This window comes from Chaetodon trifascialis, chromosome 19 (assembly GCF_039877785.1).
Source record: "Chaetodon trifascialis isolate fChaTrf1 chromosome 19, fChaTrf1.hap1, whole genome shotgun sequence".
NCBI classification, from domain to species: Eukaryota; Metazoa; Chordata; class Actinopteri; order Chaetodontiformes; family Chaetodontidae; genus Chaetodon; species Chaetodon trifascialis.
The window spans coordinates 10,938,603-11,010,691 of NC_092074.1; the positions used below are offsets into that span (position 1 = coordinate 10,938,603).

The window sequence follows — 72,089 nt, forward strand, 5'->3', positions numbered from 1 at the left end:
TATTCAGGTGGGTTGCTAACATCATGAGAAAGTCATTAAATTAAACAAATGATCAGTTATATCAATGCACAGCAGCTACAGTATAGTCCAGTGAAATATGCACAATACATCTGCAGTGTACAGCACTGTACAGTATGTCTACGTTGTAAACAAAGCACAACTAAATGTCAGTCTGACGCTCCACAACACAAGGAACATAGGTGGCCATATTTGCCTTGCATAGCCCAGTGATCGCTCTGTTATGAAACTATTACAGACACCCATGAAATCGCCTTTGTAAAGATTTAGACAAAGCCTCCCCACCGTCAACCGAAATAAAACGTCTCTCGTCCCCAAGGTAGAGCCAAAGCAGAAATTTAATTGCTCCATTTCTATTGAGAATTTCAGCTTAGGAGACAATTAGAATTAATTGGATGCAGTAGAACCGTTTTAGAACTCTGAAAATAAATTAAGCATTTTTCTTTTATTTGCTTAAATTAATTTGAGGAGAGGGGAAAAGTTGGGAAACAATTATCTGCTATCAGTCTTCAAAGTGCGCAGAGGAGGTATGTGAAGGAACTCCGGTCGGAGGAGAGGAGGTCAGTTTGCCTCTTTCGTTGTTGTTCACACAGCCAGCACGACATGAGCTGATGGGGCTTATTGAAACACTCCCCTTTGGCCGCTGTGATATGTAAAACATCACTTTTTTTGACAGAGTTTCATCTGTTAGTGAGGCTCCGGACTGAGACTTCACACTGTCTCATATCGACAAAGAGACTGGTGTTTAATCAATGCTGGTATTGACTGAACAAAAAAGATAAAAGCTTTTCATCTTGTTCAGCTGTTGTCACCACCATCGCAGGTTTAGAGGATTGCCCAAAATTAACAGCAGAATGAAGGCATAATCATTAATAACACACTGTGAATAAGCTCCATATTCATGTGGAATCAGCAGGCCGGCTCAACACGCAGCTCGATCAGCGTTACCTGTCTTTCATTTGAACGTATTTGAGGACTCTACGCTTTGGTTTGCTACTGTACAGAAGTGATACATCCCTCATTTCAGTTGGGGGTGGATTAGCTGGTTACACATTCAGGGAAGTGCATCATGGGAGTTGTATTCTCTACTGTATTCGATTATAATTATCTATGCATTACATTACAGTGAATCAATAGGGTGTGTTCCTGGGGGATCTTTTCAAGTGTAGAAACTGGCCTACGTCCGTAGTTAGTGGTCGCCTGGCTGCGTGTTTTCTTCTCATTTGGGCAGAAGCTAATGGCACTCGACACTTTAAAGACACGACTGCTTTAAAGTGTTCATAAGGGACAATATCTGTCTCCCTAAAGTCCTAAGAGCAGCTGGTTAAACTATTATTGTATTATTGCGATCTTATGATAACACGTTGATAACTGTATCTCATTATTCTGATCACTTTCTTTGAATAATTTGGCAACTGGTTCACAATTGATAGATATTAATCTATGAAAGTCTACTATCACTTCTGGAATATACAGATTTATTAACTTAGAGTTTGTAGAAATGTACATATAGTGCCAGTCTGAATGAGCAGCACCTTCATTAAAGAAAAATGGTCAAAGGTACAAAATATTGGAGGCTACTGTTATTATAGCTGAGTTTCAGTTCAGAGGGCGATTCAAGTTCTTCTCACAAGTACAAGTGTCATTATATTGTTGAGTTTTAAAAAGCTGCCATGGTAAATTTGAATGATCGAGGAGACACACGGGCTCAAAACGCTCCACTAAAAACGCTCCACCCTGAAACTCAGACAGATCACCAGGATGAAACAGATCATCTGTCAGGCCTCAGCTGTGTCCCTGCATGTGAAAACATCTCTCGTCTGTTTATGTGCACTCAGTTGCTACTTTATTAGGTACAGCACAGATCTGGACTTGCTGATATAGTTTGGAAAAGTTGTTTCAAATGTGGCAATAAAAGGGGGAGAAATTACACCCAGTATTGTCATCGCCATTGAGGCAGACATGAAGCCTTTGTGGCGTTTTATTGTCTCACTTGTTGAGTTCTTTGGGAATCAGAATGTTAAATGTTTTAAGTCTTGAACCTGTAGTCCACATCGGGAACAAAATACTGTTTTGTGTTTGTGTGTGTTTAATGTTTAAAGTTTAGATGCGTGAGGCTAGTGTTCAGACTTTGGTATGACATGAGCGAAAACAAAAGGAACTAATGCTCCCAATATAGTGACACTTGTTTGAGAACACAACCTAAACAAAATGGGGTTAAACACAAGAAAAAGCAACACCTATACAATGTAATGCAATCTAATGCAGCACCATGACAAGCGAAGTTGAATCAGCACATACTGAACATTAGAAATGTCACAAAGGTAGTATTTATTGCATGACTATCAGGTTGCATTATAGAGCAGATTTGATTGCATTGAATTGCATAGATGTTGCTGTTATTGTGTCCTTTACCTGTATTCAAATCAAAAAAAACTTTTTTTAAACAAGCCATACAGTTAAGGTTAAGAATTCTCAGCACTGAATATAGCTTATCATGTGTATTTTCACAGTATGCTTAGTTGCCAATATTTGTGTCTGACACTGAAGACAGAGAGGAGGGGAGTTAGTCACTATAAGCAAAACCCACGGACTGAGACTCAGACGCTACCAGACGGAGCTCGCTAGCACAATACCCATTATTGCCGCGTTATTCATAGATGCTTAGTGCAAACTCTTTGTGAACTGTGATCACTGGCCAGCCATTGTCCTTCTGTAAGCACCGAGTTGACTAAAACCGCTGAGTCGATGAAGCTACTAGGAGGTAAATATATTACGAGGAAATCGAGAATCTTACATACCCGTGGCGGGGTTAGCACTTCCTTTGATGACGAATATAAGAATATGTCTAACAACCCCCCCCCCCCCCACCCAGTGCAATTTCACACAATATACAGTACACATATTATATGTAGACCAGTTAGAGACTATTGCTTTAACAACTGAGATTAGAAAATATGAAAGGAAGAACAAAAACACATAATGTGGCCGCGCAGCCGTACAGTTCTTCAGGACATTTATATTAACACACTTCCAATTTGAGATGAAAATAAGATAAGAAACAAATTCACAGAAGCTTCAGGTGATATACAGCAACGGGTCTCTGGTTATGACAAGACCTCAGTCGCCTGATTTCTGTACACAACATCTTTATATACATCATCATGATCCCATGTCAATCAGGTTGATATTCACCCTTTTTAAAACCATCTCAAGTCCCTTTTTCTTTTATGTTTATTACCATTTAAAAGTGTTAAAATGACTCGGTTGTCCAAGCTTCATCCTTTCACTGTCAATCGGCATACCACCGTTGTTTTTTTTAATGGGCTGTCCCTCGCCTCCCATTGGGTGATGCAGCTGTCTGTCAAACATCTGGCCCAAGTGTCAAGCCTTGGCCTCCAGCATCTCGAGGAATAGTTTGTGCATGGGGACTTTGCCCTGCATTTTGATGCTGTAGAAGTGCTGAACAGCCTTGGTGGCGGTCTGACGGAGCAGAGGCAGGGTCATTAGCAGCTTCCCTGCCCGCCGAGGGTCCTCTGGATGCTGAGAGCCCTCAAAGTCCTGCAGAGCCTCGTGGAGAGAATCCTGGAGCCTTTGGACGGCCTCGATATTCTCTATATGCATGGAGTCTGGAGCGAGAAGGGTGGTGGGGACGGATGGAAGAGAAGAGAAAAAGATTATTCATATTTAAAAGAATGAAATGAAATGCAAACATTTTCTATTGATCTGCAGCGTGACAAATCTGCAGCTGCAACAACAACTCGCTGCTCTGCAGCTTTGAATTCTGCAGCCAGCCTTTGCAAACATGCAATTTTGGAGAGAGGTTTTCTCTTGTTAGTGGTTAATGACGTTCTTTAAATAAATGCCTACACGTGGCCAGGACTCCAGGGAGGCAGAGATGTACTGTAGGTCTATATAAATATATGGTGGGACAGGAAAAAGATTCATTTCTTTTGGTATCATGCGACCACATACATCCCCCCTGCTAATGAATTCAGATGGCTGCATTACTAGGATATCGTTCAGCTGAATGATGGCGGCAGATGGCCTTCATTTCCATAAGAAAGAGCAGTTGGCCCCCTTATGTATAGGCTCTAAAATAAAACCAGTTGAGACTTATTAAAAACTGCTCGCTATGTGTAAGTCTACAAGTCAGAAAAAAAAAACACAGGCTTGTCCTTCGAAGGACACGCTGACAAAGAGTGTTTTAATGGACAAGCAGCTTTAGGCCAATTTCACTGCACAGACTTACAGTGTCAGGTCTCATCTGTGGAAGCATCACATCCGCAATTCATTAACCGATAGGCAAAATTGTGCACAACGAAATGTAGATTCAATTCAGCATTCTAATTGAATCGAAGCCATTCATCTAATGGACGACGATGGGCTCGCCTCATCCTAAACACGCTGTATTACTAAAGCTAAAGCAAACATGGCTGCTGATTGAAGCACGTGAGTGAATTAGATCGGCTCCGCTATGTGTCGCGAAAGTTGTGGAGTGAAGTAAGACCGTGTACAAACATGTAAATGAGGCAGAAAAAAGGAAAGTACAAGGCTAATTATGTTCCTAACTGACTGATTAAGTCTCTTTTACCAGTCGCCTTCTGTGTAAATTGCGTTTCTATCTTGGGAAATTAACTAGGCTATGTGGACCGCACATGTGTTCCAGCACTCTTCATTTGAAACCTTCATGTTAATACTGATCTGATCCTCGTTTGGCTGCGTGAGCATGCGTGTGAGTGTGTGTGTGTGTGTGTGTGTGTGTGTGTGTGTGTGTGTGTGTGTGTGTGTATGTGTGTGTGAGGCAGAGAGAGGAGGGGGAGAGGGAAAGAAAGAATGTTTTCAAATGTGTGTCAGTGTGTGTAAATGCACAGTGAGCGTTTTCATACGTGTGCACGCGTGTGTGTGTGTGTGTTGGAGGAGGTTAGGGGTGGAATGCAAAACTAACTTTGAAGAAACAATTTCCATGTAATCCGTCAGCAGCCTGGCGTCAATCCCGTCGATACTCCGCTAATTACAAAATCAATGGCCATGAATTTCCACAGCTGTCACACCCACAGGACCCCTGGAGCCCGAAGCTCTCCGAGACTGTGTTCAAACGAGCCGAAGCTGCCCTCTCGCCCTCCCTGATCCTCCCTCTCAACCCGTCTTCCTCTCTCACACTTCTCCCTTACCTTATGCATCCCTGTCTTTCCATCACCCCTCCAATTCATCCTCCCGTCTCTCCCTCCACTCTCCCATGGAGAGTTTGTCATCAGAAGACTAAACCTCTGGGCTCAGCATTTTTCATTTTTCAGTCAGGCAGGAGAAAAGACTCCTAACAGGCATTGATTAGTGGGGGACAGGCCTGGCCTCATGAAAAGCAAACTGTCGATACGGGCGCAGCATCTTCACATTGGAACAAACGAGGCCCGTCGCTCCCCAACGCTCATTCCACTCCACTTAACACATTTTATTGACAGCCCCTGTTTTCCTAATGAAATGCTAAATATATCTCCCTCGGCTGTGGCGCGCTGGCAGCTACTGTTATGGAGATGGAGAGAATGAGAGCGCAATGTGACAGTCTCTCTCTCTCACACACACACACACACACACACACACACACACACACACACACACACACACACACGTGTGCACACAAATTAAAATATAGAAGTGCACACACGCTCACACCTAAGGAGTGTTCAAATTAAACAACCATGCCTCTGACCTTTTTGTCCCCTCTTATCAGGTATCCTTTATTGTGGAAGTGATCGGCTCAGCAGATATAGACAATCACTTCACATTTTTTTGTTTGCTTTAATTAAATGCCAACTATCTCGATTTCTTTGAGATGTAACATAGAGATGTTTGTGGCACCTTTGCATTTGTGGAGTGATTTGACCAAATCACTGAAATTTACCATAAAAATACAAGTTCTTGTTGATACATTTAACATAATTTTGTTACGTAAAGTGCTTAAAACAATTGTAATCGACATATAGACATATTTTTTATTATATTCATTTAATTTTCACTGTAAGAAGGTTTATGAAATGAAAAAAGTCTTTTAACCCTCTCAGATCATATTCCCTTTCACATTGTGCACCTATTTAAAAATACTGTATATGCTATGAATAAATAAAAACCTAAATTAAAATGCTACGTTAAAAATCAAATGTAAAAAGATGCACTTGTTTGTATTTTTACATCAGTTTTAACCAATAATATCATAACATTCATCCGTCTCTTAGTGCCGCCAAGCTAAGATTCGTTAGTTAGCTAGCTAGCTAGCTTAGCAACTGCATGTCCCGTCAGTGTGTCTTCAGGTGTTCACGACCTCAAACCTTGCTCCTCGTTGGTGTCTGTGACAGCTCCAGGTTATGGATATATTGTGTTAGTTATATAATGTTTACACAGAGTGAAATTCAAGACACTATCAAATTAAAGCATTCTTGATAGCCCCAAAATTCAGCCTAAAATAGTTGGAATAAACTCTGGTTTCTCCACTAGAGTTTAAAATTAAGTTCTGTTGTTGAACACTGTTTGGCTGCATCGCTTGACTTCATACTAACAGTGGGACTGAGAAGGTACCTGAGTTGGCGAGGGCGATGGCTTTGAGCGTGACGAACTCCTCCTTCTCCATGCGCAGCTTCTTGTAGCGTCGGACCAGCGGCAGGATGGCGACGTGCAGGTCCAGCAGGCCCGAGATCCTCGCCTGCTCCTCGTCCACCACGTAGTCCTCTGCGTACACAATCTCGTCCTCGCAGGGCAGCGAGCGAAACACAATGCTCAGCACCAGGATCTCCATCCAGGCACTCTGCAGCAGACTCATCTGGTCTGCCAGCGAGAGAGTGGAAAAACCTGCAGAATTACAAAGGGCGTGTTATTTTGGGGGATTTTCTTTCAACATACTGCTGGTCACTCACACTTTGTATCCACATGACAAATCATGAGACCAGCCCATTAACCTCACTGCACTGTAATTGGCCATCTCAAGTCTTCCATGTTTTATGGGCTGTGTACTGTCATATAACGCTGCATAATCCGCGGAGAAGTCCGACATGGAACAGAGGCCGATTACTGTATGTGGTGGCTTAAGGGAAGAATATAAATCAGTCAAGTGTAGAGGCCTTTGAAACGTGAGCCAGGGCTGCTTCAACCACCAACCGTCGACACTCAGTCCCTCTGCAGCCCCGTACATAAGCACATGAGACACCGATTAGTGAGGACAAATCCACTCATAAAACCTAACCATCTCTTGTTCTCGTCATGGTGAAGAAGAAAGAGTGCAACAAGAATTCTTCTTCATAACAAAATAAATCTGGATTTAAAAACCGGCCAAATGAATGAACGTAGCCTCAGTCACTCGATCGTTATTTCTGATTTGTGTCGCCGTCTGTCATGATATGAAGTTATCCATCAAACTTAAATGAGCCGCAAAACTCTTCTCGAATAAAACAAGACTCAGTCCTCAAACCAAACATATTTCAGCTGATAAGCACCTTCCTGATTCTTTTGTCTCTTGCGTTGAACCTTCGGAAACTCCGGTTAACAATTCATCCAAGATCTGGAGGTCGTCCCATCAATTCTGTAACATTCACACACACACCACATCAAACAGATGGACGTCTGAAAGGACCTCAAGCACCGCACCACAATACCTTTCACCACTCTATAGTGAATAGGAAGGTGATTGGGGGTATTGACCAGGGCCTTGAACCCACCACTCTGCTTACTTAAATCTGAGCTTGTATGGACGGGGAACGGGGCAGGTAGACTTAAAAGAGGTCCTCCCGATGGTTCTTATCAAGCAAATAGAGAAACGACGGCAGAGAGAGAGAGAGAGAGAATGAGGGAGGGAGAAAAGAGAGCTGGGGGTGTCATTGATTAGTAGATTGTAATCAGTGCACCAAATGCGAAAGGGGGATCGATCCAAGCCTCAGATCTGACAAACAGACAGCTGATGGAGGACATCCGGTACACGTTTGGTGGGGGGATGGAGGGACTGGGGAGTCACTGAATGTAGATACTGTAGGCTGCATTAGGAACTCAGAAATTTAGCCTCCATCTCCTAAAAAAAACTCTTTTTGAACGTCTTCATTTTTGTATTTAGAATAACGGGAGATGATCAGTGACTACATAACATGCAACATGTCTGGGAAAAGCCAGAAGAGTTAGACAAAACTTGCAAAGGAGCATAATTAAGACATGAAATAATGCTTATTGCGAGTCTTCAGACCTCTCATACTGTCAATAAACTGGTTTCATACCACCTTTTTTGCTTGGGGCACCATTTCTTTTGTCAGGTGCTCCTTTTCTCTACACAGTTTGCAGAACAGTCACCCTCTTCATGTGCCTCCTCCTTTTGTTCACCACCCTTTCCTTTTCCCTCGCCGCTGTTTTTTTTCTTTCCACTCAATTTACTGAAGCGACAGAGTGACTTCCTGGCTCCCCGGGGGTCGCCCCGGAGCTTCAGGTGCGTCGCCCTGAGGTGGCTGAGTTAAGTGTCGCTGTGGAGGGTGATTCCCCCTGATGAAATATCAATATGTCACCCTACTGATTTACTGCCGTTTGACCAAACATGACACAATATCGAGCAAACTGGGGAACGTCTACGTCTTTGTCTGCAGTTTTCTCCCCTGGTGATGACAGAAAGCATGAACAGAGACGAGGGACACCACAGGTTTCTACTGTGCCATAAGAAAATGAATTATTAGCTACTCTGGCCTGCAAAGGCACAAAGCAGTAAAGGCAAAATTAAGGAAAAGAGTTTAAAGTTTATAGGCTGGCAGGCAAACTGTGTAACAGACAGAGAGGTTGTAATGCCTTCGTTTTATACCCTTTATAGATGATTATAAAGAAATCACTGTCTTAGGCTATGTAGGATACCAAAAACATCCTCTCTTTGTGGGTTGAGGGACAGTGAATTTAACATTAAACTCTACTTACTACAGTAGGACTGTAAATCCATGTAAACACCCCGTGATGTTACCAGTCATCCGACATGCCAACATTATACCACGTGTCTGTTTCTATAAGGTACTTAATCCTCAACATAACATGGGCTGTTCGTGATTGTTTGCAGAAAAGGAAAGCCATCTGGCAATGCAACAGTACAGTACAGGTACAGATCAGATAAGTAATTGAAACCCTGTTCAGCACAATGAAGAGACTGAGTGGCTGGCAGTGAAGCTTGAAGCTGTCATTGAGAGCTAGGTCTAAAACAGACAGCAGTTCACTCTCTATTCATTTAGTATCATTACAGGCCTCCTAAGAGCCCTAATGGGCCTAATAAAAAGACAGAGGTAATAATGAGACTAGAGGGCCCTATATGAGCAGGAGGAGTAGGAGGTGGGGGGAGAGCCAGGGGAACAAGAGAACAAGGAAGCCAGGGAGTGTGTGTGAAAGATATGATGGTAGAGAGAGTCTGTGTGAGTGTGTGAGAAAAAGAGAGGAAAGAGGAAGAAAGCGCTGAACTGAGTGAACATTAAATACCAGAGGCTGCTGAATGCTGCTGCCTGGAATATAAATCTACACATGTTGTGAGCACTTACATGTCTGAGATGGTGCGCGTCTATTAACAGCTGCACAAATGAGCGGCCACCTCCGACCCCCTGACAACCGTGCTGCACTTCTGTTTCCATTTTCACGGCAGTGTGTGTGTAACATCCAATCAGCTGCTGCCGTTTGAAGAGTTGCAGCCACGCACTCAAACATGTCTCCAGCAGTTTTGTTCAGGGAAGCAAAATTTTCCAATTTCTTTGATTTTATATTTAGAGAAAAAGCAAACTTGTGCAACAATTCGCCATAAATATTTAAGCCTATTCAACCTCACATGTTTCCTCTCAGGTCTCCACATCTGGATGTTGAAGGACTTTTACATTAATGGAGCGATCTGCAGTAATGACTCTTATTACCTCATCGTTAAGGCCATTTGCTCAGTGGGCTATGAGTGTAATGGTGGGAGTGGACTGTTAAACTGTAGGGACCCCTTTTGTCTTAATCGTTACTTGGTGACATCCTGACCCGGTGGCCCCGGGTAAAGTGTCCCCAGAGTGTCACATGCCCCTTTAATAACTCTGTCAGGCCTGGATTTAGATCTTCATAGTATAAAGATCAATAGTTATACATAGAAAATGGAACAGAAATTGAGGTCCAAAAATATGGCGATATGTAAATTTCTTGCATTAATTTCTGCACCCCTGCAGCTATGATTAAATTGAGGAATTTGATTTCAGGTACTGTGTCCAAAAAACATCAGGTCAATGATGCTCTTTGTCTCTGTTAAAGCATCTTCCCAGTTCAGCAGCCTCGCTTCGTACCCCAGCATCCCTGCAAAGCCCAATCTCCGAATGACACTCCTCCCCTGTGTCTTTGGGAAGTAAATCCTCTGAGGTTCCCAGAGCAGGTCTGGGATCAACACACCTCCAACCATCCCAAACTGAATCAATTAAGGAGTCAAACAGAAATCTGATGACAAATCAGTGATAAGAGCGAACCCTGGACAGAGCTAGTGAAGTGAGTGAATAAATCCACAGGTAGGAAAAACCCTCCAGTTGCTGTGTTTAGTTGTCTAGATGTGAGAAGAGAAACAAATTCACTGCATGACGCTGCATTATAGTTGATTGTATTATTTTGATTCATTTCAGTAGTTTTGTTTAAGCAAAAACACAGAGCACACATCCTCAGACGTGAGGATTTGCTGCTTTTCTTTGTTTCATATCACAGCGAATGTGAAATTTGGGGGTTTTGTGCAGCTCGTGGGACAAAACGAGGCATTTTAAAGATGCCAGATTGTGCTCTGACAAACTGGATTGATTAATTGAGAAAATAACTGGCAGTTAATTGATTTTTGCAGCGCTACGTCACATTCAAAAAAATGAGCTGAATTGGAAACCATGCGTTTCTGTTGTGAGTCCAACCTGTGCGCCCTAACATACTGTCTGTTTCAACTGATAGAGATAAAAACAAAAAGAAAATCTTAGAACATTTGCATAACAAGTCTTATTTAAGGATTCGTCAACAGGGAGCGGCAAAATCCATCAGTATTTCCCTAAATAAATCAATTTTACAATAGGCCCTGTGTAGTCTCCTTAAGTAAGTAAGAGGATTGCTTTCTTTAAGTCTGGGATTGAAATGGAATACATTGACATAGGGGCGGATCCCCCCCCCCCTCCCCCAGACTCTCCCACCCTACCCAGTCAAATCAAAGGTTTCAGCTGCTCTTTATTGATTAGATTTTAGAATATGGGACTAGCTTTTCCCTTAGGTGCAGATGAGTAGCAGATGTTAATTACCCTGTGTGTGTGCATGAATGTGTGTGTGTGTGTGTGTGTGTGTGGGGGGGGGGGGTGTTTATGTGTTTATGTGTGTGTAACAGTCAGTGAGCTACTTCACTAATCTCACGCTGTATTCGTTTCAGCAAATTAAAATACAAATGTGGATATACTTCCCGGATTTACCAACAGCATCAAGACCTGTGAATCTGCCTTTCATGAGTCTCAGGTCAGGTAATCCTTCTATTTCTTCAGTCATGCAGTTATTTATCAATTGAAGTAAAAAATCATTAAATACGTTGAAATTGTTGAAAAGTCAAACACATTTCAAAAATGGTACCCCAGACAACACAGTCATTAATTAGCAGCCATGCCTCTCTACCTGGGATATGTTTAGCCCAGCCGATGATGACCACCAGCTCGCGGTCGGCCAAGTCGCACAGCGTGGTCAGGGCCTTGATGTCTCCGTCGGGCATGGTGGGGTCGGGCATGGCATAGATCTTCTCTGGCTCCACCACCAACAGATGGGAAACAGTCTTTGTCACTGCAAGGAGGGAAGGGCGGATGCGGAGATGGAGAGAGAGATGTGTTGTGAGACAATTTTAAGTGACAGCATAAAGACATTTCATTTCAAAGGGAATGACCAGAACCAGGCTGGATTATACGGGGACACAGAAAAATCCAACCGGTAAATCAATCAATAATATAGCTGACAAGTGTCATCACAAATGGTGCAAAGTCTAAAAAAGCTGGCAGGCTGGCCCAACGATGAATCTGATTATAGCGTAACTGAACATAGATTTTAGAAAATTCTTCTACATATCTACAAAATGCAGTTGTGCAAATATTCCTCAGTGAGATAATAAAAATGGAAAGGCTTCAAACTGCAGGATTCCAAGTCCCAACATTTCTATAAAACTGTAAAATTGCTGCTTTGATATAAAAGCAAAATGGAAACCTTTCAGTAATTCAGTAAATCAGCTGAGTGAGATAGAAAAAAACAAACAAAACCAAACTGTGGGACTCACATGGCTTTTTGGCTGGAGGGGGGATGGTGAGGCCGAGGTAGGCGCTGTTCTCTGAGTCCAGCCTCCGTTTGTACTTCTGTCTCCCCCCTCTCACCCGGTCCAGACGTACACCTGCAGAAAGTATCATCGCAATGTTTCAATGGCAGCAAAGCAAAGGCACTTTGAAAAAGAGAATCAAATGGAACTAATCTGGGCAAAGAGCCCCGACGTCACTGCATGCTCTGTTTCCTGGCTAAAACAACTAAACCTGGCATCATCAGAGTTTTATGCTATTATATCTAAAACTGTAGCTACAAGTTCTGCTAATGATAATGGCCTCTTTCAATGTATTTTGCTGAGTCATAAACCCCTCTCAAGGATTTCAGTGTTTTTATCTTTACTTCATCATGACACATCCAATACAACCAAAGCAGAGGATTTTTTTCTTCTGTTTAGCCCCCCAATTTTATTTTTTCTGGTAAAAAAACCAGCATACCAAGCAAATTAAAGTCATTGGAAATAATGTAGTAACTTATTCCAGTATTAGTAATTGTCCATGGTTATATCATAACTGGGACTTCTCAGTTTCTTTCCTTTGTTTTTGACAGTCTGACTAAAAGAGGGACTCAATACAGCCGTGCTATAGATGGAAGAGTGTAAGTATCTAGTTAGTATACAAACAGACATATCTGGGATTATCTTGAAAGCCGTCTCAGAGGACACGGGCTGCATCAGATGCACCTCATGTGCTGGATTTCCACTCCTGTATTAAAAGTTGTTTGAGCATTGAGGGAGAGCAAACAGATTTTACATGGTCAAGTGGAATTGAGTCGTGTGAGATTTCCCAGTGACTCATATAAATTCCTTTGATTCCCCTGGAAACAAAAGAATCCGATTAGGATGGTCTTTCAATTTCCTGACACCGACTATCCACTAACCTAATTACCCACCGTGCCCAGAGGGAGCTCATTCTTCCCAGCAAACACAGTGAGATCATTTTATGCCTGGCAGATTGAAGCTAAATCGAGAGCCCCTCTCCGAACACAGCTTTCCATTTGTACGCCTTAAAGTAATCAATAAGGCTTGCAAATAGACTTCTTGTTCTTTGAACACATGTGGATGCAGTTTTAATTAGTCAGTTAGTCAGGTAGGAACTGGGTTTGCGACAGATAGAGCTATGGTAGTTGTTCTTACCATTACTCTTGGTTAAGGGAGATTTGAAATTATAAATTGTGCTTAAGGAAACTGTGCACATGTACTCCAGATATTAAATCAATTCAATATCTCCTCTATCTAATGACACACATAGGCCTAATAAAGGGATATGCAGTTAGTAAGGGCTTTCAAAACAACAAGCTTGTGCATTGCAAAAACATATTAAGCAGGTGTATACACTAAATTCATAGACTTGTCAGACTAAGTGGCAGTGAAATGTTGCTGCCTTTGTCCCTGACATCTGCCACCATCCGAACATGCACACTCACGCGCACACACACACACACACACAGTTTTCCCTGCTGCAGGCTGCAGGGTCATGTGGCTGCAACAAGCGACAAGTGACCAAACAGCCGGAGTCAGAATTCCAAGATCCGCGGGGGCTGTTTGAACTGGAACATCCAACTGGCCCATAATTAATAGACGCTGACAAGAATTAAGAGCTCAGCGCTAACCAGTTTCAGTTTACAGCTTAGCGGCACTGCAAACGGCAGCGACCCAAAGCAGGAGGGCAGAGAGAGCGACAGAGAGGGCGAAAAAGGGTTGGATACTGTTGGAGAATGAGAGGGAGTACGACAGAACAAGCTGCTGTTTTTTGGCTGGATGTTTCAGCTTTCTGCACGATCTGTTTTTCTTCCCCTTACTCCTCCTTCTCTCTGTCTCTTTTTCTCACCCTTTCAGCATCGGGTGTACATCTCCTCCCTGACAGCCCTGCCTGTCCCAGCCAGCGCCTGATCCGACCAGCGCGGGATTATCTCTTCCCCATGTGATACGGCACAGTACTGAGAATCTGACCACAACAAGACAGCTGGATGAGGCCCCTTGTAGGGCCGGGGGGACGGGGGGCGGTTCGTGTCATCGTCAGCACCGCATTCCACACCTCGGGCCCAAAACCACAGCGGCCTCAGCGCTTCGAGACAATCGGGTTCAGCTTCAGCTCTGGAGCGAGAGACGCTGTGACATGGGGGGCCAGGCGGGCGCACAGATCATCTTAAAAGCATCCAGATCCATTTTTTACAGTTGCTAGCCCTTCATAAAGTGTGGCAGCCAAAATATGGACGACAGGGGTGAGGTTATGGGGTAAAAGAGCGCGGGGAATGGGAGGTGGTAGAAATGTGTGTGATGAATGTTATGAGCCCGGTAAGATCATACAGTACAGGACAGTGTGTTCATAACTTAGCAGCCTGACACACAAAGATACTGGCTGACAGTTCATCCTTGCTCTGTGTGTGCGTGTGTGTGTGTGCGTGCGCACGTGTGTGGAAAGACGATGAGGCATGTTTGCATAGGAGCAATCTTTACGGCCACCTGACCCCGGCTTCCCTTTCACATTCAATATCTTTATTGACTTGTGCAACCTTAAAGCACATTCCTGATTGAAGCGGCGGTGGTTTCCTTTATGCGGCGGCGGCGGCGGCTGTGCGTACGCGCCATGTGAATTTATTTCATTCTCTCATGCATTTATTATTTATTCTGCATTTGGATCCCTACTCACTTCAACTAAGTAGTTGCCAATTCTCCTTTTATGTCCACATAAAAATCATCACAATTGAAAAATCTAACAGGCAGGTTCACAGCTGGGAATTTATATAATAATGAAGTCCAACCAACACAAACACCAATGTTGTAATTACTTGCATTTGTCATATTTTATTTATTCTGTTAACTGTAATTACATTTTCAGTTTATGATCTAAACATAATCTAAATATGTCTTCTCCATGCTGCCGGGAACAAAATGCTGCTTGGGAAATAATGAATCCTTTATTTATTTTTCTTTTGGTTGGCCTAAAAGGGGAACAAATAACAAATACTGATTTTAAAGATGCTGGAATCATCCTAGAAAATATCCACATTGTGTTAGTTTTTGTTTAGATTATAACATGAAGTCCTCACTATTGTTAAAACCCTCCAACTCCCAGAGAAAGTGCAGACAACATAATGCTATAAATGAAATTAGAAAGTCAAACAGTCATGAAGTGGACTAAAGGGTATTTATTAAAAAATGCATCAAAAACAAAAAACGTCCAGAATAAAATTAAGCTAAGAATGAAATAGAGCTTGTAGATTAATGGAATTTCATTTTTAATTACAATTTTGGCTTCCATCGATGATGAAAACAAGAAAATCAAGATAAAATGTTTTTGTGTCGCACTCAAAAAAAGCCCAGAGTCACTCTCAGAGAGCCTGAGGCGTTTTATTTAGCTCGCTGCGATCAAGTGAGCCGTCATTTGCGAAAACTCTGAAGCCAGCTGCTGATTTTGATGTGTGTCTATCTGTGCTGTTAAGGTACCAATGCTTGGAGCGGCCAAAAAGGTTGAGAGAGTCGCTTTTCAGAAATCCTTTCTCAGATTGTGTACACCAGATTAAAAAATACATTACAATACACATCGTATATTAAATTAGTCAGAAGATTTATTATATCATATATAATTGTAATAATTACTATTAAGATTATTGTAAGATTTTGCAGGGATTTTCAGTAGAACCATATTTAAAGTTCAAGGGAAAAGTTCGAGAAATGCATGATGTTTCCAGTCAGTCATCATTTTAACTGTGATCTCAATATTGACCAAAATAATCGTGATTAGGATTTTTGCCACAACCAAGCTGCTTTAGAATAAAATAATAAAACAAAAAAGTATCCCAAAGTACATACTATGAGGTTTATTCAGTCTATGCAGAAGAAGCTCTGTAGGCAACAGATTTCATCATATAAATGTGTGTGTGGTTCATTCAGTGTGTCAAGCTTGTGTGCCACTATATGAACATGTGCATGTGTGCGCATGTATCTCATGCAACTATTTTCAGGCCCTCACCTGTCAGAGGCGCTTCTTTCTAGAGAATGTGTCAGAATTGACTGGCTGGCTAACGCTGCCAGAGGGAGATTAGGAGCTCCCTATTTTAGCTGGGAAAAATCAGAGGGATGCAGCGTGCGCCCCCTCCTACACAGTCGCTCACCCTTTACAAGGCGCAGGGACCTTGCCCTTCCAGAGCTACTTCTGAAGGCTGCGTCTGCAAGCCTGCGAAGAGCTGAAGGCACCGGGCAGCTTTTGTTTGATTGTACAGTGTCTGGGTGGGCTGCAGGGAGAGAAGGAGGCTAGAAGAAAATGGGTACGGGACAACGGGAGGAAGGGGGGGGCATCAGGATGGCGTCCCACCTGCTCTAACCCCGGTGGGCTGACGAGACAAAACTGGAGTTGTTCTCCCATAACACTGGCATCGCTCTCTTTATCATGTTTTACACTTTTCATAAATCTGAGCTGGCGTGTCCACAAGGGGTATTACTGTGAATTACTGAGCCACACTGACCACAAATGTGCCTGTAATCGAAAACATCTGCACGGCTCGAGATGGCCGGGTCGATTCAGGATCCCCAGTGCATTGGCACAGCAGCCGTTCCGATTGCGGCCATCATACAGACTTTTGAGCAGTGGGTGAGCAAGACGGCGACAAAGAGAGAGGTGCCAGCAGGGAACATGTACCTCAAGGTCCGATTCCATGTCACTTTTCAGGGCCGATACACACTTGGCATGTGCGTACATGAATGTGTGCGTTGTGAATCCAGTGTGCATATCGGAGGGTTGTAAAGAGGTCAGCCCTTCGCTAAATCCCCTTCTTCAGAGGAACACGTGTTAGCCTCCGTGTCTGATGTATCACCTGCCAGACAGTGAGGACAGGCCAGTGCAGAGCCTCTGGGTGGGCGCTGACTCTCAGCTGCAGTCTGCCAGCTATATCTGACACCCTAAAAGCAAACAAGGCCCCATACATGTGCTGTTACACAGACAGGCTTGCGCTACAAGTGGAAATCAAGACACACTGAGTCAGGCGGCAGCCAGTCTTACAGTTTAGGCACAGATGTAGAGCAATACAGGCAAAACTGGATCTGGCTTCGTATGCTGTTCAAATGCATCGCCTAAGACTTAAACGGCACCCACACAGTATGGACTTTTGCTGTATCTTTATTTTGATGATGTAATCTTAGTGTATGGATTGGTTTCTGATCTGAGCCTATTGAGTGGAAAGGGACCTGACAGTCTGTGATATTGGATATGGCTTTACTAATCTTTTGTGTATGTGGCCGGAGGAAAATAAGGCTGTAACGTTACCCCGGTAGCCACGTTTGCTCAGGAAAGACTGCTGATCCCTATCTGTGGTCGGGCGAGGGCGAGACAGCGGTGTAGGTTGCCAAAATAGTCTGGCAGCTTGTATTCATCCACCACATTACAGCAGTGTCAGAAAATCCCCACAAGCAAAGAATACGCCACAAGAAACACGGAGCTAACGCTAAAACCAGCAAGCCTCGACTTCAGAAGACCACGGGCCGAAGTGCCTTTTGGTGAAATGGCTAAAAATGAGGCCGTGCGGGACGTGCTTTTCAAACATGCTAATTTGCTAACATGATGACGTGATTACTCGATCAAAGATCTACGCAGATTTTCGCGCAGCACTTAAAAGACAAATCTCAAAATAAATCTTCCGTCTTAAACAGAAAATGACAAGTGCAACTTAAGTCACAAAGCTGAAACATGCCGCTTCAGTCCAGAAAGATTCTTGCATCATTTAACACCGTACAGTAATGCTATGGGGATATTAGCGCTGCTATTAGCTGGAGGCACTGACTCCTGGCAGTAGTGACTGACACCATACCTTCCGCGAGTTGTAATTACGTGAGAGTTTTTCCATTGGACCTGTGACCTTTTATAAGCCTCAGCTGGACATTTAAGGGGTCACTGACCGAGGCTGGTTTCCTCAAACAGCCGCCTTCCACCCAGCTCATCCAGGCGCTCTGCTGTGGCACAGCAGTAAAGCCGGATCTGGAAAGAAGCCTGTCATCTGCAATATCTTTCTCTTTGATTTTCATCTGAGACACAAGATATAAAATTTATTTCTGGTCACAAAAACTGCTTGCTCACATCCAAACTCGGAGGGGGAACGGGATTCACACTCACAAACTGCACATTATTTTTTTAATTTACACATTTTCTTCCCCTGTGTCTTACTAAAATGTGTCGAGCTGCTACTTCAGAACAGTTGAGTTATTTGGACCTCCACTGGAGCCCAAACACACCTGAAGCCACCAAGCCGGGCTTGAGAAGTGAAGTCAGCTGATTAGCGGCAGGTGTTACAGGGAGGAGGGGTTTCCCCTGCCCACCAATGGTGCTAGTCTGTAACTGTAGCAGCTGGCACTTTATAATTCAGGATGGCATGCTTAGAGCGGAGCTTAGAGGGTCCTCGTGGAAATATTAAGACAATTTTAGAACGACTGATCACAGATCTCTCGACATCGTCTGCATTGCAAGGCATTTCTTGTGATACTGCCGCACTGTAGCAACTAGAAACATCATTTTGGGAAGTTTGTAATGGGAGCAATGGTAAAAAGAATTCATAAGAACATAACTGTAAAATGTTCATTTTTGTAGCCATGGAATAGAAGACATCTGCATTCATATTACACTATGTGATTATTCTTTTTCCATGACCAGCCCTTGGCCACTTGTTATGCGGTGATCTCATTATGTGAAGTAGGGCAAGCCGCCGTCCCCCACTGATTCCATGATCAAAGCCCCCCCAAGTCTGTAAGAGGCCACGCCATGGCACTATGCCACGATTAAATGTCCTTTTTCCTTTTAATTGAATGCCATTACTTTCAGAGAATCACCTACTGTGCCACATGTCGCGGTGGCTGTGATGCTGCATCTCAGTAGCGGCAGGCGGTGCAGGCTACGGCGTCAAATTCCCCCTCACACACACACACGCACACGCACACCGACTGTCCACTTCAACAGCTTAGCTCGGCCCGCCACAGACAATACCCTGCCATTTTTCCCCTAAGCATGCGCTAATAGTTTCAGCTTTATTTCTGAAGCAAAGTTATTTTTTTCTGGCTCAGAGTCAAAGCCTCGGTGTGAGATATTTGGGCCGGGATGAAGACATCAAGAGTGGGCACATGTATAAATAGTGTTGTAATGGCAATACAATGGCTGACCCCTCTTTCTGAGATGAACAAACACAGCTACGTCAGTACATAGTGACGCTGTATCAGTGGAAGTGAACCAAAAGCCTGACATACAATCTTGTGTTACCATCGCAGTTAACCGCTGCTGGCTTCTATCATGAGACGTGTTGGGTTCTGGCAGAACACATCAAAACTCTATGACCGTGTTTTTATTTTAGGAAATTTATGACTGTTGTGTCTCTAAGTGGAGCCTATAAACAAATTCTTTAGATACTCTTTTTTATGTTTGGATATATATCATATAATCAGTGAGGATTGCAGTGGGCTGAGCTCCAGAACTTAACCTGCTGTAATTCATCTCCAAACTGGGATACAACGTTGTATTTAGTGGAGTCTCATGCTTGTCCTAACTTTGTTAAAGCCATCAGGGCTCAAATAATGTCCTACTGAATAAGTACTTAAACATAGGCACTACTACTATGAGACTGCTATTTGTGCACTAAACCCTCCATCATCATCAACCTCCTGATGAATCTTGATGGGATATTCTGAGCCTCAGTAATGTCAAAAATATCTATCTATATATTTTTAATGCCTATATTTGCTTGTTTTGCACAATTAAAAATATGCCAAATTAGCTTGTGGCTGTCCCTGCATGCAATGTATCCTAGATGTACAAACAACTATCACTGGAATAATTTTACACTGAAAAAGGCTTAAAAACATGATGACTCTTAGACAAGTTCTGGAGTTCAAAGGTCTCTTTTTCTATGTTTTCTAAGCAAATTTATAGACATGTATCTACATTGGACACCTTGAAAACTGATATCCTCAGAGAGAGAAAGTCTCTCCAACTCTAAAAATATGTGTATAATGTCTCAGATTTGACTCAGCTATGACTTCAAGAAGAAGGACAGATTTTTGACAGTAACTGTGGCGCTAAAGTACCTTAAATACCTCTGTGAGCGACCAGATGTGTCACAGCCACTGCTGCAGCTCCAACTGCTGACGAATGGGTCAAATGAATGGTCAAACTCTAATAACTCCCCTTCCTGCTGGTCTCAGAACACCAAGCATTCACCTGTCCCTTTCACCTCACGCAGTATCTTTACCTCACTTACTGCATCTCCCTCTGCGCCTCATAATTCAAAAACCACTGATCTAAAACTCGAGGAAAAAAAATGTCAGCCGGTGAAATACACAGCATGAAATTCAACAAACAAATGACACGAGACACTTTGCTTGTTCACACTCGGCACCACCACCACCAGAGATTCAGAGTTACACTGCCACGATAACAAAGTGTGCATCATTCATGCAAAAAAATACTTTTTACGCTTAAAATATGAGTGCAGACTTCTACATATTAATGTTGTCATGTACATGTAACAGTAATTTTATAGTGCACCGGTCTGACAGTGAAAGGAAAGGCACTCGTGTTACTTTATGTGCCATCTTAAATCAAATTAATTTCACCTGCAGAACAACTGTTTCAGTCAGTTTGTTTTGTTTTAAATGTTTTACACATTACTGCTAATCTGTCTGCTTATTAAAAATAAGCTCGAGAACATTTATGGAAAATGTATCAATATGCTACCTTTAATATATTTGGTGTCACGGACAGAAATTTCAGAAAAACTGGTGATATTTCTCAATTCTGGCTGCATTTAAGTCCAACCAAAACGGGAGCCCGGTGTCTAGTTTCCAGTGAAGTCCCAGTTCAGCAGTAGGTATTATAATACTCTCGACAAAAGCGTAACTCACAGCTAGACTCTCTGCAGATCTTCTAGCGAAACACACAAATGCAAAATAACAAACAAAAAAAACCCCTCTTTCCTCGGCAAAAAAAGAGAAAGAAAAATCTATCGGCTATATTTTCCCTCTGTACTCCCAAAGGTCTCACTGCAGGAGAAACAACACATGCAGGAAGTGAGGTGGGATGTTCGGAAAGCATTTAGTGGATCAATATGGCAGGAAAGAGAGGGGAAGGGAGACAGACAGACAGACAGACAGCGAGGGTGAGGGAGAGAGACACCCAGAGCCCGGGGGAGAGAGAAGTCTTGGGGGAACAGCCTGTGCTTTTCAAGAGTACTGTTACACTTCTCAGTCACTCTTGGTCGGAACATCCAACTCAGCAGCTTTTTCCACGCTGAGTCTGAGTTAAACGCTGGTGTGAGGAGAGGTAAGTAAGGCTTGTGGATGATGTCACGGGTGTCTCCCCCCACAGCTGGTTTTAATATCTGATTACTGACCAGTCTTATCGCCCCGAGAAAGACTGTTAGACTGTTAGATTTGCTGGCACGAGATGGCTGAAGTTCAAAGCATTGATATTCACTCCTGAACTCACGATAGAGTTAAACCCTTTTTTCTTCCTTCTAATATACAGTATGACCCTATAAATAAAAGCCCTTTATTTGCTATCTTTTAGGTTAAAACTTTGTATTAATTAACTCTTCATGAGCTTAAAAAAAGCACACTTCCTCTAAACTTAGTCACAGAATCTAACAGTTTTTAAAATGTTTAATAATTTGGCCTTTTGGTCTAAAGTTGAGTTATTTCAATGATAATAAAAGCAGAAATCAGAAAAATGGGGATAATATTTTCAAAATTTTCAACATATTTTCATGCTGATGATATTTAATTCATTATTTTCTTGAATTGTTAAGACCAATAGGCCCTGTTTAAAATCTCAAAAGGGCTACAACTAATAATTTACCAAGAAATACCAATAAAATTATCTATAGAGGTTTACAAAAATGGTGAAAAGTGCTTCCCAGCTTTTTAGGGTGCTCGAGGTGAAGATAATTTTGGCATTTTACTTTGATATTTGACCTAAACAATATATATTTTGCCCTCAATAGTTGCCATGTCACATTTCTGTTGATCAATGATCAATCAGTTATTCGACTCACTCTTTCAACTATGTCTCTTAAAAGATATCTGAAGTTGGAACACGTAATGAGGAAAACAGAAAGAAAGAAAGAAAGAAAGAAAGAAAGAAAGAAAGAAAGAAAGAAAGAAAGAAAGAAAGAAAGAAAGAAGAGCAGATAATAAAACAAATACTCACCTTCTTTCAACATGCCAACTTTAAGACATTTCATGAAGCGGCAGGCCTGGCACGACTTGCGTCTCCTCTTGGTGATCTCACATTCATTGGTGGCCGGACAGCTGTACTCAATATTTCCTACGGAAGATTGAAAAAAATGTGTTTCTATTAATTCTGTGAGCTCAAGAGGTGCACGTCAGCAATTAGGAGGAATTAGTTTTGGAATCATTGCACAGAGAAGGAGACCGAATCAGAAATGGTAAACAACAGAAAGGCAGAAAGACGCAACATGTGTGCGTGCGTATGCACACACACACACACACACACACACACACACACACACACACACACACACACACACACACACACACACACACACACACACACACACACACACTTACACACCTGTCCCAAGGTGACCCTGCATGACACTCCTGAAGGAGAGGACGGTTTAGTGGCATTTTGATGGGACATGTAAAGAGCGCCTCCCTGCCCAGGAGTCCCACCCTCATTTTGATTCACAGATAAATTAGCTTCATTAATGCAGAGCGTCCTCTCTGCAAATGCTCACCACGACCCCTTCCAGCCCATCCTTCTTCACCTAGAGGATGATGGGAAAGCTGCCCTCCCTCAACAACACAAGGGCTAAGAGATGGATGCACAGCCCAGCGCTCTGCATAATGTTCTCCAGCAAAGACCAAGAACTGCTGTTAGACTCGCAGATCTAAGGCTCCTGTATCATGTAGCATAAGCTCAATGTATTATTCAAGTCTGTCTGGATGGTTGTAGGCTCACTATGGAAATATTTCCTATGCAATTTAATCACTCAGGTCCAAAAAAAAAGCAAGAAATGCAGAAATATTGAATCTGCTGCCGTGCAAACACTACCTGGTTTTCTGACCAGGCTCTGGTTAACAGTTTTTTTTTCCGGATCATTACGCGGTCACTTCAGAAGTTGACGTGACCCCAAGAATCCAATGAGAAATCCTCTCTCCCAAGTATCCAAATCCCTTGATTGGATGTTTAAACAATGTGCTGTAAGTCCAGAGATGTATTAATGGTACCTAAAAACAGCAAACCAGGTGTTGTCTGTTGCAGATCTGCCAGAGCTGCCCCCCACTCACACCCCACCACCACACACACACACACACACACACACACACACACACACACACACACACACACACACACACACACACACACACACACACACACACACACACACACACACACAAACAATCCCCTGTTGGTCAAGGAGAAGGTGCCAACATTTGTCAGGATCCTTGGCATCGACGGTGCCAGCAGGGTCACATGCACAGTGAGGGGCCCGGGGCACCATGCCAGGATGTTGGCAGAGGCTGCTGCTGGTTTCGGGGTGGGTAAAGTCTTTTAAACTGAGAGGCGTTAGCGGGAAAATACAGCGTAGTGCAGTGCTCATGTGTAGAGACACATGCTGTGTACCAGTTCTGTGCTACAAACTAACTGTATGCAGCATGAACTATATACTGATGGTCATATTATCCCGTTTGTTAACAGCATTCAATCACTTTGTCCCAATTTCATAGTGAATCTAAACAGGTGCTCAATATGTGCTGTGGAAACATGACAAAATGTGAATGAACTATGCAAAAGTGTTCATTCTAAAATTATTGCTGCATGCCCCACAGTGCAAGGCAGATGTAGGAAAAAAAACATGTATTAATTTTCTTTCTTTTTTTATAGTTTTAGAGGCATTAACATTTCACAGCCACAGTTTGACTGATGGGACATGCACTGCATCATATGGTGTCTTGTATATTACTTCATCATTAAGAAATGAATGTTCTTTGTCCCAGTAATACTGCAAAAAGGACTATAACAATTATTGGATTGTATATAATGTATAGAGTTGGTTGGTGTGATCTGCTGTTTGCAGCTGAGCACATTGTGGGGACATCAGAATTAAGGCTGTCTGTTTACTATATAATGCACTTTAATGTCCACCATGTTAGTGTCTGAGTGTGAAGTTTATCCACTGTCCTCGGCATGGACACTGCTTTTTTTTCCCCCACAATGCAATGCATTGTATTTTACTGTTGTGCAACACTCCTGCACACCTGTCAGCGATGTCGCATAAAAATCTCAATTTGCTGCTCACTGTAGAGAAAAATACAGGTGTCTGAAGGGATGGTTTTAGCATGCATGCTGACTTTTTTTCTTGCTTACCTTTTCTCTCTTCGGTCATAACCATATTGCGTAATAATTTAAAAAACGATAGAACACAGGGGATTTTCATCGGTTTAGAAGAGGTCACATTCATCCAGTGGTTTTGAGATTATTAAAGGTAACATTGTATACCTTGATGGATCAGAAGTAACCCGTGTGTGTGTGTGTGTGTGTGTGTGTGTGTGTTCATGATTATGTGTGTGTTCATGATTATGTGTGTATGTGGGGGGAGGGGGGGGTGCATTAGGGGTCCACAATAGTCTTAAATTGCCTACCTCTAAAAGCTCACTGTCGGCATACCCTCTTAGTTAATCAGGTCTTGTGTCCACCTTTATTTCTTAAAGGACATTTCAACCACTCTAATATCCTTCCTTAACCTCTCTTATTTTCCCTCTAAATTTTGATATATTGTTATGCCATGCTATTATCCACGCGCTCATCTCCACTCAAGCTGGACCTCTCCTTGTCCTCCTCCTTTACCGAGGCCGGGACCCCCCTCCCTGATTACCATTCCATTAAAGTGGCTTCTCCTTTCAGAGAATGACCACGTCCGCTGTCCCTTGTCCCTCTGCCTTTTATTTGGAGGACTCCTCAGCGTCCGTCTCTCCCCTTCCTCTGTTATTGCCCCTGATAACACGTGCCTGAGCTTCTAATTGGCCCCCATCTCCTCCCCTTGGGTGGAGGCTGGAGGGGCCCGGGGGCAAAGAACAGATCCACGCCTTCCACCCTCCTTTCGCCTTTCTCCCAATGAAATGCCTGGTTCTTAATTACAGTCACCCAACACTGATTGTTATTGACTGAAACTCCCGCAGCTCAGGACGAATGACGGACAGATTAGGTTCATTATGGGCCTGTCCTCCATGAAGGAGATAGAGAGGAAGACGACACAGAAGAAGAAGAGGAAGGCGCAGGACAACATAAAGCCGCACATGAACACTATTTACAGTCCTCCACTGTGTCGCTGGTCAGACTGGGACACATGCAACCTTTAAATGACTAATACTTTAACATGAACTCGTATTCAGGATGCAGCTGAAATTCCCAAATTAGGTTAGAAACATTCTTTGCATTTTATTTGTCCCCTCTGAATGGGACCGTTTTTTAAATTTTCAGCATCAGCTAAAATGAAATGAATTCATTCAACACACTGACTTCAGCCAGTAATCAGCATCTTAAATCAGCCAGAAAGACAGTCAAGCCATGTCCACACTAATATGTAAACATTTACATTTTTATTTATTTTTTGCCTGTTTTGCATCTAAACTTCATTTTCCACAGCCAAAAAAAGACCTTTTCAAAAATGCTCCTCCAAGTGGACAAAGGAAGGAGACTTTTAGAAAATGTTGCTGCCGATCATAAATGTCCACTTTGGAGCAGTGTTAATAAGAAGACAAATTCCCTCCTTTACTTTGCTGATTTTAAATGTCAGTACAGCTGGTCACACATATTGGAGGCGTTATCAGTGACATTTATCACAAATTACCGAGTTAATCAAGAGCATCTGTGCAGCAAGTCCAGGAAAAACTGTTCAACCTGGTTAATAGGAAGCATGATCACTGTCACTGAAGTCACTACTTTATATTTCTAAAACCACAACGGCTAATAGCAGAAACAGGAAGATCTAACAGACAGTGATGCACAAAAAGGAATCAGAGAGAGCAGCAGAGATGATTTTTGTTTTCACTTTTACCTGCCTCAATGTGGCCCAGGCCTCACTAACCTGCAGTCTCACTCCATGTCTACAGACACAAATCCTGCAGATAAAAATCTAAATTCTGCATCTCAGCTTGCAGCATATTATCTCTGTCCAAGTGATTATTCTGGAAGAGCTCCCACACATGGCAGAGTCCATGCCAGACGTACGATTCACATGCAAACGCACCAAAAAAAATCACAACCCAGAGCAGATTTACAGTCTGGGCCTAATGCCTGCTGTAGCTCTCGTAATCACTACCTCGTATTAGGCCTTTAAGAGCTGGACACCAGCACCGAGGCACGTGTGGAACACATGACAATGGATTCCTCATCCGGTCAATATGCTTTCTGGCAATCACAGTGGGGAGGCTAATAAAAAATATTTAGAATAGGCATGAAAAGCAGCACCTTTGCATTGTGACAAAAGTTGCAGAACACATGGATTAAAAGGTGCAACACTGTCTTTGCAGAATAAAGTGTAACTGGGAGCATACAGACATTGGGGATTAGCTCAGGTGAGCCAGAGGAAGTTGTAAGAAGAAGCGGGAAATACCTTGTATCGTCCTTTTGAAAAAGGCTTTGCAGGCCTCACAGGAGGCCACCCCATAGTGGTACCCTGAGGCAATGTCACCACACACCAGGCACAGCCTCTTGGGCATGGCATTGAGCATGTACTCGCACTTGATTGAAGAGTCGTCCGCCACGCCGCCGGAGCATTCCTCGTAGCGGCGTAGGCAGGCGGCGCCGCCTCCGAGCATGCCTGGGTTGAACATTGGGGGGGAGTCGAGGGCGTGTGAGTGTCTGCTGCTGCCGTTAATGTAGCCGCCGCTGGCGTCCGAGTTGCCGCTGGGACTGTGGTGGCTGCCGGTGTCTACTAGCGAGGAGGAAGGACTGGAGGGCTCGGTTTTGACGTAAGAACCACAGCTCGAGGACAGGTGTCGGTCCTCAGAGGGCATTCTGGTTAGCAACCTGGATAAAGACACACAGGGCGAGAGCTGTGGTAAGTTCTGATGTTGAATTCAGCTGCAACTGATGAGCCACCGTAAGATTTTAAAGTGATAAACATTGTGACAAAGGAACAGAAATGAATCAAACAGCAGTATTTGTCAGTCGCTGTCTTTACCCCTCTCGATTCAGGAACTGAGAGGAAACATCGCTCTTGTCTGATAACAGAAGATCTTGAAAAATATCAAATTCTGACTCTGAGCCCAAGCGGTCAGGGTCATTCCCATATACATAAAAGTAAATATACATCAGAAAACTGCAGTATTACGGAAATTATAACCACCAAAAACTTTCACAAGACGTACTGAGCGTTGATCATTCTGCGAGAGATTCTTCAGCTGTGATGGAGCGCGCCAGCTCATCTGAGTTTGATAGATTATGTTTCAGACTCGACCATTTACGTGCTGGAATGCTAGGTGATATACTACAGCCGCTTATTTCTCTCCGGCAAAATGGTAACTAACGACCATGTCAACAGATGCCCCATACATCTTGAAAACAATGCCCACAATTGGTCGGCTGCCAGAAGTAAATGAATGAATGAAACTTCAGAAGGCTGTTAATGGACAGAGAGAGGTGTTACACTCAGCATATGGAGGATCATGGGTAATACATGACCCAATCAATAGTCCCGGCTAGTTTGCCAAAGGACGGTGCCGGGTTACGGCGGACTTCAGTGAGAGGTTGGAGAGGCTGAGGAAGAGGAGCTGCCCTGGGATTAAGTTCCGTTTTACCAAATTTCAATAGAAAATTGAGGAAAAGGCAGAGTTAAAGGAAAATGCTACTTATGCACAAACATCTATTTCATGTCTTCAAGTTGCTCTCTTGCTCCTCCTGAGGTCTCTTCCCTTTTCTCCCCACAGCGGTGCCATACGCTGTAAGGCTGTAAAGGCTTTTGAGGCAAATAAGCGATAAATAAAAGCGGCTCGACTGGAACTGACTTGACTTGTAGACAAAAAGCAACTGTTTGTGACCAAAAACAGACGGTTCCTGGAGGACTTTTGGCATTGCTGCATGTGTGGAATCTTTTCAAGTCAGATTTTACTGTAGAGTTTAAAGAGGATACCGAGTTATTTATTTTCCATGTAAAGTTTTATGCAAGAAATTACGCTGAAAAACGCTGTCGTATGTGGGCTGGGCATTTATATGTGCATGACGCAATAAATAACAACGACTCCTGCAGCTACTGTTGGACAATAATTTCTCTTCAAGGCAGTGTAGCCTGTATGTTGTTGTGCTTGCAGTGACTTCAATAATATCCTGTCAAACAAAGCATGAAATGTGGTCTGGGTCTGTGTTAGAACTGCTGCCTCTGTCTGTCAGAGGCGCTGCTGATCTTACAACATCAGCCCTACATGCTTGTGAGCTTTAAATATTTGGTGAGAACAGTGGAAAACCACGTTAAGAATGTCTGAGACTAACAGGAAGTTAATGCCGACCAGATTCCTCAGAACTTCTTGCCTTTTTTGCTGCCAGGGGCTGCCCCTGTTGTCAAATTTGGAGCTGTGGTTAGGAATGTATTTTCCCTCCGCTGCCTCTTTGCACAAGTGCTTATATAAAGCCATGAAGTCATTAGGCCTCGACAACATGAAACCTCCCTTTTAACTGCTAACGGGTAGTGGGCGGAGGGGGGAGGAGGAGATGGCCTCTACCCCTGGGCCCAGATCAGATCTATTGATCCTCTGCTTCCTTCCTGTTCGAGATGAGGCATGAAAAAATAAACCCTCCTCTTACGGGTCCCAGACATTCCTTATGCATTTTTAATCAGTCAGGACTGTTAACATAGCGCGAGATGGAGTGATACAACATTATGTTAGTCTTCATTCTGAGGCTATTGTGGTTTATAAAAGATTCACAGGGCACATGTTAAATCTTGTTGGCAATCAGCATGCACCTAGAGTCAATTGGAAAGTATATTTTCTCCCATTTGAGGGAATTGGAGAGAGCGGCGTGCTAACAGTTAATACATCATTGCAGCCAGATAGGGGGATTCCCTATGGAATAGTACATTGTGGCATATGTAAAAAGTAGTTCATTCCACACTTAGCACACAGTAACGCAGGGGAGATGTTTTTTTGTTAGGTTTAATGGAAATTTCTAATGGGTCCCTTCAAATCTGTCGAAATGAAATAATGGCACAAGCCGCCAATTCGCGCGGACAGAAATAGCTTCATAGTTTCATAATTTGGTTTCCCCCTCTTATTATGAAGACACAGAGTTTTCTAAGCGCAGCCTGACTCTCCTCAACCTGCCCCGCTTCCCTTGGCAACACACACACACACACACATACACACACACACACACACACACCCAAACGCGCACAAATGCATTGCACCTGATATCTAATGGGGTGGTGTTTGCTCCGCCGCGCAGAAAAATGGTACAAACCGAGCAGACAAGCAAGACTCATCAGACAGACGTGAAGGTCACCTGCCTTCTCTGCTCTGCTGTTGTCAGAGGCCCAGACGGTCCCACAGTGGACGCCTGGGAGCAGCAGACACACAGTGTCCACCACAGTGAAGGAAAGACAGCGTCCGGACACCACTGTCCATAACGTTGAATATGACTAACCTGGCCTGCTGGACTCACTCAGATCAGTCACCGCTGTTTTTTCTATTTTTTATTTTGGAGCCGAAGTGCGATGGGTGTGAAAACGTCCCACCAGAGCAGCTTAAAATCTCAAATGTTTGTGTGTGTGTGTGTGTGTGTGTGTGTGTGTGTGTGTGTGTGTGTTTTGGCATGCCTCCTAATGCTGGCAGTGTTGCAGATCCCCTGCTTCCCTACATAAATCCTGAATCCATCCACCTCTTCTCTAAACCATGAAATATGTTTTCCAGCCTCTGAAATTCTGCACAGTAAATTTTTACCCCGCAGTAAAAAAAAAAAGAAAAAAGAAAAAAGAAAAGAAAAAGACCTAAATGCATATTCAAAGCAGTTTACCACAATGACCTCATGCTATCATCCATGAGTGGAGGGCTAAAAATCTGGTTCTCCATGTTTTACTATGTATTTTCCCACTGAGGGGAAATATTATTGTTAAGCTTGGGGTTAAGCTTGTAGCAAGCAACACAGCGTAAATCATGGTGCTGAACACACAGTCGAACATGGAAGCGCAGAAGGACAGAGGCAAGGAGCCATGCATGAAATTAGTTCATTAATCTTTCTATGATAGGCTGTCCTTGTTTGGGGCAAACTCTATCAGCTTTAAACTGAGTGCCCCTTCCTGCCTGACACATAGATTACACTGTTAGTCCGCAGCCGAGGTGTCTGGGAAATGAATGGTCACGCGAGCGGGAAAATGGGGTAGCGTGTGTCGTCCAAGTGTTAAGTAGTAACAACAACATGCGCGTGACATGGCGCTTGGCACAAATGAAGGTCATCAAAAAATGTGTGCGTCCTAACATTTAAATGCACGATTCATCCGCTGCTGTGAATAATGGAGTCTGTTTCTGGAGAAAAGGCATTAGTCAAAATACATTTCACAGCACGTTTTAAGGCGTTTTGTTGACTTTACCATAAAAACCAGTCATGTTTATTAAAATTTGCAAGCTGCGCATGTGTTCGTCTGCTCAGAGCTGCAGCTTCAGCTACGTGCAAACACATAGACAAATCACAGACTCTGAGCCATAAACTTGGATATTTCTCAAAAAATTCTAGTTCCTACCTATTAAGTCTTCTTTCTCTATTGTTCTGTCCATATAGAGCCTTAAATTCTCTTAGTTCTGCCTATCAGAGTCTCCTGGATGCATTTGTCTTCAAACTAGTTTTTCTTCAAATCAACATTTTCGCAAACAAACAAAAAAATCTTAAAACTCTTCTTTAGTGGCTTTTTCTGACTGCCAATATTACTCCATTTAAATGTATTATTCCTGGTCTAATTTAGATTTTGTTGTTTTCTTTTGTGCATGTGTTTATTTATTTTTTTATTAGTCTTTACATGTGCACACTGTATTTCATCTGACTCCACACCAAATTTTTGTCCTGAGAAAATAAAGTACAGCGAGTAAAGGATTATTTTCATGATCAGCTAATCTGACAACTATTGCTTAATTATTGTTTAATTGATTAATCGGTACCTCAACTACAATAAATAAATAAATTAATTAATTAATAAATGAACTGTGAAACATGTCCTTAAGAAGTTCCCGGAGACAAGCGTGTCGTCTTCATGTCTCATTTTTTCTGACCGACAACACAAAGCTCAAATATATGAAATTTTCTATCACAGCCGAATAAGGAAACAACCAATTATTCAAAACTGAGATGCCGCTACCTGTGAATTTTTGCCATTAATTCTTTAAAAATTTGCAGACAAAGCACAGTTGCCAATTAATTTTCTGATTAATTGTTCAGCTCTAATGGAGTTAAAGCTCAACTTTGTGTTTTGTGCTTGAATTGTGAAGGGCTTCGTCCATTTCCCGCAGTTATTACTCTTAGCGCAGAATTCACTTACTTAGCTACCTGATTTGTAGCTAAGGACGGCTGTGGAGCCAAGCGGACTTTGAAAGTTGAGCACAGATGTTTGTCGTGAAGGTGGAGAATGAATCTCAGCGCTCTTTTGTTTTAAAACTGCTCTACAAACACATTTCGCTTTTTAAAAACTCTTTACTTTAAAGTTACCACTCTTGACCAACTAAGTCCCAGTGCTACATTTACTGCATGGCAGTATAAATATACTTTGTTTCTGCTTGTCTGTCTCAAACTCTCTCACACACGCACGCACGCACGCACGCACGCACGCACGCACGCACGCACGCACGCACGCACGCACGCACACACATCCTCGTACACAGAACTTCCAGCATATGGCCTCTTCAATGTCACGGCCACGAGGAGAGATTGCATAGATTTCCCACATGGATGATGTCTCCTTACCTGGAGTATCAACCCCCATCTACATACACGTCCGCCACCTCCAGGAAATTGCTCTCCCTGCAAAGTCAAACACACCCCTAACTGCCTTTTAAAAAGAGACAGAAGAAGGAGGTTATGGGGGAGAAGGAATAAACGAGCAGAGACTTAAGCCGTCATTGGGAATCAGAGGGGGACTCATGAGGGACAGTTACGATATTGATTTCATAAATAAACAGAGATGGCCATCGATCCTAATGTTATTTTGCATTTCAATTACTGCCCAGAAACATAACCTTCAAACGTCTGCTTCTCCACAGTAATAACATCCACTGATAATCACAAGCGAGTCTTGTCCGGCGCAAATTGGCTTTTCTCTCTCTCTCTCTCTCCCTTCCTCTTTTTTTTTTTTTCCCTCCAAATGTGTAAATGACACAACTTTGCATTTGCCTAATGGTATTAGGGCATGGGCTGAATTTCAAGTGAGACTCAGGCTGATACAGTAAGCGCTCCGGTCAATTGACACAATGCAAATTAACGTGGTGAAGAGGAATTAAGTTCACAATGTGAGACCTCGTGAAGCTACGATGAGGCCCATTAAATTAAACATGCTGGCTGACCCACACTCCATGATTAGACGCACTGCCTCTTCTCTCTGTGTATGTGTGTGCGCGTGTTAATTTCATTTGATCAATAAAACTAACTCATTCTAAGAAGTCTGCTTGCATTCAGGCTGAGCACTCAAAAGCCACATTCATGTCTTGATTGAACAGCGGCTGCAGAGGAGCATCCATCTACATCCTGATGAATTCAGAGTCCTTGACGGGCTGCCTAAAGGATGCATCTGTATCAAGAGGGGGTCATGACATGTAATGAAGTTATTTCTCCATCCATGCCGCCACGCAGCACCGGCCTACCGTCGAGCCGGGCTCTACCCTCTCATGCGGCAGCCATCGTCATTAATAAACACGTCAGCCTGAACACGATGTCACCATGAAATACAGCCGTGTTTTGAACTGTTTTTATCTCTGATCATTTTTTCTGAACTTCTTCCTGAACGCTCAAAGCTGCTGGTAAAAGGAAAGTTGGAGGGAATCAGCTTTTTTTTTTTTCTTTCCACACCATGTGAGCACAACACAGGCCCTGTCCCACCAGCTGCTCCCTCCATCCGTCAGTGGACTTGTAGGTTCGGTTGGCTTCCCGTCAGCCAACTATCAAACTGAAAAGATGGGATACATCACAGCCTGCTGCCACTTTTGAGTCATTTTCATCCAAAAACCAACCGTTACTTAAAGCGCAGTGGTAGCTGTTTCCATGCAGTGAAGAGGGGTCTGCTGGGAGAAGCCAACTTTTGTCCTCTCACTAGAGTGATGAAGCAGATTGCCTTCCAAATAACAAAGCATTTCCACCAAAGTCACTATTTCTGACGGACACAAACACGCCTTTTAAGAACATCTGAATCTGTCTGCAACATATCACATATTGTCTGATAAATCTCTGTCAAAATACTTTGTGGTATCAGTGAAATTAACACCATCAGGACATTTTAATGTACTCTATTTTTTTTGTATCATGGCAGTCTAAAAAACTTTACACTGCGTGTCAGTCAGCAGCTCCAGGAAACATGCTTTTGGGTTTAAATAATCTGCCGTAATTTAAGTAAGATTCATTTTTCTGATACCGCTTATTTTAAAATATTTTCTCTTGATTGAATGTGTAATGTGCCGCTCATTTGTCTGCAATAAAATAAAAGGTTTGTTGTACATTAAAAAATCAACTGAGCGTCTTTGTAACTCTTCTTCATGACTTGTAATTATGCAGTCATGTCAACACTTCTGACAAGACAAATGGTCGGACTATGGAGTCTTTTTCTATTTATTTAGATATTAACAGAAATGTTTCTCAAATACATTACAAACACAATGTGACCATGTGCACAACTACAGTAATAAATGCGGATACAACGCACGATAAGATGTTCCTCCTAACAGACACAGTCAGGTGTTTCCATGATATGGCACCGCTAAAATTAGACCCCAGGTCAGTGTGTGATTCTTTGGTCTCATCCGTATATGCGCGCACGTGTGTGTGTGTGTCTCTATGACTGTGTCTGCGTGCATACATTTGGCCGCTTGTGCTTATGCCTTCCTGTTGGTTTGCTTGTAAGAAGGACACCTATGAGGGCAGCAGGTCGAGAAAAATGGATCTCATTAATGAGAGTAAACCGAACATAAACAACCTTTAAACTTCAAGTGTCAGCTGTCAGCACTGCCAAGGCTGATCATACTGAACCCACAGAGACATAAGGTTGACCATTAATTACTTGTTACACTTGTTTCTCGTTTATGTTTTCATAATATGAGATAAGAAGAGCCCAGAATTTCAGAAAATGTCAGCTGATGAGAGTTCCTGAGGAGGCATGTTTTAATAGGAGATCACACAGTTGAATGGACTCTGGTTCACTTTCAGTTTTTCAACCCTGCAGATTATTTGGACTTTGGTTAAATACCAATTAAAATTTAATTAGAATTTTACAAAAAAAACCTCACCTAAAACGGTCCTCACGTGGATATTTTATAAATTCCGAACACTGAAACATCTTGTACCTATCATGGTATTTAGAGGAAACACTATGGCGTAAAACATCTCTGACCTTCATATGCTCATTTATATTAATCAATTATTTCCTGCAGTAACGCCTGATAAGCTAACATCAGTTTGTTGGTAGAAGAACAGATTTGCCTCTTCAGCAGAGACGTGGCGTGAGGGTTGGACACTGCAGTCGTGGGACCTCTCACCTCAGGTCAATAGGTTGCTCGCTGGGCCGAAAGACCTAACGGGCTTATTAATAGCATTCCCTGAAGATAAACCTAAGTAAGCGCAGCTTTATGTGACACTTAAACCGCAGGTTTACTGTATGCAGGTACCTGAGCAACTGTAATTACTTCCAGGTGGTAAACTGTATGGCAGTATGGCTTTAACAAAGAAAGAGTCATCAGACATTGTAGCTTCTGTTAAGAGGCTCTTCTGTTAGAGTGCGAGTTTCCTACACCGTGTACCAATGACACGCTGTTTTATTTAAAAGCTTTATCATGGTTTGCTCTATAATCAACATCCTGGAAGTTAAACTAACTCCCTTAGAAAATGCAGTTAAGTCAGTTATAACCAGGACTAATATGTTGAGTATTTGACTTTGAGGGGTTTTTGGGTGCTGCCAGCGTGTCACATAAAGGGCCGTCCTATCAAATGTGACCCATCGGTCGTGCAGTAAACAGAGGAGGAAATCTGAAAAAACATTCACACATGCATGCAGTTTGCATGCGTTCACATATATACATGTATGTGTACCTGCATGCACGTTCAGCTCCTGAGCGCCCAAATGCACAAGGATACTGTGCATCTAAATATGCAGGGTAGACATGCAGATGTACACACACACACACACACACACACACACACACACACACACACACACACACACACACACACACACACACACACACACACACACACACACACTGTAGACAGTAAGACCTGGCTCAGGGTCACTATAGGTTAATAGCATTGTATTGTTTCCTTTGTCTTTCTTATAAATTCACTTCAGCTTAAAATGTTTTTAACGTGTCATAAAAATAGAATAAGTTCAGCCCACAGTTTGAATTGAATGGACGTGTACAAAATGCAGTTTTACAGTTTCTGGAAATTGATGATAGTGCCAAAAAGAAGAGCTCAGGATTGTGGACTTTTTTTTCCAACAACACTGCAATCTGCACAGGAATTGCAATACGACAAGATAATAAATGAGACAGACGTATCTGAATACATGAATAAGAAACGAAACACAGTTCTGGTACTTTTCTGTGCGATATCAGAACAAGTTCAAATTCTCTAAACACCTGTCGTTAAACATCAAAACTCCTGAAACTATTTCTACAAGTCACTGAAAAATTAATGTCACCCATCTGTCTGCAGCAATTAAATGAAATTCACCTTACATTATGTGTACGTCACATTTCTCTGCACTACTGAAACAGTTTGAACTGCCAGTGTTGTCAATCTTCACACTCCATTTATTGCTTGAGTGCAATTTTATATGCCAGGGAAATCAAATCTAAAACACGACATAAAAATAAATGTAAAAATCAATAAGATGTACACTTTTAATGCAGCATGAGCTTTATAAAAACTACCACGTGTATAAAACCACTTTTAAATAATTGCTTCTAATCTCTTCTAATACAAGCAGCTACTTTTGAATCCAAAAATGTTTGAGCATTTGTCTCACTAAACAACGTATCTGGGGGCTCTGATGCAGTTATACACTGCACTAAAGTAGAACACACTTGTTTATTTTTACAGATGAAGCTTCTTTTTGATTCGCAGAGAGAGCTGTGGACTTTGAAATATTCCTAATCACTGTCCTGTTAAAAGGGCTAAGCAGGTTAAACCTTTCCAATACCATCTACAGCTTAACATTAAGAGGATCCCAGTAAAGGGTTTCCCCGTCCAGTCGCACTTGGTCAAAAGAAAAGCGTTTTTCCAGGCATGCAAGCAATAAAGCGAAGTGAGTAAAGAAATGCTGAGGACTCATGCTTCCTTTGAGAGTTTCTTTGACTTCTCATTTCCTGAGGAACTGTAAAAAAAAAAAGCTGCTTCACTTAGACCTTAAACCACAGAATTAACTGCATTTTCTTTACTTATAGAGCCACTACGGAGAGGATCAAATCCCTCCCTGTCAATATAATTTCAGCACTTAATCATAAGCACCAAAATTGAGTATAGAGCAAATTCACAAACCAGAAAAAAAAGTGATCAAAGCTTTAACTCTTTTTAATCTGCCTCTCAAGAATACACAGACTGGGCAGCAGTACAGTCACAGTTTTCTTTCCCTAGGACGCCGCCGGACACCGGCTGCTGCCAGAGGATAGTCGTCTGGATATCGTCCGCATTAATCTGCCTCTGGCTCTTCCCTGTGACTGAGGTTAAACCCTGGATCCTGATGCAGAGCTAGACAGCTGTAAGGCAAGCGTCCGACCTGGACTCCCCGCGGGCTACGCTACTGCAGCCTCACTGACACCACTGAGCTCTGCTGTCCCGCACACGGGGAGGTGGAGCTGAGGAACTCCATGGTTTTTTGAAACAGTTTAAGCACGATTTTTTTTTTTTTCACCAATGATTTAAGTGCAGGTTTTGGATGAAAACAGAGGCAACGGCGTAAAGGAAATTTTGTCACCTAATTTGGGAAGAACAGCAGAGATGAAAAATAAACAAAGAAGGGGAAAAGATGTGGAAAAAGATGCACCTACTGGTTGTGGTAGCAGAGAGGGTCGGGGATGCACAGTTCAGAAACATCCATCAGTCCACGATAAGCATTCCAGGTGTTGCAATAAAAAAAACAGATAAACAGCTGGGGAAAAGCTGGAGGAGGAGATCAGTTCCTAAGTCTCCACATATCTTGATGAAATGTTGGTCAGGTGTTCCTGGGTGTTGTCTCCCCTCCCTCCCCTTTTCAACACACGTGCACACACACACACACGCACACACCACAGACACACACACACACACTCACACACACACACAAAATAAACCCTCTGCCTCGGCCCGACAAACTCCAGTCTGCACAGGTGCTGCACACTCAGGCTCTGGAGTACGTGTGGAGAGAGGAAGAGTGGTGGTGACACAGAAAGAGGAGAGAGGAGGAAGAACCTGAGGTAGAGATGAAGAGAGCAGGAAGTAAGCGTGGGGAAAGAATGAAGATCAGGGGAGTGACGGATGGAGAAAGAGAGAATAAAAGATAGAGACGGATGGATGGAGAGCAGCAGTGGTGAGAGCGCACTCAGGCTGAGTAAGTCAGTGAGGGGATTGAGTCTCCATTGAAGACATGGGGGCTCTTTAAGAGCAGGGGGGAGTGGTTTGGTGCATATGGGGCAGCTGCCATTGGTCGGTTTCATGAGGGCTGTCCTGGGAGCAGCCAATGGGGATGAAAGCTTACTGACATGGGACAGGCTAATGGACAAGCAGCCGGTGTCCAGTCATTCACAAGGGAGCGCTGCACAACACAGAGACACAGGCAGACCCCCTAGACAGACAGACAGACAACGGACAGACTGATAGACAATAGACAGAAAGACAAACAGACAGACAGACAGATAGACGGATGAGGAGTTTCTCTGGTGTCACAGTTGGTGTTTATAACTGCAGGAGAAAGCTGCAGTAATTGACAAGCAGCAGAAGCAGCAGCACGTTCACTGAAGGCGATGTGAACAGGTCTGTTTACTGTGCTTTAAAGGGCTCAGTGCCAGATTATGGAGCTAAACTGTTCCCTTTACTCTTTCATCCTCTGCACCGTGGATCCGGCTTTCCACAGCATGCCCTCCATGAAAGGACTGGCAGCTGCTTCCCACAATGTTTCGCCAATCACACAGCGAAGAGAGGGAATCTGCCAATCCCGAACGAGGCAGGATGCAAGAAACTGAGAGTGATAATCACCTCGGCAGGAATGATAATAACGATGACGACGACAGACAAGTTTGAGTGGATCTTTACCACGTCCGTGTAATGTGGCAGCCATCGGAGGAAAACCCAAAAGCCCCCCCACCTGCCCCCTCCAACCCACTTCATCAACCCACATTTTTCTGATCGATGCAAAACCCATCACACGCTCTTATTGATCACAGCGTTGCTGTGTCGCCAGAAGCCTCGGGACAGACTCTGTTTCCCAACAGTCTTTTAAATAAAAAGGAATTATAAATTTGAACGTTTTCTTTTCATGTCAGTCCATATCAGAGTCACAGGAGCAGGAGGGCGATTGGCTTTAATAAAGGAGCTGTGCATTCTCAATTAAATTTTTGATCAATATTTTGGCATTTAATGTACTTTCCTGCAGAGGAAAACCAGGATATTCCCGCTGATCTGATTAAGACATCCAGACATAATCAATAGAGGAGATATGTTTGTTTTTAATGAGGCAGAGAGGGAAGAAAGACTGATGTTCAGATGACATGCATGATTTCACATTAGGGTTGAATACTGGAGAAGTGAATTCATTTACAAAGCTAAATTAAGTGTGTAAAGGTCTGAATTTAGAGTGAAAATGTCTCAGCTTCGGGACATTTTAAACACATTTCTACCTGCAGGAACATCATCAGAGCAGACCCTGTTATCTATCAGAGCGGTCTTATTTCACTTTATTCACTTCATTTTGCAGCTCCGCTCTTCTGTTTGTGTTGCCACTTTTCTGAGGTTGGCCATATTGTAAGTCCAAGGCTCATCTAGCCTCCCTCCCTCTCAGCCAGCCAGCTTACACAGCGAGGGGACACCTGGCTTCATGGCGTCTGACAGGAAATCTATTGAGCGCACGGTCTGTAATCCCACCATCACGCTATTGCCAAACGAAGAAACAGTAATCCAATCATTTAGTCTGTATTTAAGCAAAACAGATTTTAAGCCCTACAACAGAGAGTGTGTCTCTTTAAGCAGATCACAGCCAGTCTGGGATCTAAACACTGTGCGTTGTGAGGCAGCAGTTTATGTTTTCATCATAGTTTTGCTCTCATTTGCTGTATTCCCCCATCTCCATGCCTCTGAATGCTGGAATAAGGCCTTAATTTAACAGAGAACAGATGGAGAGAAAAGGGAAATGGGTTTGTTTTTGGAGTGAAATTCAGGCTTATACAGTGTGCACAACTGAAAACGTCTGCACCCACGAAGCAAACGCAAAAAACCTGGAATTGTAAATGACCAAAACGTTTCTAAAAGCAGATGGGAAACTCAGATTTAACTGTCTGCGCAAGTCAGCGTCTTTTTTCTGGAAAGTGAAAAAGAACCAATCGTTATCTGTCAATAAATAGTAATTACATGTTGTGTTGAGATGAGGGACACAATCTCCCTGTCACACTGGCTGTATGTAATTAAATTCCTGATTCATGAGCAAACTGGTCTTTTATGTGTGACCTTCTGACCTCTCCAAACAGACACGGTACCTCGAGCAGCCCGATGGCTCAGCAGGAAGCTCGCCGAGTCCTGCTTCCTCACTGTGTCAACTAACTTGTGATAAATGTTGCATGTCAACTAAAATATAGATTTAACTGAAATTTCTGCATCGACATATTTAACAAAAACAAAAAACAGAATAACAGAAAACTATAAAAGTCGCTTCCTTACAAAGATAAAATTGTATTTGACTCATTTCTTACCAACCAAATAACACTCAGCTGCCACCTCTGTGGCTCAGTAGAAGAATAAGTGACAGTTAGAGATTATTCTTAAGGTCCACAAAACAAAATATGACAGAAATATGATTGTTAGCTTTGGACAGTCAAGTCGAAAGAGCTGCAAGGGCGCATACAACAGATTTATGTATTTTATGCATATGCAACAATGCTTTCTCTAGATTTAGGACTCATTCCTGCATCTGTCTCTCTTTCCAAATATATATATATATATATGTGTGTGTGTGTGTGTGTGTGTGTGTGTGTATACCATGGTTTAAATGAGGATATTAAGAGTCTGGTAAAGTCTCTGTGTTCACCTTCACATTTGTTAAGTCATTTCATTATGAAGCAGCCATAGCAACATATGTTAGAAATGTTCGAAAATAAAAAGGACGTTCAGAGGTCAAACTGAGAGATTAGAAATGAAAATGTCCTTGTGCTGTAAATCTGTTTTGCTAAATAAATCAATTATTTTGGTTTCCTTTGCACTGATGTAGTTTTGCTTTTAAGATGTTGTTGTTTAAGTTACACATTTTATGTCAGTCCTTTATGGGACCATGTGGGAAATAAGTGGTCTCACTTTAACACTGTTGTTGATCTGCTAATTAATGAAATCAAATATATATCTGAAGAGACAAATTCTATTTTCTTCTGCTTAAACTCATGTGGAGTTTGAATCCTCTCTGCAAAGGCAAACTATCGCACACAGCTACTGTGAACCAGGCCAAAATACTGTAGACTGGAAGTGTAAAAGCTTCAACTCCACCTCCAGAGTCAACCAAATCAACAAAAATGTGTCTTTATCCAACTAGCAACACAAAGCATTAAACGGACCCTGAATCCCACAGATCTGTCATTTGCACATTTCCCTCTCGCTGCCACACACTTGTTTGGCTCGTCTGCTGGAGGAGTGTGGAGAGGGATAATTACTATAGCCACAGGGCTGCATTAATCAGCTGGGTGCATTTGTTGGTTTTTATTATGTTCCACTCCCCTCTCTGGGCCTCGCTGGCTGAGCCACCAGGACTAGACGGGGACAGTGGAGGACCGCGGTCGCCCTGCTGCCCGTTCACGCTGGGTTAATAAATGCTATTAGCCTCTATCTCGTGCCTCTTAATTTCTCATTTAACTGAGGACAGTTAAAACAAAACTACATGAGCAGTGGTGTTAATCAGGGACTCGTAGCAGGACTCGGATATCTTGATTGAGACAGCTGGACTCACACAATGAGGGAAAGAAATGTATGCTGGGATCTCTAGCGTAGACACTGCTTCATCATGCGAAACAGACACACGGGCAATTCACCCCTGATCTTTCATTATAGTGGTGGGATGATTTGATATCACTGACAGTAAGCAACAAGGTGGGAGCATGTCCAAAAATGTTATGGGATATTATGCTTATTTTTCTGTATGAGAGAATATTTTGCATCATCTAATGTTCATAATGTTCACTGTAGCCGTTCATATTGTGGGTACATGTACTATTAAATGAAGATGAAGAGTAAGCAGGTTTCATCAGAGACTGCAATATTTTACTTTTATCACCATTTTAAAGAAATTCTGTTCATACACTTAAATTATTGTCTACTTGCAGTGGTGACGTCATGTTTTGCGGTACCAACACTATCACAGCTGTTGCACCATTCATTATTAAAATGTCTTCAATCACGATAAGACACTCCGGTTAAACGCAATCGCCAAATAGCGTACATTATCTTGAGGACATTTTATTAACCTGCCTTGCATCTGTGCCCCGCTGAAAGCCATGATTGTGATTCCAGCAACAGCCACCGGTCTCCACTGTGTCTAATCACATCAAATATGAACAAAATCAATTGCAGCGCCACGCTCTAATTTTAAATCGCTCCTTGACACCAGCTGAATCCTCGGCCACTCATCTACATCACCTGCATAACGCAGGAGGGTCTGGATGGAGTCACCTCTAAAGCAAAGCCAGGTTGTGTCATTGCCATCCAGAAACAAGATCAATACATTCCTCTCAAGTTCATTCCAATAAGGCAGCTGGCAAAAACGGCCCTCGTGGTGTCAGCTTTTTGCTGCTTTATGACGCTTATGCGTGCGTAGCAAGCCTGCTGTGTTCTGCAGATAAAACAGCGAGCGGCGAGAGAAGAGGGTAACGTTAGACGTCCGCTGGACTGATTCAGAAAAGGCTTTTTGTCTAAAAGAATAATAGATTTCGATTTAGAAAATGCACTGAGGAATTTGCACATAGCTTCGTATGTGTAGGTACGGTGATCTGTATCATAAACAAACAGTAAGTCTTCCCAAAAATGTCTGAGAGAAGGAAAAAAATTGTACGTTCATCGAATTCATGTCACGAAGCCATCAGTTGGGCTCATACCAACTTCAACGTCTCAGAACACCCACAGGGCACTAGTAACTCTTCAATTACCAGCTTCACTCTGAGGAACGCTTAACTTAGTACAAAACTTTCTGTTTCAAATGACTTAAAGTGTGTTTGATAAGGAAATTATCCTCTTTGCTCGTCCCAATCCCAGGATAAAAGAGGCTGTTTCCGTATATATTACCTCCGTGGATGAGAGGATCGTCAAAACACTTGGAGAGTCAGTGTATCCTGTGAAACAATGCTCGCCTGAGCGTGGCTGCGGCTGCTGAGGAATCATTTCAGCGCGTGGCTTAAACAGCCCCTGACCACCGAGCGCATATGAAAAGCGAGGGAGGATTTGAAACTGCAGGAGTTGCTGCCTGTTTACACACTGCTGATGAATATAATAGCGAAAACAAACATTTATGTAAAGCAGCGTCCGTCGGCTGTAAATCTCATTTTGAAGAGAGGCTTGGTATTCCAGACCTGGCTCCCCTAAGATCCAGGGATGACTTTCATTTAGTCTCACCTCTCCATCCAACTGGGGTCACCCCTGTTGGTATAGCAAGCACAGCAGTCACATTGCTCCACCATGCGCGCAGATTGCTTACTAGAACCGCCTGGAACCTTTCATATTTCCCAGTCAGCATTTTTACAGGATAATTTTGGCAGCCTTTAAGGATATCGCTGCCTTAATAGAGGATAAAAATAAACGGGTGGTGGAAGGGCTATATCAGGCCGGTATAATCTTGTATTCTATACTGTGGAGCTAAACGTCTGGCTTTGGCTCCATTCAATGAGATTAAACTCCTCCCCGGTTGATTCCAAAAGACCATTTGTCCTATTTTTAAAACTAGAAAGAGCATTTTGAGCCAAGTATATCTAAAAAGGCCGGTTAAATTGATTAAAATACTATGGTGTAAATGGCATTAAAGAGCAGCTTCTAAGAATGTCTTTGCTCTATATCCCATTGAGCGATTCTGGTCAGCAGATTTTCTACAGATAGTTTGTCAGATTCAGGTTGTGTTTGCACACGTGTGCAGGCCTTGATGTGTACAGTATGTGTGCATCCAGGCATGTGCGTGCATATACAAGCACTGGCGTGCGAGTGCTGCATGAGCATATTCGTATGGGTCTGTGTAGTTCTAGCAGTGACTGACTTCTGTATAAGAAAGCTTGTCAAAATGTCTCAAAGAAGGAAACAGCTTAATTCAATCAGCGCTACTGCTTTCAAGACCACGAGGGAGCCAGCTAATGGTGTTAGAAACTTGAAAAGTTGGAAAAATAAGCTTGAGGAAGTTCTCACTACCTGGGAAAGAAGTCTGTTCCTTGAGGCTTTCTATACTGTATGATAGTAAAAGCTCCACTCTTCTGGGCCTTGTTGCTTCTCTGTGAGCTCAAATGCTGGATTTTAGTTTGTGCTCCTCCCATGAGGGGCAAAGCTTTGCAGAAGTTAGAGGAGGGTTATATGAAGTTCAGTGGAAATGTTTTTCGAGTACTCAGCCAACTTTTTAATAAAAGACAAGAATATGGATCGAGATGTTCTGCAGAAGCATGTTTGGAAGTGAGTGGATGGGGAGTTGGAGAATATACAGGTTTAGTTAAATGTTAAAAAAGAAGCCTCTCTTCTAAATAGGCATCCTGTGGGCATTGGCTTTCAGAATTACGAGAAAGAGACAAATGTTATGCCAGAATCTCAAGAAAACATGGCAATCTGTGCCTGCGACTGTGCCGTGCAGTGAAAAACTGGCTCTACTGTATAAGCCGCGCACCTCGTTTGTTTTATGCGCCCTTCCCCCCTCTCCGACATTCACCCCCATTAATTCCATGATTGTGTCTTCCTCTCATTTTCTCCCTCGTTATGCATTTAATGTTTCCAATTTGCCGTCATCACAGAAAAACGCCACAAGAAGCTATAAATTCTTTTCTAATTCCAAATAATTAGGATTACACGGACCAGTGGTTTTCAATCAGCGAGATCATCTCAGTGATAGATGGTAGGATAACTGGTCATTGCCGAGACATAAATATTGTGTCGTTCAATTAATCTGGTCTAATGAGGTGTCAAAGCTGCCACTCATCCATCAAATACAATTAGGAATAAACACATATGCATGGAGATGGGTAATTAATAATTAGCAAAGCAAAGAAAACAGTATTGGTTTCAGCAGCCACATTCGCAGAGCAATTTACCACAGCTCTTTCTTCATTCGATTTTTCAAGTGAGCGAGACAATGCCACATTGGAGGAATTTCAATCAATTTTTACCCGTTTTTCGTGTCTGATGTTTGCTACGCTCGCTGATTCTGCCAAGACGTGTGTCACTTTAGGAAACCGTTCTGAAGAGGAATTGCATTAAATTAGTTTAATTAAGAAAAAGGAAAAAAAGCAATCTAGGTGCCTTTCATCCAAATGAACTGCAACTAGACCTGGAAACAAAAGCACACTTTTTGTAAGAGCGCTCCTAAAACGTGATGGATAGAGTTCTTTCCCGGACGAAAAAAGAGCAAAACATTTATTCTAGATCTTGGGAATTGGGGACTGTCATCAACAGTTTGTCTTCATCTCTCTCTAAAGCCCACAAGGCTCATTGTCCTAAAAAAGACATTTCATACAGAGCGCTCATTGTCTTCCATTTTCAGAAGGCAGTCGAGCATCCTGACGGAATTAAAGTGCGGTGCTGGGATGAGACCTCCAGTAGGAAAATAATAATTTATTCTGCCAAGTTCAAAACATAATGTTCCCACTGTCAGAAGCATCCATCAGAAGCCGTCACACAAAAGGTATATTTGTGACCCACTCGTGTCATCTCTAAGCCAAAGGTCCTGCTCATTAAAGCCCTCTGTGGCAGCGGAGTTGACACCTGTCAGGCTGGAGCAGCGGGTTAGTTAGTTTGCCTTTGACAATTACAATGCTCCACTTCCACACTTTTGGTCATGTTTGTTGAAACCGCAGAAATGACATTTAGATGTACAATTAATATGCAGCAGTGAATATGTTTTGCAGTAAACAATTATTAACTATTAACATTGTTAGTTAACGTATTTGGAAAGTCGCTAAAATGTTAACTTAAAGCTTCAGCCAAATGTATGGTTGCAAAATAGCAAATTGTATTTATAACATATATACACGTGTGTGTGTGTTTGTGTGTGTATATATATAATATATATATATATATATTATATATATATACGGCATAACACTGAACGTATGTATAATGTATTTGCACAACTTGTTTTCTGACAATATGCTCTTGCTCTATCCGGTTATGGTTCTGTTTAGACACTCGCAGCACTCGGTTAAGCTTGTACGGAACAACTGTGGTCTTGGTTGAATACTGAAACAGTCAACGACATGATTACGGTCTTAATATTATAAGAGTCATTTAACAGCAGGATGAAAAGCAGCGTCTTACTGTACTGCCCTCTCTGGTTGAGTCGGTTCCATCTCCCTGGAGAACACCTGTGCATCACTGCAGCCAGGTGAGAAGTTAACCAGTGGAGGTCAGCAAAAACAAGACTGACTCTTTAAGAAAAAAACCCAAATCCTAAACACTGTTTCACACGTTTACTGGACGGACAGACAGAGGGATGGACAACCCAAATACATAATGTCTAGAGGCGTGACTAGACTTCTGCGCCACCTCTTGGCTCCGTTTTCAGGCCTTTGAGATGTTCACAGGTCATTTCAGAGAGAGAGTGTTCCCACTGGCTGTTCTACAAATGCAGATCGGTGTGCGCGTCCCCTCAGACGGTGAAAGCCTCGTCTCGCACAGCCAGAACTCGACCCCTGAGTGTGGAGGCCTGAAACTGAAACCAAATAAACATCCAGCAGAATTCTGACTATTACTGAACAACTGACAGAACAACATGCATGTGTGAATGTGTCGCTGCAGCCCTGCAGTGTGCCGTGATGGTGGACACGTGATGCAACACAAGTCAGTGGTGTTGTCTTCCTGATGTAAGAGTCTATAACATACAGGCCAGAGACACCCCGACGGTTCAGTTCAGCAGCAGCAAAGAGACAATTACCCAGAGGCATCGGGGCGAAAGACAGGAGGAAAATCAATACATAATTTCAGCATTTCAGAGGGTGTTTCCCTCAACTGAGTCCACGTCTCAATTCACCAGTGTGAGTTAGTTGTTTTTTTGAGTTAATCTCCTTTTGCATTACGTTCAATGTACAATGAAAATGTTAATAATGATTTATCTATAATGCCTTCACCCGTTGCAGGTTTCAAGTGGATGCAGGAATCCACTGAATGTGAGGTCTAGCATTAATAAGAATTGACAGCACACTGCCATGAATTTTTAGTCTGAAAAAGCTGATTCTAAATTCACAAAAAAGAAGAAAGAAAGAGGTTACACAGACGCCTCTGTGCATCCTGTGAGTGGCATATTTGAGAGAAATTCACTTCCCCTGACCCCGGGTTAAGTGTCTGAGAAGAATTTCATCAAGTCCTACCGGCGGGGAGATGTGGTGTAAGTTCACACAAAGTTTACAGCAACCACACAATGGCATTTTATACCCTGTCACACTCCGTTATGGAGGCGGGCAGATGGGCAAGCCCTGCCTGGCCAGCACCAAGATGCCATGGTTAAGTGACAGCAGCCAGACAGAAAAATGAAACAAATCAATAGTGGCGTCTCTTATGGAGAAGACCAAACCACAGCACAACATGATAATGACCACAAAACCACTCAAGCGTTGAGACGACCCCCAGAGAGGCGCTTCTTTAAACGAACGCAGGCTCATGTGATTGACTAATCGCCCACTAAATTAGAAAAGACAATATCATATCGCTTTGTGCTGCTTCTAAGAGCTTCGTCTGCTCTGACGCATAGGAGCACCTATGGCCCATGATGATTGTTCAACATAATGGTACACCTTCTTCCATAACCTGGCAATTATACCACCTGCAAAAACTTCAGGCATTATCTCCTTACAAAATAGTAAAAGACCCATTTTTAGGATTAGATATGGCTAACTTTTATGTCGTGGATTTGAATATGAAAAGGAGACTGGTGGGGAGTGCAGGGAGCCCAAGGGACCTAAACACAGACTTCCTCTAAAATGTTAATCGTTTGGCTAATTGAAGGTATGTTCTTTGTCGGCTCTGCGTTTTGGAGGGTCCCTTCTATGGACCGAGCGAGCACAAGGTAGCGGGGCTTTCAGATGTGATTGTATTTGACTGCTGCTGCACCGGGGTGCCAGTGGATTTAGGTGCTTTTAAGATAAGTTACGGGGACACAAACGCACACCCACAGACGTGCGTGGAGACACACGCAAACCTGCATGTATACCCACCCACCTACCCAGCCAGCGGCACGTGCACACACGCACACACACACACACACATGCTAACACATGTACATGGCAAGCATTTACATTTCAAAAGAGCATAATTGCCCAGGGCGGTGGCAGGGGGAGCGTGGCCTCAGGATTCCCCGAGAGCGCCTGTGAAGTTAACCAATCACGAGTCTAGACTCAGTCGAAGCTCCTCTTTCATACGAGCATATTCACACCAGCATCCTCCTGAGTAATAGGCAGGTAGAGCAGTCATACACCTTTACACAGGCAACCTCATTTACTCCTTGTTGCAGTTCAGGTGAAAACCCGAGAAAGGAGCCTTTTTGTAAAAAAGACTACCTTTCCCCTCGTTCAAGGATCATTTCTAATGGTTTAAAATGACCTATTTTACATCCACGCTGACCACGCATGAAAATACGGATAAATCAGTTTGAGGTGTTTACATGCGCTGGGATAACCTGCTGCACAGATCTAATTTACACGAGGCTTGTCAGACATCAGATTTCTCCTTGCAATATTTTTAAAACAATATTTTAAGGGTGGCTCTGGCTTATTAGATAAGGATGACAAGTTTGTAGGAATTCTAAATTGTACAAATAGTGTAACACTCACAGGAGCGGTCTTATTTAGACTTACATATTTTGGGTTTCAGTTTGAGTCAGACTTCTTTTGTAATTGTTCTGGATACAGCTGTGAGTAATGGTCCTTCCCTTCGTCTGTCCACACTGCCGTCACAGCGATAATTTCCCTGTGCTGTGTCTTTGTCAAGGACATTTTAAACAGCCTTTTGTCAGGTGCTACGGCCAAGAAATCTGTTTACACCATCAAAACTTTATCTGTATTAATCAGGTGTCTCTTAATCCTCTCGTACCATGTTGCTGCTGTTAGCAGTGAGTCCAGGTGAAACCTCATTGAGCACCAAAACACCCCAAGTCATTAACAACCACTTGTACATGGATGCTTAGAATGGATCCTTATTAAAAATGTCATATTATGCAAAAAATTAACGTTGCATGTGCATCCATAACACTTGATAATGTTACGTTCGCTTACAGTTTTTAAAAATGTCAACGTGCTGCTTGCATGTTTGAGTGGTTGGCGCGAGCTGTTTCATTGCAGCTTTTTGTCCGATTCTCAGTGGATTGTACATGGATTCAGTCCATAAATCTGTTTCTTTCAAGAAAGTCAGATAAGGTTACTCAGAGTGACAGAACGCTGCTGAATGTGGGGTGCTTATTAACGGTTGTGAAACAGGTCAAGCAGCTCAATGAGCTCCTGAACAAGAGATATTTTTGTTTTACTAATCAGGAGCTGCAGTGTGTGATTGTGCAGATGCATGCAGTTTGTTAAAAATGAGACATTGCACTAATAATAATAATGATATTGTTAAACAATACTCTGTGCACAGAGATGTTTCACACACATCAGATGGCCTCTCTTGCCAGACTCACGGCAGTCCGCCGGGGACGGTCAGGGAACGACAGAGGAAGCTGAGGTGATGCTGAGTCTGTTGCTACATGGACTACAGTCAACTGAAACGTAAGCTGCCTCAGTGCTGGAAAGACTGATGGCCTGGCAGAAGTGTTATTTGTCTTGTATTGCTGGGTGAGCCCTCACGTCCACTCAGGAAGAGATGAAAGAGGGACGGACGGACGTCTGCCTGGGAGAAGTGCTAGCAATGTGGTGGAGGACAATCTGTCACCAGCAGTCATCACTTAACTGAGCCCAGAGCTGCACCACTCACTCAATGAGAACCTCACCAGACTTAAATGGGAGCGCTGGGCAGAGCCAGAAAGAGACATGATTAAAATATGCATGAAATGAAATGAAATGCAAATCCTTCACTCTTTTACTTCCATACCAAGCTCAAAAATGTCAGACAACAGACACAATTTGACAAAAAAAAAAGGAATGACTAGTGTACAGAATTAGAACAGCAATAAGGAATATCCAAGATGATGTTATTCTGCCTTATTCACAAACACTCATATCCCATGTTACACTAGTGTCCTGCTCTAAGCAACACACAAACACACTTTAGCATCTAATAGGAGCTGGCATTGCACGTGGAGGTGAAGGACGTGCAGAGGGGCCGCCCTGTCTCATGACACAATAAATGACTGTGATCCAGGTTCCAGCAAAAACAAGGACTGCTTTTCAATTCCACCTCTTTTACCCGGATGAATGATGAACCCTAGGTAAGAGGTGCAGTGTTGTGGTATTAATATACATCAGGGGCCAGAGCGGCACACTAAATCAGGAGCCACAGTGCATTTGTTATTCTAATGACAAGCAATAGCCACGTTTGGGGCTGTGTGGAGTCGAGAGATCCTAAACTACGAGAGGACTAAAGTAAAAAAAAAAAAAAAAAAAAAAGGACTGAAAGTTAAAATGAGGAAATGTCTTAAAGAGGAATGACTTGGAGACTGACGCTATTTTAGCCATTGCTGTACGTTATCTGATGTGTTTAAGAAGGGCCTTTTTAGTTGAAGCAGTAACAGTCAACTAAACCTGGAAAGGATGACAGATAAGGGCCCATATGGCATGCTATATGGCATGCTGCAGCACAACGTTAATCTACACAAATAATACACAAAAGCAATCTATCGGAGTGCTAAAATTAAAAAATATATTCCGGCTAAAGCCACATTTCAATCAAGGACAAGCCACTTTTTAAAATCACATTAAAGGCTCTTTACTTCAAATCACTTTTATTCATCTCCGAGGTGTTTTAACCACCAGCTGCTGATCTGACCCCATAGATCGTAAATCAGCTTTCAGGAGAAGATCGAGTGAAAAGGAGAGGAGAAGACGGACGATTCTGGTGAACTCTCCCGATTGAATAATCAATACTGACAAAAATAAATGGCTTGACTATTTATCAAAGGCTGTGGTCAGCGCTACAGCAGAATTCCTATAATGTATATTTCATACACTTTTATACTCATTGATTACCTGCCCTGTAGTTTGTAAATTACGTGTATATTGATCTGCTCATCATACAGTTGTGGCTTTTACTGTCGGCCATTTGTGCCACTGATAAAGAGATCAGGACTGAACTCTAGAATATAAATTTTAATACCAATTTTACAAAATAGATATTTATACACTACAAAGCAACATTTTTAATCGTCTCGTATTCTCCTATATTCTTCTATAGGTTATAACAAACAGCACCTTATTATTAGATTACCTAAGGAAAGCATGTAAATGAAAGTTTAGGTTTTATCCCACTAATGTGTGAGTACTGGTTGTCTCTAAATTATTACTGACTTAAAGGGACAGTTCACCCCTGCCTTATCTTGGATATCATGGAACTAGGTGGCACGCGGCTTGTGTTGCTCAAAGGGCCAAAAAAATACATTTACTCAACAGTAGTCGCTTTCCAGAAATCGTTACCCGGTCACATGGTCCTAATGTAGGAACTATTTTCTTTCTACCAGCAACCATATCACTGAGCAGAAGGAAGTGCTAGGCCTGTGCATGATGTAAACATTAATGGCATCCTCCTCGGCTGAGCTGTGATGTTAGTTAGCAGTATCAGTTAGCGATATACTAATCTCCACAAGCTAACAATGTCAGACGAGAGTTTGGGGATTGGATGCACGGTTCCTTCTGTACAGTGATCCCTGGTCATATTGTGCACCTGTGCACCTTGCATCTGTTAATACAGAGCTAAGATTTCTCATTCAGCTAGCTAACAACAGCAGGGTACGGCAGTGTGTCTATGAGTGTTCGAACATCAAATCTTGTTCGGTTTCCCCAAAATACCTGCCGGCCTGGTATCTGTGACAGGTCGAGATTATGCACAAGACATCTTACAGTTGACTTCTGCAATTACATGGTACATATGATTGGGCTCTGTCTCTCTCCCTGACAGACACTGCTGTCCCAACAGTGTACAATGATGGGACAGCAGGAACTAACTGCTATCTAATCTACTGCTATCTAATTCCTTGTCCCGCTTGCCTATTGTGTTTCATTTGGAAATATGTCATGATATGGAAGCCAGATACTCTGGATATGCCGTTTCCTGTGGACTTCAAAATCACACTCTGAAGAGACAAAGACAGGGCAATTTCTGCAGCATCACAAGGTGATTCCTGCACCTAAAGTCAAAAATATTGATTAAAGGTGATAAATGAAACATGAAGAAAGACCAGTCACAAGTGCCATTTATTCTCATTATCTGAGCTTATGTGTATATTCCACAGGGAGACTGAAGTCAAAAGATGAACAGGCGTGCCCCCGTGAATCCGAACAGATTCCACTGCTACAGCCGAAGAGCGAACACAAGGGAGGGAGGGAAAAAGGCACGGTTTGGATCGATGGCGCCAGATCAATGATCAATAGGCCGCTCTCACCAATACACTTCCTGCTGACGCTCGGAGCTCTGATTACACAGATGAAAATGGGTGGGCAGGGCCAGAGTGTGATGATGATTTATGTTAGCAGGGCAGATGTTTCATTTCGGGGAGAGACTGTCTGATAGACGTGGCTGAATGTCACCGCCTGGACAGTGAGTGAGTATTTTAACATTCACGCCAGTGGACTTGGTTTGATTGTAAGACCTGTGTGTACAAATCATGACTTCCAGAAGGTAGTCAGCAGTTAAAAACAAGGGGGAAAAGAGGCTTCAGTGCTGCTGTGCAAGTAAAAGTGCTGTTGACATTAAACTGGATGCCCAAATGAAAAAAAAAATCCAGCAGAGTTCATCACTTTAGCGTTCAGTTGGGCACCAGAGAGGTTGAATATTTGACAAAGAGGAAGAAGAAGAAGTACTTAAAGGCTTAATTTGGTCTATCTCACAGGTAATGCCAAGTAATCTTTAATATTCGAGCCAAAGTGCGCTGTTGCAGGCCAAAATCTCCTCTTTACAGACACCACACTCAGCGAAGACGATGCAGTAACTGAAGGGGGAAGATAGCGAGAAAGATCAAAATCAATATCAAACTGGCCGGGCAACCAAGAACAAGGCAATAGATCATTTCCCTGCAGTAACATGGATGATATTTTATCATTATAGATTACAAATATACTGTATTATCTTCATCACAGTTTATGTTATAGAATTTCTCCACTGTAGATGCTTTTTTTTCTTGGAAGAAATGAAAAATGCGGCTCAAGATTTCAGATGAAATATTTTGTGTTAGAGAGATGATAAAGAGTCCATAAGAGTTGCTGGTTGTTTTAGGTGTTTTGGCTTTTTTAGACGAAGGGCACATGTTTAACCTCGCTAACTGACACTAATCTCAGTTTGAGTCTGAACTTTCACAAACCTGACTGAATACCAATCTCAACATAGTCTTTCTTCACTACATGATTCATAGTTCACAGCGTCATCAGTGGATAACAGAGAACGATCCAAAAAACAGTCATTCTATTTCATCCAATTTTATGGCAATATTTATATACTGTATAAATACATGTCAATTGATGGATAACACCAGAGAAGCTACTTTTCGGCTCTGCAATAAAAGTCACTGTGTTTTGCTGCAGCGATTTTTTTCTGGATAAAAAACACTGTATCACTGCGTGTGTGAACTGGTGTCATGCACTTGCAGTAAAGTGCAGCTGATGTCACCTAATGTCTCCTGGAACAAAACACTTTGGTTTCTTGTTTACAAGGTTAAACTAACAGACTGACAGAAGCCACAGGGACAAAAATTCACAGCAGCTCTTCCCATATTTTTCTCACATCAGTGCAACCAACACACATTCCTGTGCACCCGCACGGAGGTGAACACGAATCACAGGCGCACACACCCAGACACACAAATGAGGGCCTCTTTGCGACCTGTCAGTCACCCATGCCTCTCAGAGCCAAGGCCAAGTGACAACTGTTAAATCAGAGCACGCCTTAATCCCTGCCATGGCTAATGTCGTTAACTGCAGAGCAGCATCTCGGCTAACATGTTCTGGGTAACTCTAATTACCCCCCTGAAAGGGTACCGGTCCTCCTTCTGCCCACATGGTGCCCACCTTCACGTCATGGTGGAGAGCAGAGGCCATATTTGAGCGTAAAGGACCACTGATTATTGTCTATTTCTTGTCAATTTCACAGTAAAGGGCTAAACTCTCTGTCTCAACCATCTGTGCTTCTGTAACCGGGGTGGAGCTCAATAAAGATGTAGACCCCCCCCCAATCCCCCTTCCAGATCCCACCTTAAGTTACCCCTTGCAACTGTGTCCACCCGGCTCTTAGCCATGGTAAATTGGGTTAACGCTCACTAAGTGTCCCATCGTTAGCGTTGTTAATTGACTAGTGCGTGTGATAATTAACAGGGAGCGGACTGCCTACCTCGCTAATCTTATTTAGGTCATTTGCATTTAAAATGGTTTTGGTCTCTCTGGCAAGTTAAAAAAAAAAAAAAAAAACACGCTCTTGGAAATCACGCTTGATGGGCGAGCCGGACTGAACAGGCACTTAACATAAAAGCCTGTGAAATTGGGGTTGATGCATTTTGTGTGAAATGCCATAGTTCAAAACTGTACTTTCTGAACTCCTTTCTGCAAAGAAAAGATACCTGTGGTTTAAATATAAAAGAGAGGAAAGAAGCAGCGTTATGGCCTCAAATTAACACGAAGGCTTGATGATTTGAAGTTCTGTACACTGGACCTGCACTGGCTGTGTTTACCAAAGGCACGCTGTCCCATAAAAGTTCATCACAGCACATCCCATTTCTCTTACTAACTAGTGTTGTGAACTCTTAATGTATGAAGGTTGATTTTGTTGTCGTGCTGTGATACCTCCAGATGAATGTTTCCTTTGTTGAAGCACCTTCTGTCCTATTTTGGCAATGACACGAGCGCTTGGTAGCTACAGGGGAGACACACGACTGAGCACTCCTCCTGATTCACACAAGCATTAACACAGCACATTAGCTCGGCGGAGTAGTGGGAATGAAAGATGGGCTAACACCGCTGCCCCAGGCAAAGTGAAGACGTACACTAAAGCCAGCTGCCATCTATTATGGATAGCCAGTGCCGACCCCCACTGTTGGTGTTACGGGGGTGACAGTGCTGTCCTTGCCGAGGCGGTGACCTTCCTTGGTGGGAAGAGGGCGCTGGGCAGATTAAAAGTGGACTGGCTCACCGTGCAGTCCAGGCGTGCCCCTGATGTTCAGCCCAGATGGTAACCACACACACTCTTGAACACACACAAGTAAATACATACACACACATTCCGCTGCATCCTGGGATGGCAGATGTGGGGTACGAACACAGCCGCTCCTCAGGGCGCTCAGCCTTCAGAGTCTATACACTCTACGTCTACATTCCCCGCCACACACACACAAACACACACATACACACACACACAGAGCAACACGTGCGCACACACACAGACACACACCACAGGCAGTCCTCAGAGGTCTAACCAACCCTCACCTCCTCCACTCTCCTTCTGAGTGTTTCTCCATCACTTAATTCTGGCTGTATGTATGTGAATCATCCATCACTCACTCAATCAGTCCATTGAATTTCATTTAGTGCGGTGTTACACAGGGCATGTGATTGATTCACTGGTACCTTTTCACTGAAGCTTGAATGACACACAATGCTGGTTTGTAGACGCTCTCGCTCACACATGCACACACGCACACACACACACACACACACACACACACACACACACGTATATTGCTTGCTTATACCCTGCTGCACTGGGTCTCCATTGCCAGGGGGGAGAGTTGGGTGCCCACGCTGCCAAAGAAGACCCCTTTGAGATTTACTCAAGGTCGCCATGTCCAGCTGGCTGAGCCAACATCTGTTCAGAATGGCCTCAAGACTGGCATGAGAGAGGCCTGTCTGCGCTGCTTGACCTTGGATCAACGGCCACGTTTGGAAAAATAACTGTTACCACAGTAACTGCTAGCTCATGTTTCATAAAGTCCATATGTGGCAACCAGCATTTGTTGCTGCTTTTTAAAATTTGAGTGTGATCGAAGCGTAACTTAGATTTGATGTGACTAAGTTGGGAAAATAAATATTAAATCTAAGAGTACAGTTGAGCATCATCTGCATAACAAGAGAAATACTGTGATGTAAGCTGCAAGAATATGGCATTCTAAATTATATACAACCCTGATTTAATGAAAAAATGCCTGATTTTTTTTTAATTAATGGCTCAACACATTGACAACATATACCAGAACCAAGATGTGTTTGCTCTGCTGCCAAAGGTCCTTTTGTATCATGACTGACTTTGCTGTAAATCTATGGAATGAACCAAATATTGCTATCATATATACGTTTGAGTTTCATCTTTGGCAGCAAGTTTCCGAAAGGCAAATGACATTTATCCATCGCTGCGTTGGTAAATGTAGTATTAGTGGACAGAAAAATGATTGACCGCTACCAACACTTTCCTTGTTTTAATTCTTCATCGAGGTTGTTCTCTGCCAGCAAGGCTATCGATTTTTCTATCAAATACGAAAACAGGCATTGTGGAGAGGCCGCAGAGGTCAGTGTGAATTAGAGCAGAGGTGTGTATGTGCGTGTGTGTGTGTGTGTGTGTGTGTGTGTGCGTGCGTGCGTGCGTGCGTGCGTGCGTGCGTGCGTGCGTGCGTGCGTGTGTGTGTGTGTGTGTGTGTCTGTGTGTGTCTGTGTGTGTCTGTGTGTGTGTGAGGGCGTCCCCTCCTCCTCCCCTACATCCTCATTGTCACTCCCCAAAGGCCTCTCTGTTAAATTGGCTGACAGATAATAAGATCATACAGGAGAGTACAGACACAGAGACCTTTGTCCCACAATCCAACAGTCTTACTTCTGATAAAGCTCTTGGCCTGCATCTCAAAACACCGAGTACAGCATGGACACACCTGACGGGAAGAAAATTCAGCTGACCTTTGATAGGAATATTTTGGCGAATTTAATATCCAGGGCTCAGCGCTAAGTTTTAAAGAGGCTACCAGGCTGCCAACCAGACAGCAGCTTTTGGTTGCTGAAACTGAAAATATGGTTTGGATGTTGCCATGTTTTTCCACAGAGCCCTCAAACATGAATCCAGCTAAGCTCAAGCAGCCTCCGCCTCATCGAGCTGACCAGTCATGTTGCTTGTAGTTCTGTGCGATGTGCTACCTTGAACTAGTGAACTCCTCGTGTCTCTTATCGAGGTGTTTGCTGTACGCGATCCGCAGTATAATTTTCCATCCAGCTTAAAGATGGCGGGATACATCGCCCCCCCCAAAGTCTTTACAAATTTCCTTTTTGTTTTACATTCAGGGTCATCTGGAACTCTATCAGCTGAATCAATTTGCACATTGGTTTGTGATGTTGAAGCATTGGTGGAACTTTTCACCCCACAGTGCTTCATCATTACCTTTGTGCACACGTGTGAACACACCAGGGCACATGCAGCATTGTTTGCAGTTCCAGATGTGACAGCAACATCTAAATATCACTAATGCACAAATCTATAAAATCTACTTATTTTGGGGTGCATTTTTGATGTTTGCTGCCCTTATTTCTTATGTAACAAAAAGGCCAAAAATCGGTTACCAGTTTCTAAAAATGGTCACTTATGATAACCTGGCAACCCTTAATGTTGGGCCCCGATATCTCATGATTTATAAATTAAACGTTCCTTTTTTCTTTTGAAGTTTACTCCAGTAAAAACTATTATGTGAAATACAATATATCTTACTAATATATTATTATTATCATCATCATTATCACTCGTAGTAGCAGTCATAGTAGTGGTAGTAGTATCAGGTTTCATTTCTTTGCTGTCTTCACACCATTTGACCTTGTGCATATTCATATTCATGAGATCATAAATTTCTTTTATAAATTGTTCTAAAAAGCAACTGACTGATGTCAATATACGGCTAACACACAGTACAGTATACAATATGAGCGCAGGACACAATTTAAACTTGAGCTTTTGTTTTTCAGGGATCAATAAAGCTTAAAAGCAAGAAAGTCATCTGAGGTGGAATATGTGGAAAACTGCTCACCACACGGAGAGTGTGGCACATATCAAAAATTAAAGGTGGAAAACAGTCTCTTCATCTCCACTCATTTACAGATCATGGTGGCAGTAGTGTGGTTTGCCAAGCACCATTAAATTAAAAGGATGATGAATCTATTTCTTGAATCTATCTATTGTTTTGGGACTCTTCTCAGTTGTCTACATCAGTCAAAGTCTCATAGCTCATCTGTTTGTGGTCCCGGTATTCACACTAGCTGCTCCCACTTTTTCTCATTATCTCTAAATCTCTTCACTAAAATCCCAAATGGGCCTATTCAACCACCATCTTCTTTACATTTACCTATAGTATTCATAGTGAGATGTGCAGCTCTCCTTCCCCTCCTACATCCCCATAGCGTGTCCTCGGGCCTTCTGCCCCAAGGGCTCATGGGATACGAATACTCCCTGGGGCTGCTGTTTTCACAGCCTGTGAGAGAAGCACTCGAGAGAGAAGGAGAGAGAACAGCAGAGAGGCAGCAGCAGCATTTCTCTGTTTGCTTGATGTCACTATAATGGAAATATGCATAAGTGAGAAAAGGCATAGTGGGCCTTTGGGGCCCACGAAGTACAAATATTTTAATAACAAACACTTTCAGTGTTTGCCTCCTGTAACGGCACCTGGGTATTATTTCACACTGAATGCAGTCAGTCGGCGCTGAATTCTGTATGCATAAAGATATAGATGTTTTCTTCTTTTACTGGAAGTGATTTTCATGCTGTGGAAAGTTTTGCTGGTGATATGTCCTTTGGAGAACTGTCATTAATCAAAAGTCAAAGTCACCTCAGATCTCACATTAGAATAGACCAGTTTAGCTACGGCTGAAATTGCAGCTGACCCCTCTTGCCCTGAGCACTTATTCAAAATCAGCAACACGGCCATAGGGGGCTAAAACAACTAAATTGAGTGAGGTTGCAAGAAGCTAGTAAGAGTACTGAGGGAAAATACCCAATAAAGCAATGCCAACTGGCAATCTCAAGGGTTTCCTTGAGCTTTCTAATGTCCTGATGGGTGACTTATAGCTTTGTATAGGCTATAAATGTAAATGACAAAGGGGTTACACTGAGGAGAGTACAAGAAAAATGAACAATATTGTCACGTCATGCCAGAAATAGTAACCTGCGTCCAGAGCAAAGGTGCTTGCGGTCAAAAATAGGACCAGAAAGCATCTGACAAAAAGGTTGAAACCTCCCGCTCCGTTGGAACAACAAAACCAAACTACAACAACTTCAGATGAAATTACAAAACCGTGCCACCAACAATAATTGTTTTCAGAAGACTTGCTCAGACTAAAATTAGAGAATTCTGTGTGTTTGATATCCATTAACTAATTATTCCATTATTTGTAAAACTTCTTTTCAGCAGCCGCATTGTTTCTATGATACAGAGAAAAATGTGTTGTTGGTTTTTGAAAACAGCAACCAGAAAAAATACAGAAGATAAACGGGGAAAGCAGGTTCGACGAGCCCACTGCTTCCAGTATTAGTGACTTTTTGCAGCCTCTTTGACTGGATTTGCTTTTCAGTTTCTGTTATTGTCTTGAAAATTGTTACATTTCTGCTAGTTTCACTCTCAGTAGCTGAAAATAACTCACAGACAATTAAAGGCCTCCATATTAGTGGACATTTGCGTCAGTGTGTTTGAGATTGGTGGAAAGAAAATACGGAAAACGGTTCGGCTGAACAAGTTAGACTCCGCTCTCGGGTTTTCATAATGAGCTGTCAGTCATTTCTCAGTGCCCAACAACTTTCATCTGCCCTGATTCCTCCCAACCTCCCCCATTTATCACTCCTTTCTCTCTTCTGCGACACACTCCTCCGACGCCCCGTGTCGTTTATCACGTCCGGTGGAATAGAGTTTCTCCAGCTGTCAATTTAGGAAATGGAGTGACGAGCGAGACCCCTGGGACCCCTGCACTAATCTCGGACTGCAATGTTACGGAAAATGATGCACATCTCCAGTAGCCAGTTACGCTTGCATCTGCGAGAGCACATGTGTGCATCAATTACCTGTCCTCAGCCAAAATTCATCCTGTCAGTAAACAAACAACTGATCAAACGCTGCATCAGGGCAAACTCAACTTATCTATCTCTTCTGCTGTTGTGGCGACGACAGCACACATTTAACACCTGTATAGAACTCTTAAATTTATCCTAAAATTCTACCCAAAAGCTGGAAAAATCTACTCACCTCTGCTCTACTTTACACCGCTGCTCTTTCACCTCAGTGGCGTTCGATAAACTACTAGCTGCCCCGGGGTTGTAACGGTCAGCGCTGCTCTTGCTGTCAGAGACTGCGGTGAAAAATGCCAGTGTCACAGTTATGCGTCCCGTGAGGAACAGATATCATAGTCGGTTACATGACAGGTGTGGCGGATGAGCAGCGAGTGAGACCTCTGCTCATCACTCTGCTGACCGGTTAAGGCGGCAGCAGACAGAACGCTGCTCTGCCGCTGAATGCATAAACACCTCACGTCCACTAATAACAGAAATCATGTCTTGTTTTGTTGAAAATTTGTTTGATAATCACCAAGTTTGTCTTTTCACTGTCTGCAAAACTGGATTTTTTTTTCTTTATTCCAATGTGATGAACAAGTTTGTCCTCTGCTTTCCGGTCAATGTGCCATAAAACGAATAGTATAATTCTATATAGCCCCATAATAAGTAGTTACTGGCTCCACCACACTGTGAGGATGTGTGAAACAGTATTCTAATATAGCCGTTATCCCACTGGCCGGCCACTTGTAATCACCCTTGTGGTTTAAAAGGTCGAGGGGTCAGGGGTTATGGGAGATAAGGACCCTAGGGACCGTCATAAAACACTTGCGACACTTCGGCCCTCGTTTGTCATGCCAGAGCTCGATATCACTCATTCATCTTGGTTAGGAAAGTCTTTTCCTTTAATAGACACCTTACGTCATAATCCTGCATTGTGGCCACAGTGTGCACTCTGAGACCAGCTTTCTGATTTTATTTTTACGGCTATGTTTAGAGCACGATGATGTATTTTTGTACTCCCAAAAATAAAAAAAAACTTGTATAGTTTCAGATGAGTGTGTGTATTTGTGCGTGTGTCGAGAAGGATCCTGAATAAACGAACGGCAGCTTTATTTAAAATCATTTTTCCTCTCCCGTGACCTTACAGTGGTAGAAGTTTGAGGTTTCAAAGTCAAAACACTTGCTCAGATGGGGTGGCAACAGTGACTGCTCGCCCTCATACACATCCGCATTGTATTTTTCCTGAATTTGCCAGCGCAGAAAGGAACAATCAAACGGCCGACAAAACAAATGAGATTTTCTTACATTAGGCAACCGTGTAATCACATTTCCCATGTTGTCTCTTTCCCTATATGCTACGTCCTGTCGAAATCAGAGCCAGGAAGTAGGAGCTGCACCAGGAGGGTCACAGTGCAGCCTGGTGCAGGCCTCCCTCTGTTACCTCTGCATACAGAGACGCTGGCTCCCGCTGAGACATCTCATTTAGTGCATCTGCAAACAACATTACAGGTGGAAACGCTTTAGGAGATGTCTTGCAAGCATTAATCCCATTTGTGTCCTAACCCATTTGAAATGTGCATGCCGCTGCACTCATGAAATGAGAGAGATGCTGCGGCGTTCGGATGGATGCAACACAAACATTTCCAAGGACTTCAGTGGACACACAAAGAAAATGTCATCACTAAGAGGATCTGCATTCGAAGAGGAGGAAAGAAAGCGGCGGCTCTAAGATGTTGAGCCGTGAGAGGCTGATTTAATAAACCACATATACAGAAATCAAATGTTAAACAAATTTCAAAAGGCTCTCTGGTAATTTAGGTAAGAAAACAGAAATAATGTCTATTAAATCATAAAGTGTGTATTATTTTGTGCAAAATAACAATACAGAAAGAAAAGTGTAAGCACAGCATGTCTCCAAATCATAAAATGAAGCTGTTAACAGCAGCAGGTGGTGACACAAGTAGATGTATCATACGACTAAAAACACTCAAAATTGTAATTTCCTAATCAAATAAATCTTAAAAAAATAACAGTAATATACAGTAATTCAGTGCCACATTTTTTTCAGTTTTGCAAGTGTAAACAGGAGAGTTAACCAAAAAAAAAAGTGACATTGTGTGTGTAATATAACATGATCATAAGAAGAAAACAGGCACATTTTTTGAAGAATACACTAAATAAACAAGAAACCCTGAATACTGCCTGCTCTGCTCTGTTCACTGGACATCGCTTTGAGCTTGGATGTGAAAAGCTCAATGAGGAGCCACAATGCTCCAAACATCAGAGACAAGTGATGAGAATAAAGTTAAAGTTCTTCCTTAAACCGTGACCAAAACTCCATGAGCTTTAAAATCCAGGTGTGAATGCTTTAAGCGACTTGTGGAGGCAGATGTGTAAACTTAACTAATACGTGAAGGCAGTGGATCCAGCATGCACAGCAGACACTATGCATCAGTATTAAATGCTGCCTGTAGTTAAATACTACCCTCTAGTGGGCGTTACAACGTTGCTGGATGTCTAGTCATGACCCAACTGGAAGAAGCAGAGGCTGCATTTTATTATCGAAAAGGAAGGCGGTTATTTATTTGACTTCCTTGTTTTCTCAACACAATTCAGACCAACACAGCGATCAGACGTATGATCACTGTCGAGGTTTATGAGTCGGCCTGTAATCTGAATATCTGAACTCACTCAATCCTGACGCAAGCAAATGATGCCGAGAATTTCAACATGATTACACAAATAGCTGAAGTGAATTAAATGAGATAAGAGCAAAGAAGCGACTGATGGAAGAACAGCCACATCAAATATGTGCTGTGCTGGAAATGCTAATTAACTTTATTACGCTCCTGTGATACTGATTTGACAGTTTTGTTCTGAGTAACTAGGAACAAACTACAAAATTCAGCTGTTTATTCAAACCGTCATATAATATACAAAGGGCACTGCTGGAGGGGGGGCAAACATCTGACATGCTCAAATGAGGGTGGTCTGTTGATGTGTGTCAACACACCTTTGGAGCTCTAATGATTAGTTGGTAATCGATCGGTCGAACAACAGAAAATCAGTTGTCAGCTATTCTGATAATCAAATAGTCATTTCATTGGTTTTTAAAAGCATCAAAGCTGAGTTTCCCCGGGATCCACCCTCTCAGATACGATGATTTGCTGCTTTTCTGTGTTGTACGAGACAGAAAATTGAAGATCGTTAAGTTTTATACTGTCAGCCAGACAAAACAAGCCGAGTGAAAAACATCAGCGTGGCCTCTGAGAAGCTGAGAACGTCATTTTTAAAGATAATACTCTTCAACATTTCATAGACGGAACGATGAATGAGCAGATGAATGGCTGCAGTCTGTGCACCTGTACTCACTTCACTGTTTCACTTCCACGCTCTGAGTTAAACTACTGTCAGCTGAATGACATACACCGCCCAGTGCCCATCTCTGCCTGCTCTTAGCATTCTCCTCCTTGGTCACGTCCAATTAGCTATCCCCTAAACACTCTTTCTCATTAGGCTAGCCATAATCCACTCATCGTGCCTTGATTTGGCAAATAAATCACACTCTTGAGTTTTTTCTCTTTTCCCTCCCTGCCTGCGCCACCGCTGCTGTCTTTTTAAACTCCGTCTCTCCCTCAGCCTCGTTAACCCTGTCCAGAGTTTCTACGGTGACAATCTCCACCAGGCCTCCTCATTGGACATGGCAGACGGCAATTTGCATGCCAGACTATTTCTCTTCATCATTGGGCCTCTTTCTCGCTCTCTCTCATTCTCTCTCTCTCTTTCTCTATGCTAGAAGAATAGAGAATAACTCAGCAACTGACGGCAGACGGCATGCACGTCCTTGTCCTACAAGGTTACGAATCCATTTCATCTGTGCAAGAGGGGAGTGAATTAAAATAAATGATGGCTGGACATTTATTGCATTCTGGGGGTGAAGGAGGGATTGGGGAGGAGAGGCACAAGTTGCAGAGTGAGACTTGTGTCTCATACTGAACCAGACTGGCAGACAGTTTGATATTGACTGGCATACAGCGTTGGCACAAACAATGAAGACAATAGGAAGACAATAGAATTATCCGCCACAGAGCTGAGTTTGGATGGGCTGGTCTCTGAGCCGACCGTGCTTCAGTCTGAGCTGTTGCTCTGTGATCATTTAACTCTTCACATGACAGCGATTTCAGCACTGCATGTCATATTTTAGAGGTCAGAGGACAGTAACAGGACAACAGGTCCACGCTGAGCTGTGCCACTCTCTCCAACACACAGCTGAATATTTTTCAGTGTTGATATTTTCATCATATCTGTTTCTGTTCTTTGTATATTAACACGGTTTTATTCCATTTTGCAACATTTAACAAGCATTTTCAGTTGTCCGCAGGTACAGAGCGGGCTGCGTTGTTTTCTGACCATTTCTAGAATATAATGGACTGGAATATAAGTAAAAAGGAAGCATATTCTACCGAATATGAGCAACCACAAATTATAGGTTTGCATCAACAAGCTGCAACCTGGTATTAAGCCAAAGTGTGTCATAGACGGGCCGGTCCACTGTGTCAGTGTCAGGTTTTGCCTCACCTGGGCATGAAAAGTTCATGTTCTCATTACACGGTCAGGTTAGCAGTAACAAAAATGCAACGTCCATTTAGGCTTTCAAAATAAAGCTTGCTGAGGCTCCAAAACTACTTGCATAGGTTTATTCTCTTATTTTCAGGTGACTGTACACTACTGACAACTTAGTTACGAGTATTAGATTCCATTTCTGCCGTATTCTGCCAAAAATCCCCCTAAATCTTCCACAGTGGACCTCTTGGGTCTATTTTGTCCACACTTGGACTGTCACACGGTCTATGATATTTCTAACCTTGGAATCACTGCTTTCATTTAAAATTCAGGACTTTGATGTTGTAAAAAGGACGGGGATAGTGTTTATGAATGTCACTGGAGAACCGCCGCGCATCACTCCAAAATGCTCCTCGTTTCCATCTGCGTGTTCCAGAAATACATCCTTGGACCCAAAGGATCCCTGGCTAAGTGACTTTTTTCCTGTTGACCACAAAGCTATCAATATGTCTGCCTCTTGACACTGCCCTATCTCTCTCTGGACACGGAGGCCGGACTCTGAATGCTGACTACTGCTCGCTGCACAACTCTCCTGGACCTCTTCCAGGACACTCTATTGTAATACAGTTATTTTTAGACAAGCCGACGCAAATAAATATTTATAGTTGTTTGCAGGTCAGGGGTCTGAATGAACTGCGGGGCAGATGGCAGTGAATAAACTACAGTATGTAACTGTGTAAGCATGAATAAGGGTTCAATAAAGCAGAGCAGGGATGAACTGATGGGTTCTGAACTGAGATATTTAAAGCCTGGCACTTGCTCATGCTTTAAAACATAAAAATATAGCTGAGAATTGTCATCTATTAAGCAAATCAAGGTAGAGATCACATCTATCAACACTAATCCCAATTAGGCTTCAAAATACTTTAAGTGGAGAGCTGCCTGGTGTCTTACGGGGTTATTCACTGCAATGTGGTGTTAGATTTTTACTCACACTTTCCCTGAATGCAGCTTTCTCATTTTCCCTGACATCTGGATGCCTGTGATAATAGCCCTGGCGCTGATCACTTTTGCATTAAACTTCGGTCTGAATGGAGATGTGTGTCACTGGAAATTATTACACTTGTCACTTCACTCCACTTCCTATCAAATTTATACTTTAGAGAGGATATTTCTATGCAAAGAGACTGGAATGACCTAGACAAAGCCTTGGCTCGGGTGATGAAGGAGCAGCACAAGAAGGGAAAATTCAAGGTTCAAGGAAATGAACAAATGCTGAAGAAGCCAAAATGGTGATTGAATGGAAACATTTTCCTGTGGTCTCCCCCCCCTTGACCAGAATTTGGACAGAATATGGGGGAATATTGTGTTTCTGTCATTGTTCATCTAGCATAACTTTGAGTCTAAATATAGGTTATGTAAGAAAGGCTCGGGACACACACGCAAGCGCACAAAAACACACGCAGGACAGTAAGTCTGCGAGTGACTGTGTGCTTTTACTTTGTAGTAATGTTTCTATTTTTATTTCTTCTACCTTTCAAAATAAGATCAGATTGCTTGAATTATGTCACGATATGAACTTATACTTCAATAATGTGAACAGTGTCAGTATAATTATAAGGTTAACATGTATTCACATTGCATTTGAATCAAAGCCAAACAGATGAATGTATTGATGCAAAACTTTGAGTCTATTCTGTTGCTTTCCCAGTTATTCATCATACAAGAGACAGTTGTCAGGGTGTGCGCGCGGTCAGACAATACAGAGAATACAAAGAAGTCGATTTTAATTTCTGAAAGTGATGGTGTACACCTCCGTCTCTGGGACCATGTGTACCCATAATGGATCAGATTCCATGAGAACATTTTGTCCTGTCTCAATTTTCTGACTGTCTCAATGAAGAAAAAAAAAATAATAATAACATGGTGGACTGCCCCAATCTGCTTCTCAAAACTGCATCAATATTTGCCATTTAAGTAAAATGCCTCACAATGATTAGTAATCTCTAGTTTCAACATGCTTTCAGCCCAAACAGAGGCAAATTTTGACCTTCCCACCGGCCACACGACCAGGCATCTGTCAGTCAAGGCTATACAAATAACCAAGCTTCTCAACACTTGTCATCATCCCTCATCAGCATCTTGATTGTTGAGGAGGACAGATTAGAGGGAATGTCCAAATACATCCAGCGGCCTCTGATGTGACAGCGAGGGTTTATGGGACAGCAATGCGAGAGTCCCGGCCGCTTCACCTTGACCCCGGCGCCCCGCTTCCTCCGCCACCGCTCCTCCTCTCGTCTCAGGCTCGCCAGTCTGACCTCGTCATCCCGGGGCCTCTGGCCTCGCCTCTGACGGTTGAGTTATTACCATAATTACCCAGGAGGCATTGCAGAGTGCGGCCACATGGCAGAGGCCGCCCATGTTTAACAGAATATTTGGGTGTTTTATCGACTTTAACTCAGCACCTGGGGCAGGCGAGAGGGGGCCTGGATGATAAGAAAACCACTCATGTGGGAAATGAAGAGGACCATTTCGCAGACTGAACCAAGAAGGGGATGAAATATACTGTTAATGCAGCAGTGGCCAGTGCACATATGTCATATATTCTCTAAGACAAGGTGTAAATATGCTCATATATTCAGGCGGTGTCAAACAGAAGGACTTGGGTGGAGATAACTACCATCTAAAAATAGCACTTTAAACCTTATATGATGAAAAAAGCATTTTGATTGCTTTGTGTCAACAACAAATATTTCATGTCCTAAGGTGTAATGCAGGCGGATTGCACATATATATATCTCACAGCAGGGACCTTCTGAATTGACAGACTAAAGCAATTCAGTTTGGGGGAAAATTTATTGTCGATTTTGTTGTTCTGTTCTTTACTTATTTGGTGTCAGACCAACTTATAGAGACCCTTTTCATGTAAATGTGCTCATTTGAATTCAGAGAAGTCTACAGGATCAAACAGCAGCTCCTCTAACAAACAGTAGAAGGGTCATAAGAAGGTAAGTAGAAAAACAGTCAAATTCACCCCAAACTGAACCATTTCTTAACAAAAAACCACTGTTTTTCTCCTTTGAATATGGCAAATTTAAAAACGTTTCTGGAGGCCAGGAGTACAGTTTTAGCTACATGTAACATTTTTAAGAAAGCTCTTCATAATCCATGTCTATCGTGCCACGTCTAACAGGCCAGGAGGCCATGCATATTCATACAGTTAGAGTGAAAAGTACAGCTCAGCCTGCCATACGCAGGGCACAGGGGCCATTGGCCTCAGGCCAACAATGCACAGAGACAAAGATTGTGTACAGTAAGCACACACTTCTATTAGCATCTGTATTTACACTTAAATCCCAGTCAAACTCACACAGAGAAATATAGAAACACACACATTCACACACGCCCTCGCCTGCTCAGAAAGGTCAATGCATTAGCATTCCAATACATACAGTATTCAGACTTTCCTAGTCCTATATAGCTACCCATCAAACATGTCCAAGATGGCACTTAGCCGTGTGTGCCCGTGTCTTATTATGCAGACCCATCTGTGTGGGTTCAAAGGTCATGGCCGGGCCTGGCAGGGGCTACAGGTGAGCAGATGAGAACAGTAGGGGCTCGGTTTAATTTAGCTAAGCACTACAGGATACAGCGCGCCCCTGTACCTGGGAAGGACAAGTTGAACTTTTCACACTGTGCCACCGACTCATCATTTCAATGGGTGGAAAGTCGAGGAAAAATGAGCAATAGAGTCAAAAAAAAAAAGAAAAGCTTTTGACACGGAATCTGTTTCATTGTGGCTGAGATGTTTTTTTATTTTGTGTGAGACTTGTTCAAACAAAGGCAGACAAGCACATAAACACACAACCCGACGTACACACAGGGCTCTGTCACCAAGTCTCTGTTTTCACCTCCCTTTCTTTCTCTTTTTTCCCTTCTGTCTGACACACATCCAAGCACACAATACACACAGACATATTGAAAGAAGATGACTGTCAGCAGTGTAATCGTGTGTGTGTGTGTGTGTGTGTGTGTGTGTGTGTGTGTGTGTGTGTGTAATGGTGTGAGGATGTGAGGGAGAAAATCCCTAATCTGGCATAGACCAGCTTCCTGTCTAGACTCTGCATGAGGAGGCCAGCACTAACCTGGCCAGTGCTGTGAGTGTGTGCATGTGTGTGTGTATGCATACAAGCACACTCCCATTGTGTTTGTGCACACACCACTAATGTATGTGTGAGCACAAACCCGCATTGTGTCTGTGTCTTCGAGAGAGCAGTTGCACACTATCACTGTACTCATCCAAACCAGAAAACAGACATTAACCTCTGGCCTTCCGCATCTACTGTCCAATGTCTGTTTTTAATTGGACAATGTCCAATAAAGCTCCTTTTTGTTTTCTCTGTTATTTTGACACTTTCTCTGCCACGTGTGCCAATGCTGCAGCGATTCCAAAAGCCAATTTCCTCATTATCCAAGTTGCAGCACTTACGGGAATACAGAGGTGGGGGCGTGGAGGGTTAAAGTTGGAGGGAAGTGGAAAAAGGCCTGATGTGGTTTGCTCTGAAATTCCATATGAAGATCAAGGATGAGCTGGAGACTGACTGAAAGACCCGTTTTCCTTCCTTATTCTTTGCCCTTGCTAAATATAGCTGATCAGCTTAACAACAGTACGTATGGCAGGGAAAGCTGTAATACTTTAGTCTTAAACAGCATAAAACACTCAGAAAGAAGAAAGTCTAGTCACTGAAAAAGAATCCCTCATGGTTTGGTAACATGATTAAACTGAGCTGAATCATAACTGGATTCGCTGACAGCCTCTTACCATCAATCATCTGCACAAACCCTGCCATTAGTAATCACAACAAACATCACTGAGCACAGCAACTTTCTCCCACCGTCTTACTCAGGCTGAGTGCTAATCAAAAAATGCTAAGTGTGTTTAGCCTTAGCTTTGACAGGATTCGTCTGGAGTGTGAATCAACATTGTGGACGTCGCTATTTCATATTCATGCAGAGGCCCAATGACACCTTGTCCTCTGCTTTCCAAAAAGGCCTGAACTCAGCAGATCACCACCCCTCCAGGCCCAGATGTAAAGTGAACAGGCTTCACCTCTGTGACATCAGACCGCCACAATATGCCGTCTTATGGGAGCGAGCCATCACAGGAGCCTGCCAACGACCACAACTACGACCACAGCAGCCAAAAACCAGGAAGAACAAATGACAACAGGGGTTGACACAAAGAAAGAAAAAGACAGATCCATGTGAAATAAGCTTTTTTATGTAACTCCAATGATCAATATTGTTATATTTAGATTCTTTTAACTCATTATTTTTGTTGAACAGCTGACAAATTTCCTGTATAGTTCAGTCTTTTTCCTCCCATCAACCCTGTTTTCAGCAAACTGCCTCCGATCAGCACAGCACCAAATAGCAGACAAGCAGAGCAACAAGCTGCTGAAGAAAATGAAACAGACTTCAGTTGCGAGTTCAGGAAAGTCCGACAAGAGCAGAGCCTTTACAGAGAGTAGCAACAGCAGAGACTGTGAGCATACCAACAATCTAAACTTCTCAAACGTTAACCATCTGAAGCCATTTGGACCTTCCTACAAGCAAAGCTGCTCATTGCCTCAAATGTAGGCACAACACAGATGAGCCTGTAACTCAGCAGTTACTGCCATGTAATCAATTTAAACATTGTACTTACTCAGTGGAGGTCTACAGCAAGATAAAAATACAAAACGTCAGACACAACAATGACAGAGAGACAAGCTTTTGCCGTATCCACGTGATCTCACCTTAAGTCATCGTCTAGCCGGCGCGGTATTCCTTTCCTATGTACATGTATTAAGACAACTGGTGACTAACACAGATGGTGGACGAATCAAATGAGTCATTTGAGTTGTATGGCTATGACATATACACATCATTGTCTCCGCTGGTGTGGGTTTTTAGGGGTCTCCTGTTAGCATTCCTGTCCAACTGACTCCCAAGTATGACTCACAGGCTTGTTACCCCCAGACGAAGCAGACTTTACTGCGCTGGCTTGTCAGAGTGCTGTAGTAGGGAAATCTGGCATGATTCTGCTTCGTATTTGGGGTTTGTCTGACTCTGTCTCGCCAGTCTCCAGCAGTATGACTGTGTGGATGCGGTCAGATGGTGAAGTCTGTCTACTCTGCGGAACCACGATAAAATCGGAACAAAAAACATTGCAAACACAACAGTAGCCCAATCACCGCAGTGCTAGAGGAGGTTAAGCGCTACAGTTGCAACAACTACTCTGACGAGTACAGTCAGCAGGAATGTAACCTACTTTAGAGGAAAAAAAGAGGACGTATTCCTCCGTAAGACTACCAGCATGTTTTTTTTTTGTCAACCTCTGGTCTGTAGCTGCATTCCTTTTCCGTGTGTTGTGCGAGACGGAGAGATTGCCGGAGAATGACTCACTAAAACCTGACCCAGCAGTGAGGTAATCAGCGGAGGACGCTTGGAGTAAAAGTGAACTTTGATGGTGATGTCTGGGATCATGTCTAGGAATCCCCAGACAGTTCAGTTCAGCATGTGGTTGAGTGTGTGTACGTGATGACATAAATTCTGTGTACCAGACAAAGTCCATGCGACGGTGTGTGTATGTGTGTGTATATACGGCCTCCTGATGAAGACCCACAACCCATTACAGAATCTCTCCACACAGTCTTGATAGGACAAATGGAAATAGATGGTCAACCCGCGAGTGAAAAGTCTGGGACATGATCATTTGTACAATACTGTACGTCCAGAGAGGGAGGACGAAAGAGGCTGAGTCCTGTACAGCAGTGGTGTTAATGATGAGTTCAGATATGCAGAGTCACACATTACTGAAAATTAAGTCATTCATTAATGTTGCATAAACAATATTCAAACTTTTCTTTCCACTGACAAATTTATTTCACCTTCCTTAAGCATCAAATACACACTACCTGACCACTTCATACATGGAAATATGTAGTTAAATGAACATCTCTCTAACTGTGTCTACCATAACGGAGCATTATGATCTTTGTAAAGGTCCAAATTATGCCTGAGCTGTATTATTAGGTTGCATTAGACTTTACAAAGTGGCCACTGAGTGTTCATTTTCGTATGACATGATCCTGAAAATGTTTAATATGTTGAGTTTCTCCGTTCTTCTGTCGATATGCAGGCGCAAACACCAGACATTGTTTGTTAAGCAGCATCACCTGCTGGCTTAATGGAGAACTGCCAACATTACAGTGATTGCCAAAGGATGAGACCGAAAAAGCAGCAAGAGAGATACAGAACGAAGATGCACCAAAGCAACCAAATGTTCAGTTTAGAGTGAGATGTAAACTGCTGGAATCTGTCGATAGAAAGGACATTTAAATAAGCCACATTAAGTAAAAGTATATTAACTGAACATTATCTACTAAA

At 42.8% G+C, this 72,089-nt stretch overlaps 1 protein-coding gene across 2 annotated transcripts; it reads right to left on the bottom strand.

Moving 5' to 3' along the window:
- Nucleotides 1-3,193: 3,193 nt before the first annotated feature.
- On the bottom strand, nucleotides 3,194-37,674 carry LOC139347585 (steroid hormone receptor ERR2-like). Of its 2 annotated transcripts, XM_070987289.1 has the most exons (7): nucleotides 37,565-37,674; nucleotides 26,956-27,371; nucleotides 22,524-22,640; nucleotides 12,305-12,415; nucleotides 11,659-11,820; nucleotides 6,592-6,861; nucleotides 3,194-3,647 (listed from the first exon to the last, which is right to left on the bottom strand). In XM_070987289.1, the coding sequence occupies exons 1-7, from the start codon at nucleotides 37,612-37,614 to the stop codon at nucleotides 3,403-3,405; spliced, it is 1,371 nt and encodes a 456-aa protein (XP_070843390.1). In that variant the 5' UTR covers nucleotides 37,615-37,674; the 3' UTR covers nucleotides 3,194-3,402. The 2 variants fall into 2 exon arrangements, with proteins under 2 accessions (XP_070843390.1, XP_070843391.1); XM_070987290.1 differs by lacking the exon at nucleotides 37,565-37,674 and having other exon boundaries at nucleotides 11,659-11,844; nucleotides 12,275-12,415; nucleotides 26,956-27,116.
- Nucleotides 37,675-72,089: the final 34,415 nt, after the last annotated feature.

Coding starts and splice junctions, on each gene's coding strand:
- LOC139347585 (XM_070987289.1), bottom strand. CDS start 37,614: ATGGATGTTTCTGAACTGTGCATCCCCGACCCTCTCTGCTACCACAAC. Junction 27,372..37,564: donor CCTCTCTGCTACCACAACCA/GTAGGTGCATCT, acceptor GTCTTTATCCAG/GTTGCTAACCAGAATGCCCT. Junction 11,821..12,304: donor CCCTCCAGCCAAAAAGCCAT/GTGAGTCCCACA, acceptor CCCTCCTTGCAG/TGACAAAGACTGTTTCCCAT.